Source organism: Moschus berezovskii, chromosome 25, assembly GCF_049115385.1.
Source record: "Moschus berezovskii isolate FMDL1 chromosome 25, NW_MosBer_1.0, whole genome shotgun sequence".
In the NCBI taxonomy this organism is placed as follows: domain Eukaryota; kingdom Metazoa; phylum Chordata; class Mammalia; order Artiodactyla; family Moschidae; genus Moschus; species Moschus berezovskii.
Window position 1 is genome coordinate 9275517 of NC_142484.1, and position 72089 is coordinate 9347605.

The window sequence follows — 72089 nt, forward strand, 5'->3', positions numbered from 1 at the left end:
CGATATGAAAGGGAATCAAAAGTTCCCACTGGGGATCTACAGTTTACCCAGGAAAGATCTAAGGGAAAGGAATCCACTTTAAAGATCTGCTACACCCAGAAAGAGCTAGAAACACCACAGATCACAGCAATCCCAAGAATGTAAATCCTTTCTTGACCATTATCTCTACTTTCTCCCCCCTACTCTTATTGTCTACAGTAAGGAAATCTTAAGCTGATTGTCTAGATTAAGAAACCTATGTCTATAGCCCAGTGGGTAGATAAAAGATTGAAAAAGCACAATGCAGTTAAATGCAGAAGTTGTCTGCTAGGTTATACCTAGGAAGAGATAAACTGTGTAATTCAGAAGTTAATTTTTTAAACTTGGCCCTGGCTCTATATTGTCCTGTATGGGATTTTTTTTTAAAAATAACACTTCAAAAATTCAGAATTAAATATAAAATTTTCCCCAGATCTCAAAATAAGTACTTATATCCCAAGAGATAATGTACATGATTTTCTACAGAAGCCCTAGTGCTAACACCCCAAATTGGAAGCCAAAGTCCACCAACATTGAAGTACGTAAAGAAATTGTAGTGTATTCATGTAATGGACACTAAAGCCCTAGGGAGAAGAACCACCTAATGTTACATGCAATAGAATGGGTGAATATTCACGAATAAGCACGAGTAGAGAGAGCCTGCCACAGAACCCTGTATCAATTTACACTACTTGATGGTCAAGATCAACAAATACTCATCTATAGTGAAGGAGACCAGAATAGTTATTAATTTTTATTTTTCACAGGAGAGGGAAATGAGGAGAGAAGAGTCAAGCAGTGGTGGTGGTTGTTGCTGTATGGGGTAACCCCTGTGGAAAAAGGATCTTTCTATCTGGATCTGCAGGTTGGTTACAGTTTTACATGTAGAAATATTCATTGATTTGTATGTACTCACGATCTCATCTTCCTTCATGGATCACAGCCTTGTCGTGGTGAAGGAACTTTTGTAACTCAACGAAGCTATGAGTCAAGGCAAGCAGGGCCACCCACGATGGATAGGTCAGAGTGAAGAGTTTTGACAATACATGGTCCACTGGAGGAGGAAATAGCAAACCACTCCAGTATTCTTGCTATGAGAATACCATGAACAGAATGAGAAGGCAAAAAGGTTTGACACCAGAAGATGAGCCCCGCTGGTTGGAAGGTGTCCAATATGCTACTGGGGAAGAGTGAATGAACAGCAATTACTCACTGCTCCAGAAAGAATGAAGCAGCTGGGCCAAAGTGGAAGCAACACTCAATTGTTGATGTGTCTGGTGGTGAAAGTGAAGTCTGATGCCGAAAAGAACAATATTGCATAGGAGCCTGGAATGTTAGGTCAAAGAATCAAGGTAAACTGGACGTGGTCAAGCAGGAGATGGTAAGAGTAAAGATCGACGTCTTAGTAATCAGTGAACTAAAATGGATGGGAATGGGTGAATTTAATTCAGATGACCATTATATCTACTACTGTGTGCAAGAGTCCCTTAGAAGAAATGGAGTAGCCTTCAGAGTCAACAAGAGTCTGAAAAGCATACTCTGGTGCAATCTCAAAAATGATAGAACAATCTTGGTTCACTTCCAAGGCAAATCATTCAACGTCATACTAATGCAAGTCTATGCCCTAATCTCTGATGCCAAAGAAGCTGAAGTTGACTGGTTCTATGAAGATCTACAACATCTTCTAGAGCTAACACCTAAAAGATGTCCTTTTCATCATAAGGGATTTGAATGCAAAAGTAGGAAGTAAAGAGACACCAGGAATAACAGGCAAATTTGGCCTTGGAGTACAAAATGAAGCAGGGCAAAGGCTAACAGAGGTTTGTCAGTGGAACATGCTATTCCTTCTGAATACCATTTTCCAACAACCCAAGATACGATTCTACACACAGGCATACCAGATGGTGAATACCAAAATCATATTGATTATGTTTTCTGGAACTGAAGATGGAGAAGCTCTATAAAGTCAGCAAAAATAAGACCTAGAGCTGACTGTGGCTCAGATCATCAGCTGCTTATTGCAAAAGTCAGACTTAAATCAAAGAAAGTAGGGAAAATCAGTAGGCATTTCAGGTATGACCTGAATCAAATCTCTTATGATTATGCAATGGAGGTAACAAATAGGTTCAATGGATTAGGTCTGGTAGACAGAGTGCCTGAAGAACTATGAACAGAAGTTCGTAACACTCTACAGGATGAAGTGAATAAAAACCATTCCAAAGGGAAAAAACATGAAAGAAGACAAAGTGGTTGTCTGAGGAAGCCTTACAAATAGCTGAGAAAAGAAAAGTAAAAGGCAAGGAAGAACGAAAAAGATATACCCAAATTAATGCAGAGTTACAGAGAATATCAAGGAGAGATAAAGACTTCTTAAATGAACAGTGCAAAGAAATAGAGGGAAACAATAGAGATCTCTTTAAGAAAACTGGAGATATCAAGGGAGCATCTCATGCAAGGATGGGCATGATAAAGGACAGAAACAGTGAGGACCTGAAAGAAGCAGAAGAGATTAAGAAGAAATCGCAAGAATACACAGAGGAACCATGCAAAAAAGGTCTTAATGACCCAGATAACCGCAATGATGTGGTCTCTTATCTAGAGCCAAACATTCTGGAGTGTGAGGTCAAGTGGGCCTTAGGAAGCACCACTATGAACAAAGCTAGTGGAGGTGATGGAATTCTAGTTGAACTATTTCAAATACTAAAAGATGATGCTGTGAAAGTGCTACACTCAATATGCCAGCAAATTTGGAAAACTCAGCAGTGGCCACAGGACTGGAAAAGTCAGTTTTCATTCCAATCCCAAAGAAAGGCAATGCAAAGAATGCTCAAACTACTGCACAATTGCACTCATCTCACACGCTAGCAAAGTAACGCTCAAAATCCTCCAAGCCAGCCTTCAGCAGTACATGAACCATGAACTTCCAGATGTTCATGCTGGATTTAGAAAAGGCAGAGGAACCAACGATCAACTTGTCAACATCCGCTGGATCATCAAAAGAGCAAGAGAGTTCCAGAAAAACATCTACTTCTGCTTTATTGACTATGCCAATGCCTTTGACTGTGTGGATCACAATAAACTGTGGAAAATTCTGAAAGAGATGGGAATCCCAGACCACCTGACCTGCCCCCTGAGAAATCTGTATGCAGGTCAGGAAGCAACAGTTAGAACTGGACATGAAACAACAGATTGGTTCCAAATCGGGAAAGGAGTACATTAAAGCTGTATAATGTTATCCTGATTATTTAATTTATATGCAGAGGACATCATGTGAAATGCCTGGCTGGATGAAGCACAAACTGTGATCAAGATTGCCGGGAGAAATATCAATGAGTCAGATACTCAGATGACACCACTCTTATGGCAGAAAGTGAAGAAGAACTAAAGAGCCTCGTGATGAACGTGAAAGAGGAGAGAGAAAAATTTGGCTTAAAACTCAACATTCAGAAAACAAAGATCATGGCATCTGGTCCCATCATTTCATGGGAAATAGATTGAGAAACAGTGGAAACAGTGTCAGACTTTATTTTTTTGGGCTCCAAAATCACTGCGGATGCTGATTGAAGCCATGAAATTAAAAGACGCTTACTTCTTGGAAGGAAAGTTATGACCAACCTAGATAGCATATTAAAAAGCAGAGACATTACTTTGCCAACCATGGTCCGTCTAGTCAAGGCAATGGTCATGTATGGATGTGAGAGTTAGACTGTGAAGAAAGCTGATCACTGAAGAATTGATGCTTTTGAACTGTGGTGCTGGAGAAGACTCTTGAGAGTCCCTTGGACTGCAAGGAGATCCAACCAGTCCATTCTAAAGGAGATCAATCCTGGGTGTTCATTGGAAGGACTGATGCTAAAGCTGAAACTCCAATACTTTGGCCACCTCATGCGACAAGTTGACTCACTGGAAAAGAGTCTGATGCTGGGAGGGATTGAGGGCAAGAGGAGAAGGGGATGACAGAGGGTGAGATGGCTGGATGGCATCACCAACTCGATGGACATGAGTCTGAGTGAACTCCGGGAGTTGGTGATGGACAGGGAGGCCTGGCGTGCTGTGATTCATGGGGTCGCAAAGAGTCGGACATGACTGAGCGACTGAACTGAACTGAACTGAAGGTAATATATGGTTGCAAGAATACTTAATACAAGGCTTTTAAAAGCAAGATAAACATCCAGGTTACAACCACAACTGTTTTACAATTCCAATTTACCTCACTATGCACCAGGTTTTATAGAAATGCCTACCAATTATGGCAGGGCAACAAGACATGATGACCAATGTGGGAACCCATAAGCATTTAGCTCATTGAGTCCAGTAGGGACTTAACATGAAAATCATAGCAAAGGCCAGCAGTGCTGTTCTTCATATCTGTGTTTTTAAAGAAGCTGGACCTTCTGTCTTGAAGCACCTTCCTTTCTGTTACCATAAATAACTCTTCCTCATATTTCTGGATGAAGTATTTGATACTTACCCTCTAAATACTGTTCTGGAATATCCCCCAGATCTTGTGGAGATGATATTTCTGTGTCCAGTACACTGAGCTCTGTGGCAACAAAATGCCATTCATCACAATGAGTTGAATTCTGCATTTCCATCCATAGCTCCCTGGGAACCAAGGCAACTCACTCCAGAGGAAGGGCAGCGGTGATGTGGAGACACTCACCTGTCTGAGAGATAGCCATAATATATGAGGCCCCCCTACCAGCATTCCAGCCATGACTAGGGATTGAACCACTGATTTCTGTGACCGATGATCACACACAAAGCCCCACTGGAAGAGAAGAAAACCAGGACAGAGGAGCTTCACAGAATCTCATAAAATCCCTCAATGTGCCCTTCATGAACACATTCTGTTTTGTTTTTTTTTTAACTACGCTTATTTACCTATATCATTCAAGTCTCAGTTTAAGCATGGCTTTTCTAGAATTTCTCAACCAAGTCTTCTAGGTTACAACAGGATCAGTCTTTATATTCACTTAGCACTGCATACCCCAGCGGTCCTCAATCTTTGTCACATGTTGGAAACATTGAGTTTTTAAAAAATATTGAAGTCTAGATTTCACATCTAGAGTGAAATATACTCCAGTATGTTTCTCTGACAAGTAACCAAGGTATTGAAATAAGTTCTAATTAAAAATAATACTTCCAATTTGCAACTAGATTGAGAAAAAGTGACCAAGAGTAATTTTTCACAAGTTGTATCAAGTAATTACTTGCCTAATCACCAGTCTTTATACTAAAGGTAAAGCTTTGTGATATTAGAATTCATATCCAGTTTGGTGATTTCACTGTCCTCAATTATAAGTGCTTGGCTTTTAAAAAGGTAAGCAATCATTATTGCTGAAAGGATGAAAGACAGGTGGTTACACTAATACTAAGCACTTGAACAGTATCTACCCAGACCGTGTACTCACAATAGTAAATGAGGCTTTACCTCAGTCATGATGGTGGAGGAGAACAAGCAGAGATCATACACACAGCCATCCACACAGGGCTCTGAGTCCACGTCACTCATGTTGGGAAAGATCCCATTTAGGTGAAGGAGCTGCCACTGTGGGTGGAGGAAGCGATGACATTTCTCTGGCTTCAAGTTAGAATCCATGGGGATGGAAATTCTCAGGAGGACATCAAGGCTGAGGGTCCCAGTGTCATTATCAGAGACAGTGTCATTATTGAGGATGCGGACCCAGCAGCAATGCCCTGGAACAGCTGCAGTGAAGTTCTCCAGCAGTATATGGCATGCTATCATCATGAGAGAAGACAAGCATCTGAAGGATCTGGAATTTCCCTAGGCCACCAATTTCATCCTGGAGCTTCTCAAAGGCCACTGTGAAAAGGTGATATTCAAGAGAAGATACAGTGACTTTACAGAGACAAGTTCAGAGGCACAAGAAGTTTCCTTACATTAATTCAAGCTATCTATGTGACCTCGCACCAGTTTCTCATTAATGAGTCCTGTCACCTTACTTGCAACAGAGCAGTTTCCCCAGTTCTTTTGTAATCAGGATATAATACTCTTCTTTTTTTAAAGTTATAGAGATAATTATTTACCAAAATACTTTCCATTGTTGACAATGAAATCTGTTTAAAGGTTTACTCTCTGAATGTGCTTGTCCTCAGTGGTTATGTAAAATCAGCATTGGACTTTGACATGAACATGGTCTCTAAATAATCTAAGATAAGCCTGCTACACAGTCTTCAGTATTTCTAGAAAATGGAATTTGAGAGACATGGAAGTAAATTGCTTTATGGTTTTTCTGTGGAAAGAATAGGAAACAAATGCTTTCTTATTTAATACTGAATTTCATTAAAATAATTAACAAAACACAACCCAACTAGTTTACAGTAGCTGATATCGTGCTTCAGTTTAAATTACAGAAAAAACTCACAATAATTGTAAGTTCCTTGAAATGGCAGTGGTAAACTCTGTGAGTTTATTTTCTTGGATTTATTTATTGGTTTACGTAATATATTATTGCGGAGAAGGCAATGGCAAGCCACTCCAGTACTCTTGCCTAGAAAATCCCATGGATGGAGGAGTCTGGGAGGCTGCAGTCTGTGGGGTCGCTAAGAGTCAGACATGACTGAGCAACTTCACTTTCACTTTTCACTTTCACACATTGGAGAAGGAAATGGCAACCCACTCCAGTGTTCTTGCCTGGAGAATCCCAGGGACGGGGGAGCCTGGTGGGCTTCCATCTATGGGGTCACACAGAGTCGGACACGACTGAAGTGACTTAGCAGCAGCAGCAGCAATATATTATTGATTTACATAATATATGAACTTCCTGATGGCTCAGACAGAAAGAATCTGCCTGCAATGCAGGAGACCTGGTTCAATCCCTGGGTTGGGAATATCCCCTGGAGAAGGGAATGGCAACCAACTCCAACATTCTTGCCTGGAGAATTCCATGGACCGAGGAGCCTGGCAGCCTACAGTCCATGGGGTCACAGAGTCAGACACAACTGAGCAACTAACACTTTACATAATGTATTAAGTATAATTTGTGTGCAATTGTTCAGAATACTGATAAACCAATCCTTTTATCACTATGAAACTGGCCTAGTTATCTCTGGTAATACTGTTTGATTTCAAGTATATATTTTCTCATTTTCATATAGTCATCCAAGTTTCTTATATTTAGAGTTTGCAAGCTATAACTTTCCAATTCTTTATATATTTTATTAAAATGTTTATTGAGATAACGGTAGAGTCACATACAGTAGCAAGAAATAACGTAATGAGAAATTGTCTGCACAGTAACCGTTTTCCCCCAATAGAAATATTCGCAAAGTTATAGTATATTAGTACTAATTTATTGATAGTGATACAATGCACTAACCTTATTCAGACTTCCCCAGTCAGTTTTACCTGTACATTTGTATATGTTTGTGTGGGGGAGGTACTTGGTACCATATAGTTTATCACCTGTTTGGCTTTGTGCATCCACCACCATAGTCAAGATACTAGAGATCCATCTCCACTGATATGCCTCTTGCATATATATTATATATCCCTCTTGAGTATATAAATATACTCACCTCGCACCTGCTCCTGTCTTTCCCTTTGCTATCTTTGGCAACTACTAATCTGTTTTCCACTTTAAAAATCTGTCATTAAAATATTGTTATATACAAAGAAAAATATGGGGAAGTGAAGCCATCAGGATTGTGACATAGGTCATTCCTATCTGAGTCTTTCTCTATAGAAGATTAGCTAGCAACTATCCTCAGACAAGTCATCGCTGTGAGAATTCCAGAACTTGAGGACAAGGATGAAGCAATCTCTGAAGGACAAAGATAGAGAAAAATACTTAAGAAGGACAAGAGGAGTGACTATACTCTGACCACATTATTCCTTCCCCAGTGCAACACAGCACCACACCAAGAGGGCCCCCTTGAGCTTACAGTTTCTCCAGTGAGTAAAAGAGGATCCAAGTGGACATTCATCTGCCATAGAATTATGAGATGCTTCCCAGGAGGCCCACTCAGGTCTGGCCTTGTGGGAATCACTAGGGGAATTCCCAGGTTCAATCACTGGGAATCAAATTGAGATGAAGAAGTGGGCTGAGCTCACAGTAACCAGCACTCAAGTTTTGGTGGGCTGCATTTCTGCTTGCCACAGAATCCAAGTAGAGAGCCCAGCCAGTGGTTCTGTTCATCTGCAGAACCGAGCTGGTGGCCAAAGAGCTCAGTTGGAAATTCTACCTTATTTGAATTTCCAGCCTACAAGCCGTACTAGGCATGGTGCTGGCTTATGGCCCTGCCTGAGCAGGGAAGCAAATTCACAAGTCTGCCTAACTTCTGAGTATAGCTTCCATTACCACCCAATCAGAAACCCTGCCCAGATAACCCAGGCAGCCACAGTACCCATCTGTGGACAGGAAGTCAAGCCAGAAGTTCTGCTCTACTTTTAAGAATAATCTCTAAACCCATATAACCAAGCACCTTGAACAGTGACCCTCAGAGCCCAATTACGTTACTACCTAGCTGAACAGCCTAGAAAACAGCCTCACCTCATATCACAACCCAGCCTATGACCCTGCCTGATCACTGAACATAGTCTGCAGCCTTATTCATGCCTCTTCCAAAAACCTCACCCAAGTGTAGAACATAGCCTGAAGCCCCACACAATAAGGAAGGTTGTACAGTGACTTTCGCTGCTGAAGCAGACCTTTAAAGTCTAGAAGAGGAGACTGTTTGCTCATAGCATTGATGCCAATACAAGGAATCAAGGATCACAGAAAATCAAATGGACATTAAACCACCAAAGGAATTAAAGCTCCGGAACTGACCTAAAAGAAATGGAGATCTATTAACTGTTTGACAAAGAATTCAGAATAATCCTTTTTAAAAATTTCAATGAACTACAATAACATACACACAGACAGTTAAACTGAATTACAAAAACAGTGAATGAACAAAATGAAAAATTCAATATAGGAGTGAGAATAATCCAAAAGTAAAAATAAACAGTTGTCCTAGAGCTAAAGAATACGACTGAACTGAAGAATTTAATAGAGAACTATATAAGACTAAACATTGCAGAAGAAAGAATCAATGAACCAGAAGATGGGTTATTTGAAATTATCCAATCAGAGAAGAAAAAAGAAAACAAGAATGAAAAAAAGGGAAGAGAAGCAGTGGGACTTATGGGACAGCACAAAGAAAACAATACATGCTTATGAAAATCCAAGAAGGGAAAGAGAAAGGGACAGAAAATTAATTTCAAGAAAAAATCCCAAGCATGGGAAAATAAATGATAATCCAGATTCATGGGACCCAGACCCCAAATAAATTAAACCTGAAAAGCATTTACACTGAGACACATATTATTAAATTGTAAGAAGTCAAACACAAAGGAAAAAGTTTTAAAGCAGCAGCAGAAAAGTGGCTTTTACTTAAAAGAGAGTTCCCGTAACATTATGATCAAATTTAAAACATGTTTCTTTCTGCTTTTTTTGGATCACTTTATTCTTTAAGGCAGGATTGATTGGATTTTCAAATATGAGTCCCCACCTCAGAGAACCAAGCCTGTCAATTTAGCCAGCAATTATTTTTGTCTCCTCCCCCATTAAAAAATGTCATTTCCTGAGGTTGACAAACACTGCGTGGTGACTTGTCTTCAATGGATCACTTTTTAGACAATGAAATATCAATTCCTTGGCTTTCTGTTGATTCCTCTTTAGTGCAAACAAAGCCATCACTGAAAGGCTGCCTGGAGCCAGGTAGCTGACAGGATTCGCAGAGGCTGATGGACGCTCAACTGATTCTTTTCTGTTTGCAGGCTGTGTGCTCTGTCATGATAGAATGCAGATTTTTTAACAATTTATTGAAGTTTCATTGATTTACAGTGTGGTGTTAAGTTTTGTTATACAGCAGAATGATTCGGCTGTATATATTCTTTCTCATTATGCTTTATTATATGATAATTTATTTTTACATCCAGGTGGGCCATATGCCTTGTGTACTTCCCAGATCCAAGGAGCTCAGGTTTCCAGGTGCTCCGTGAGGGCACAGTCCCAGGTGGGCCACGCGTCTCCTCAGGGGAGCTAGTCTCAAGCTGTGACACTCCTGGCAATACAATATAGAGCCCAGAAATAAATCATCTACACATAGAATCAACTAACATTTGACAAGTGTTAGTTGCTCAGTCATGTCTGACTCTTTGTGACCCCACGGACTATAGCCAACCAGGCTCCTCTGTCCATGGAATTCCCCAGGCAAGAATAATGGAGTGGGTTGCCATTTCCTCCTCCAGGGGATCTTCCCAACCCAGGGATTGAACCCTGCATTGCAAGCAGGAGATGTAAGAGATGAGGATTCGATCCCTGGGCCAGTAAGATCCCTTGGAGGAGGGCATGGCAACCCATTCCACTATTCTTGCCTGGGGAATTCCATGGACAGAGAAGTCTGGTGGGCTACAGTCTGTAGAGTCGCAAAGAGTCAGACACAACTGAAGTTAACTTAGCATGCACGCAATATTCAAAAAAGGAGGTGAGAATACTTATTGGAGAAAACACAGTCTCTTCAGTAAACGGTGCTGGAAAACTGGATATTCATGTGTGAAAGAAAGAAATTGGACCCCTCTCTTACAGCCCGCTTACAAAAAATAATACTAAAATGGGTTAAGAACTTAAACATTCAACCTGAAAATGTATAACTCCTAGAAGAAGACATAGGAGGAAAGCATTTTGACACTGGTTTTGGCAGTGAGTTTACTGACAATACCAAACTACAAGCTATATAAGCAAAACTAAACAAGTGGGACTATATAAAATTAGAAAGCTGCTACACATTAAAGAAATGATCCATGAATTAAATAGAAAGTATGGTATAACAGAAAGTTTTTTCAGTTTACACATCTGATAAGAAATTAACATCCAAAATACTTAAGAAACATACATAATTTAATAGCAAAAAAAAATCCTACCAATATAAACAAAGCACGTAAATAGACATTTCTCCAAGGGAGATATTCAAAAAGCAAACAGATAAATTTCAATATCACTAATAAACAGGGAAATGTGAACCAAAACTACAATGAGATACTACCTCAAATCTGTTAAAACAATTATCATATAATCATTTAAAGAATAAGAGATAACAAGTGACGGTAAGCATGAGGACACAACGAAAGGCATGTAGACTGCTGGTGGCAAAGTAAATGGGAGCAACCACTATAGAAAACAGTATGGAACGTCCTCTAAATACTAATAATGTAACTATCATAAGATCTAGCATTCCTACTTCTGGATACAAAATCGAAAGAAATGAAGTCACCATCTTAAAGAGATATCTGCATCTCGTCTCCAATGTACATTACAGCACTATTTGCTCAAGACATGGAAACAACCTAGCGGTCTATCAGTGGAGGGATAAAGAATATGTGCTTTACATATAAAGTTCTCATCACAAAAAATTGTAACTATGTGAGGTGTTGTAGGTGGTAACTAAGGTTATTTTATTAATTATTTCACAATACATACATATATTTAATTATTATGCTGTACATCTTAAACTTACACAATGTTAATGTAAGGCATATCTCTTACATTATCTCATGAAGCTGAAAATTGTGATTTTAACCAAATAATAATATTGTATATAATATTTTGAAGTTGGCTTTCATACCAATCAAAATTATACAGATATTCATTAAAGTTGCTATCAATAGCTTATTTCTTTCTGCTGCTGAATACATGAAATGTAGATACAAATGTTAGTTTAACCCATCACCTGATGAAAGCCATCTAGATAGTTTTTAGTTGTTGTATTTGTTTGTTCATAATTGAGATATAATAGACAAATAAAATTTATAAGATTAAGATATGCTGTGTGTTAATTTGATTCATTGTATATTGCAATATGATCACCAACATAGTGTTACCTAACACTGTATTTATGTCACAAAATTATCATTTCCTTTCTGTGGTGAGAACAATTAAGATCTAGTCTGTTACTAAGTTTGAAATTTATAATGTAGTATTATGGACTGGTGGCTCAGTGGTAAAGAACCCACCTGCCAATGCAGGAGACCCAAGAGATGCTGATTTGATCCCTGGATCGGGAAGATCCCCTGGAGAAGGAAATAGCAACCCTCTCCAGTATTCTTGCCTGGGAAATCCCACGTACAGAGGAACTCGGCAGGGTACAGTCCATGGGGTCACAAAGAGTCGGACACCACTGAGCGTGAGCACAAACACGAATTGTGGACTATGAAAATCACTAACTGTGCATTACACCTGAAGAACTTATTTATCTACTAGTTGCAAGTTTATACCATTAAAATTTTCACTAATTCCCCAATCTTCCAGCCCCAATAACCACCATTCTACTCTGTTTCCACGAGTTTGACGGGTTTAGATCTGACATCTGTTGTATGCAGAATGTGTCATTCTCTGACATCTCATTTAGCACAGTGTTTTCAAGGTCCATCCATGCTGTCACAAAGAGTAAGATTTCCTTTCCTCGTGGGTAAACAATATTTTATCATATATATTATCATATATATGATGTATGCATACATCATATATATTAGATGTATGCAACGTACATGTGTGTGTGTATATATATACACATGGTTATCCATCACCAAGCAGTTGACATTTAGATTGTTTCCATATCCTGGAGATTGCAAATAGTGCTTCAATAAACATGGGAATACAGTTATCTTTTTAATTCCCTCTTTTCATTTCCTTTGGATATATGCCAAGAGCAAGATTACGGGATCATACGGCAATTCTACTTTTAATTTTCAGAGGAAACTCCATGCTGTTTTCCATAGTGACTGTTCTAATTTACATTGCTACTGATAGTGTCCAAAAGTCTGCCCTTGTCCACATCCTCACCAGCACTTACTATCTCGTGTCTTCTTGATGATAGCTATTAACTAAAAATCAACAGTGATTGGGCCAACGGAGAAATAAAGAATTTTATTTGAGCCAAATAGAGGATTATAATCTCGGAGACAGTCTTTAGAAAGCTGAGAACTGTTTTACTTGTTAGAAGTCAAAGGCACAGTCCTATACACTTTTGAGGCAAAGGATCATACATGAAAATGACACAGACATTTTATGAAGTTCACAAAAGGTACCTAGCTCAGATCTGCACATTTGAAGGAAGCAGCAGGTCTCTGTGATCCCTTACAGAATTAGGAAAACAAAAGCTAATCTTCTAAAGGGTTGCTGACATCGGAAGAAAAAGAAAAAAGGACACTGATGTTTATGATCAAACAGGCTTTATCACCTTTCTGGAGGTCTGGTTAATGTATAATGCAGAAGCACATTGCACTATGGTTTGCAAATATTTTCCCATCTGTACTATGTAACATTACTTAGCAGTAAACAGGAATACAATAGCGATACAAAGAAAAGCAGGCATGATTTTCATATACATTATACTGAGCAAAAGCCAGGTGCAAAAAAAATAATTAGTCTACAGTTATATTTATGTGATGTTCTAGAATAAGCAAAAGTAATACCTAGTGAAATATATAGTGGAGGAGAGATGAAGGCTAGGGGGCAATTCTGACTAAAGAATAAACACAAAAGGTCTTTCTAGGCTGATGGAATTAATCTGCCTGTTTGTAGAATTGTGGCTGATACTGATATATGAATTTATCCAAATACACTGAATATTTTATCTACTCCATACAATCCTGAACATGCCCAATCTCATCAAAGACATTGAATTTTGAACTTAGAACTCATACATGTGACCATGTGTGAATTTTATCTAATAAAGGAACCATCAACAAGAACAAAGTGATGTGTATGAAAGTAATTACTACAAACATCTAGAGGGTGGTTTCTAATAAAATATTATTCTGGAGGGACAAATATGTGTCTGCTTAGTTACTAGTGTGTTACAGTTTGTAACTTTGATAGTAGTTAATAGCTGTTTTTTAATAATAAGTTAAATATATATATACATACACATTTTATATACTTTTTCTTTGAAGATAGCGAAGGACAGGGAAGCCTGACATGCTGCAGGCCATGGGGTTGCAAAGAGGCTATAAAAAGTTAGATAAGGTTAGAGAGGTAAAGAGACAGAGGAGGCTAAATCTAATATTGAAGGTAAGAGTGTTGACTTTCATTCTGCATGAGATGGAAGCCACAAGAGATATTTGAGCTGAGATCTGGCATCATGTGAAAAATTTTAAAAGACTGCATTGAAAAATTATGTGTGAATTGGAGAAGGGAGAATAGTCCAGATGAGAAATGAGAGTGAATTAGACTTGGTAAGTAATAGTGCAGGTCGTTAAGGGCAGTCAGATTTTGAATGTCACTTGAAGAAGGTGGCTCAGACAGTATAGAATCTGCCTGGAAGGTGGGAGACCCAGGCTCGATTCCTAGGTTGGGAAGATACCCGGGAGAAGGGAATGGCAACCCACTCAACTATTTTTGCCTGAAGAATCCCATGGACAGAGTAGCTTGGCAGGCTACAGTCCATGGGGTCGCAAAAGAATCAGTCATGACTGAGCAATGAACACACAAATAAACATTTGGATGTGAAAATACAGAAAACATTAGGATTTTAGAAATTTGGTTGGGCTGAATGTCTTATGTGTATGTGGGTGTGCTCAGTAACTCAGTTGTGTCCTACTTTTTGCAAACCCATGGACTGTAGCTTGCCAGGCTCCTATGTCCTTGGAATTCTCCAGGCAAGAATACTGGAATGGTTTGCCATTTCCTTCCTCAGGGGATCTTCCGGGGGAGGGAGTTAAAAGGGGTGGCCTTACAGATGTCTCCTGCCACCTTGCTGACACCCAAGCATTATGAGACTTTACACTGGGCTTCCAGGGAAGGGAGGACTGGAACTTGGCTCAACCAGAAACCAGACCAGACCAGAAGAGAATCAGAATTTGAGTTCTCTGTCAACTGAAGATGAAGGCTCTGACCTTCATCTCAGGCTGAGGCCTTTTGACCGGACTCCTGGGTCCAGGACCGGGGCATTAGAAAAATGGTAGGATAGGAAGGATTAAGAAGATGAAAGAGAGAGGAAAGGAAGAAAGACCAATAAAACCTCTTGTTCCTTACCCAATCGGGGCACTCTGGGGAGTCGTCTGCATTAGGAGGAGACCAAGGACAAAAGGATCCCAGTTGCATCCACTGGGCCTGGTCTACTGGCAGGCAAGCCCATTGCTGAATACCCCAAGTGGTTAGGATGTCAGTTGCAGCAAAGAAGAGTCCCCACCAGAGTCACCATTTGTTGTAGGAAGGGGAACCCCTTCTCCAGGGCCCGAAAGTAGGCTCTTATCTAACACTTGTAAATGAATTGTCTAAAGAGACACACAAACTGACAAAGCAGGAGACTTTATTGGGACGGGGATCCCGGGGGGAGAGTGGTATGATAAGGGAACCCAGGATAACTGCTATGGAATGCACTTTGTGTGTATGTTAGTCGCTTAGTCATGTCCGACTCTTCGGGACCCCATGGACTGTAGCCCATCAGGCTTTTCTGTCCATGGGATTCCCAGAAAGAACACTGGAGTGGGTTGCCATTTCCTTCTCCAGGGGACTTCCTGACCCAGAGATTGAACCCATATCTCCTGCATTACAGGCAGATTCTTTACCATCTGAGCCATAGGGAAGTCCTCCAGGGACTGAATAATTAAATGTATTATAGGAATGGTTAAAAATATAAATAGAGAAGAAAATGAGAAAGAATTTTTTTCTGTGAAAGAAATCAGAGAATAAGGCAGTAGTTGAGGAAGAAAGTGGGTTCATCAGAAGTTTATCCTGTTTTCTGTTTAAATTGGAATAGCTCACTCCCTGTTTGTACATCAGAAGTCTGATAATTCTTAGATAAAGCTTATCTCATGCTACAGAATTCTTCTATGTCCTGTATTTCTTTGTCTCACCAAAGGTTGGGGCAAATCTGATTCCACTGATTTAGTTAGGATGAAGACAGCATCTTTCTTGGGAAGCCTTTTGGGGAGGTTTCAATTTTCAGAGCAGCCTTGCCTAATAGAAGTTTCTCATATGGTCTAGGTACAGTCTGTCTCCACTAAGCAAACATAGATATGAACTCTAGTTTTGCCCCTTTATGCTGTTGAAGGCTTTCAATGAGATCAAATCAATGAAGTGAACTGTGGCATACCAATGAAAAAGTCTTTTTGCATATGTGGTAATGTACTTTGATACTATACTCTTTATCTTTTTGTATCAACTGTCAGGTTTTCCTTTCTGGTTACCGTAATTCTTGCATAAAACTTTTTCTAGTTTAAAGACTGTTCTATACATCTCTGTCTCTTTTGCTGTAGTTTGGACAGTTTATTTTAACCTGATAACAACTAACTTCAATTGCATGCAAAAGCTCTATGAATTTACTTGCCACAAACACACAGGGCGTGTGCTATTGGTGTCAGAATTTACATTTTCTTATTCTATATTTATAAAAAAATTTATGGTCATGAATTTTTAATACTTTTGTATTTAACTTTTATGTCGAGGCTAAAAGGTAATTTACATTCCACCATCCCAGGGTTACATTATTATTTGTCTTTACATTTAGCTTTACCAGTGAGACTTGTACTTTTTTATGTTTTTGTGTTGCTGCTTAGCATTTCTTTGCAACTTAAAGAGCTACCTGAACTTCTCTGAATTGATTATTTCAAATTCTTTGTCAGGCAGTTCATAGATATCCATTACTTTAGGGTCAGTTCCTGGAGTTGCATTTTGTTTCTTTGGTTGTATCATATTTCTCCAAGTCTTCATGATCCTTGTAACCTTGCATTTTTGAAGAAGCAGTCACCCTTTCCAGTCATTACAGACTAGCTTTGGCAGGGAAAGTTCTACACCAGTCACTTTGGCCAGAAACTCTGGACAGGCCAGTTGTCGGGGACCCTGGGTGGGCTGCCTGGTGAGGTCCACGGGCAGAGTCTGATGTCAGAATCCACCGATAGGCTTTCTCTTTCTTTCTGCCATGAAAGAACTTTTAGGCCAAAGGGATTTATCTCAGCGCTGCTCGTGGTTTGTTGAGAGGAGAGTGACAGGAGGGAAGTGAAGCTTTTCTATTTACCCTTTGAAATGAGTCTTTTCTCATTGCTGCACCAGGCTGATGAAACCTCTTGCCTGGATTCCGTGTACCTCAAAAAGAAACTTTCGTCTATGGGCAGTTGTTAAATTGGTGTTTCCATGGAACAGGAAGGCTGGGACATCCTCTTCTGCTATCTTTCTGATGCTGATCTCTTTTATCATTTGGTCTTTCATGCCTTGTTTAAGAAACCACTGACTAACCAAAATAATGAATATTTAATCTAAAAATTCACAGTTTTAGTTCCTATTTTCAAGTCCAGGATTTATTTTGAAACTTGTTTGTTTATGGTCATGTCTGACTCTTTGTGACTCCATGTACTATAGCCCATCAGGCTTCTCTGTCCATGGGATTTTCCAGGCAAGAATACTGGAGTGGGTTGCCATTCCCTTCTCCAGGGGATCTTCCAGACCCAGGAATCGAATCCCAGTCTCCTGTATTGCAGGCAGACTCTTTACCGTTTGAGCCATCCAGAAAGTCCCATGGTATACTATAGAAGTCCTAAAACTTTATATGTATGTATATCTTTTTCTCCAAGCATTATCTATGAAGACTGCCTTTCTCCCACTGATTTTTCTGGTCCCCTTTGTTAAAAATCAGTTGGCCATAACTTTAGGGTTTATTTCTGTTCTCTCAATTTTATTCCTTTATGTCAAATTCTGTTCTAATGCCTGAATAACACTGTACTATAGCTTTGCAGTAATCTTTGAAATTGAAAAGTGAAAGTCCTCTAAGTTTTTCTTTCCCAATATTGTTTTGGCTAATCTGTGTCCTTGAATCCATATGAATATTAATAGCAAAGATATTATAAATTGACAATTAATAATATAATTGACAATTAAAGTCAGTTTCTGCCCCAAACAGTCAGCTGAGATTTGGATAGAAATTATGTTGAAGCTATAGATCAACTTGAGAAGCATTGCTTTATTGACAACACTAAGCCTTCTGATACAAGATTGAGAGTTATCTTTCCATTTATGTATTAGAGATCTTTATTTTCTCAGAACATTTTTTTTTTGTTTATAGTTGACAATTCTTATACTCCTATTAATTTGCTAACAGAAAATACATGTTATAAAACAATGTTTGTTTCATGAGGAAAGTAGAAAACTAACACTATGAGTTACTTAAAAAGTTCTGGAGCTCAGTCTGAGAAATGGGATGAGCAGCTTTTATATCACTCTGGGAGCATACCCTCCTGAGGCACGCCATGCTCCTGCAGGACATGTGGGACACAGCACACACAGGGAGCCTGTGGCTCAGGTCCTGCTGGAAACCCAGGGAGCCTGCACGGTCCACCCAAAGTGCTCTGGTCATGATAATCAAAGAGGAAAACCTGAGGTCAGAAGGGAATTTGTTCCTAGAGGGGCCAGGAGGGCTATAGCCTTGCTGTCCCCCACCTCCCACCATTCTGGAGTGTAGAAGAGTCTCCCGGGCTGATGGTCCTGGTTGAGAAGATGGTGCCCAGTGGCCTTATGCTGGGTTTGTTACCCAGGTGTCTGTGCCATGGAAAAGCTGCAACCTTTTCCAACATGGCCTGCCGCTTCTCACTGGTGAGGCCGAAGTACCAGATGTGTGTGTGGTCTCAGCCTGTGAGGGCTGCTGGCTGAAATTTTTGTGCTTTACGTCCTGTCCGTACTGGAGGAAGTGGCCAGGGTTAGCACCTCAAGCAGCAGCTCTGAGCTACAAAAGAAGAGCAAGATGCCGTTCATGATGGCTTCCAGGTGGATCACAGAGGTCTGCAGCAGCAGGTAATAGGAGGCCACCATGGTGGACAGGAAGGTCAAGACCACATTAATACCATGAGGCGTCTTGCATTGGCAGAGACTTCTCTTTGTACCAAAAAGTAGTCGAATTACTTCAGTTCCAAGATACAGGAAGAGCATTATCGCATCCAGTACTAGATTGGCTGTTGGATATGGGAGCAGCAGATCTTTATACAGAAATGCAAAGAGTTCTAGCAGGAAATAGGTAGCATAATACTATCCATTCAGAAACAACAGGATTTCCAGGAGGGTAGAGGACAACCATTTACCTCCAAAATCTCACCTCGTGCTATCATCTTTAGATTTCATCTATTAATTTTTTCTGTGTATTTTATTCTCTGTGATACTCTTGTAAATAGATTTTTATAAGATTTATTTTTGGATTGTCTATTGCTAGTGTGGCTCAGATGGTAAAGAATCTGTCTGCAATGTGGGAGGCCTGGGTTCCATCCCTGGATTGGGAAGATCCCTTGGAAGAGGGCATGGCAACTCACTCCACCATTCTTGCCTGGAGAATCCCCATGGACAGAGGAGCCTGGTGGGCTACAGTCTACAGAGTCGCAAAGAGTTGGACACGACTGAGCAACTAAGCACAACACACATGTTGCTAGTGTAGAGAAATACAATTGAGTTTTACAATTTATTTAGTATTCTGCAAAATTGGCAAACTCATCTGTTACTTCTGATGGATATTTAGTGGATCCTTGGGAATTTCTACATAAAAATTATGTCATCTACTTGAGAGTCCCTTGGACTGCAAGGAGATCCAACCAGTCCATTCTAAAGGAGATCAATCCTGGGTGTTCATTGGAAGGACTGATGTTGAAGCTGAAACTCCAATACTTTGGCCACCTCATGTGATGAGTTGACTCACTGGAAAAGACTCTGATGCTGGGAGAGATTGGGGGTGGGAGGAGAAGGGGACGACAGAGAATGAGATGGCTGGATGGCATCACCGACTCGATGGAGGTGAGTATGAGTGAACTCTGGGAGTTGGTGATGGACAGGGAGGCCTGGCATGCTGTGATTCATGGGGTCTCAAAGAGTCGGACATGACTGAGCGACTGAACTGAACTGAACAGATAAAGACAGTTGTGCCTTTTATTTTCCAATATATGTATCTTTTATTTATTTTCCTTCTCTTAGTTGCCCTCACTAAAACTTTGAATACATTGTTGAATATACATGGTGATATTTGACATCATTATATTTTTCCTAAGTTTATGGTGAAGAAATCAGTTTTTCACCATGTAGGATGAGAATTTCTTAGGCTCTTTATGTTTACTCTGTATTAGGGGATGTAGTTGATACACTCCATAATTGCACATCTTGTGGAGATTGTATATATGCCTTCACTTACAATACCATCGATACACTAAGGAACCAACCATACTGACTATATCCAGAGATTTCCTTCTGTTCTTTTGTAATCTTTTTAAATGAACACAGCATAAGACCCATCCCTGTAACATATTATAAAGTGCACACTACAATGTTGCTAACTAACTAACTAACTATATATATAGCCTTATTCGTCTTGAATAAAAAACTTTATACTCATTGGAAACTGATTTTCAACTTGTCCTATCCCTTCAGCTCCCGATAACTACCTTTCATTGCACTCTCTTCTTTTATGACTTTAACTATTCTAAAACCTTGTATAAGTGGAATTATGCTGTATTTGTCCTTCAGTAATCAGATTATTTCAGATATCATAATGTCTATATGCTTATACACGTTGTCCTTATGGCAGGATTTACTTCTTTGTTATGCACAAATAATATTGCATCTTAAGCAAGACTTCAACACAGACTTGGGACTCTAAAAATCTTCAGAAGAAAAAGATAGGGAAAATCTTCTTTGACATTATTGTTAGCAATGATTTCTAGGATTTGACGTGAACATCACAGGCAATAAGACCAAAAATAGAAAAGTAGAACTTCATCAAACTCGAAAACTTCTAAAAAGCAAATGAAATAATCAACAAAATGAAAATGTATACATGCTTTTTGTTAGGGTGAAGTCCCCTTCTATTGCTCATTTCTCATCTATTTTCTGAAAGAGTTTGTGAAGGATTCACATTAATTCCTTTGAAATGTTTGGTAGAGTTCACCCGTGAAGCTAAATGAGCTTGAGCTTGAATTTTTAAATTACTAACTCAAGATCTTTAACCTTTATAGTCTTATTTAGATTTTCTATTCCTTCTTCATTGGAGAAGGAAATGGCAACCCACTCCAGTGTTCTTGCCTGGAGAATCCCAGGGACGGGGGAGCCTGGTGGGCTTCCGTCTGTGGGGTCACACAGAGTTGGACACGACTGAAGTGACTTAGCATTCCTTCTTCATGTCAGTTTTGGTAAATTTTATCTTTCTAGGAATTTGTCCATTCCATGAAAGTTATCTTTTTCTTCCTTCCAATGAATATTCCTTCCAATCAGTCCTGAATATTCATTGGAAGGACTGATGCTGAAGCTGAAACTCCAATACTTTGGTCACCTGATGCAAAGAACTGACTCATTGGAAAAGACCCTCATGCTGGGAAAGATTGAAGGCAGGAGGAGAAGGGGACGACAGAGGATGAAATTGTTAGATGGCATCACCAACTCAATGGACATGAGTTTGGGTAAACTCCGGGAGTTGGTGATGGACAGGGAGGCCTGGTGTGCTGCAGTCCATGGGATCGCAAAGAGCAGGACATGACTGGAAAACTGAACTGAACTGATTCCACTATTGTTTAGTTATTAGTTTGCACTGATTGTGATTTCTGTCATTTCATTCATCTAGAAATGATTGTTTCACATACTCCTCACACATTTTTTTTTTTTCTTTTGAGGGACATATATGAACCCTTGGTTAATTTAACACTGGGCAGTTAGAGTTTTTGATATTTACCTTAGTGCAGGCTGGCAAATGCTAGTGTTTGGGTAGTGACCTCCAAGTTTTGCCTCATGTAAGTGTTACATTCTTAAAAATGAATGCACTTTGCAGCAGATCAGGCATGTTTGTGACATGCGCTGAACCCCTATGGGGCTACCTAGAAGGGTCACTGTAATGAAATTTGAGCTCTCTCAAGAAATTACTATCAGTTCATTCATCCTGTAATTAATTTATTCAGTAAGTGTTTCTTTTGTAAACTTTGCACCCAGTATTGTAGTAAATAACAAAAATTAAATAGCGATAATGGCTTTCAAAAATTGTGCAAGGCACAAATAAATACTTTTCCTTATAAAAAAAGAATTTTTAAAGGCAAAAATAAAAAATAGGATGAGGGAAGTGAACAGGAAGCAGAGAAACATGTCTTATTTGGTAATAAGACAGAGAAAGAAGATGAAGAGGGAGAAATTGTGAAACCATGCTCCATAGGATTAATGGAAGCTGGCACTTAACAGAACTCACTGAACATGCCTTACAGTGTAGCAGATACGGGAATAGTTTCTTAGAAAACCCTTTACTTGTAACCTGCCTTTACTAGTTAAGCCTACTTTAGTTATTTTTTCCTCTTGTCTCTAACTATAAACACTCCCAGCTTCATGAACCATATGTAATTTATCATCAGACTTCTAACCATCCTCATTGATAATACTTAAATACTTATGATGAATGAATCACCATAGCAATGGGGGCTTAAGTTGTTTTCCAAAACTTTGGAGTCAGCTCCTATCCAATACCCACCTGGCTTCCCAGGTGACGCTAGCAGTAAAGAATCCACCTACCAATGCAGGAGACTGAAGAGACTCAAGGGTTCGATCCCTGGGTTGGGAAGATCCCCTGAAGGAGGGCATGGCAACCCACTCCAGTATTCTTGCCTGGAGAATCCCATGGATAGAGGAGCCTGGAAGGCTGCAGTCCATAGAGTCACACACAGTTGGAAATGACTGAAGTGACTTGGGCACGCCCTGCCCAATACACCTGCCCAAAACTAGTTGAGCCCACTGACCCGAAACATGGGCCTGCAGAGAAATGAATTACCTCACATTTTCCCAGCCTCCAATCACCTTTCCAAATGCCTGAGACCACTCCTCTTCTTTGTATCATAAATATCTCAGGTTTCTGGGCTTTGGGGATGCAGATTTGAGATTTGTTCCGCTGTGTGCTCACTTAGCTACCCCACAAATAACACTTTCTCTGTGGCAAACCTCAGTGACTCAGTGTTTGACTTGTTCTACAGTGGGCAAACCTAGATTGATTACAAATTTGACGAGCAAGCCAGGAGATATGTCTAGACAGCATTTTTGCCCATGGTTCTTTGGCCCCTTGCCAGTGTTGATAGCCCATGGATGAGTCCAAGCAGCTGCCTGGTACATACCGCCCAAGATTTCCCCCAGACACAAAAAGATCAATGCTTTCAAGTAATTTAGGCATATCGCAAACAGCTCAGTGCTTTTAGGAATAAAACAATTATCTAAAGTCCCAGAAGTTGAGTCACAATGCTTGGCATCCATCAAACATTACCAGGTAAGTAAAGTTATAGGAAAATAGGATACATGATAAGGATAGAAACTATAAATGAAGACAAAAGATAAACGGAATAGTCTTACATCTGTTGCATAAAATAAACTTACAGGTAAACATCCTACTGCAAAGAAAATTACAGGTATCTTCCCTGGAAATTTTACCAATTATTTAAGAAAGACATATAACCCATTTTACCCGAACTCCTCCAGGAGTAGAAGAGAAAAAAAAAATGTTTTCTAACATTCATTCTATGTGGGCACCATTGTTCTGATCATGGAATTATATTCCAAGAAATTGTGTTTGTATGTGTGTGTGTATATGCTTAGTTGCTCAGTCGTGTCCGACTCTGTGACTCCATGGACCATAGCCCACCAGGCTCCTCTGTCCATGGGATTTCTCAAGCAAGAATACTAGAGTGGGTAGCCATTCTTTTCTCCAGGGGATCTTCCCAACCCAGGGATTGAATCCATGTCTCCTGTTTAATTGCAAATTAATGCCATAATTGTAAATGGGATTCATTTTACAGTATATTTTCTTGTTAGTACGTAAAGATAAAGGAAAACTCCCATTTTTTTTCTTCATGTTTTTATTTTCCTCACCAGTCATCTCATGAAATCCACTTAAAATTTTGTCACTTTTATGTAGAAATCTTTTTCATTTGCTTCTCTTGAGATTGTTTTGCTGGAAAAACAAAACAGAAGTAAATCAACCAACCAATTAGCAAATAGAAACAAACATTAAAAAACAGAATAAAATAAGTTTGGATGCCCTCCCCGCACAAGTACAAACTGATCCTCTAACCATCAGCAATCCATGACAGATTGACACTGATGCTGCAAAAGCTGTTGACAAGAAAGCAAATTTGAAGGATGCTACTCTCACTTGTCTCTTTAGATCTCTGGCCAATGACATCTTTGGAAAGTCAAGAGGCAAATGGGAAATGTTAACCCCATTTGTTATGCATTGAAATGTGTCCCTTCAAAAGTTCATATGTTATTTAAAGAGTTGTGTTAATAAAAGAAAAAGTTTCTTAAAAATGCATATGTTGAATCATCACATTGTACACATTTTAAAAATCCCATTGTACATCCTAAATAAACATTTTTAATTTGTCAATTATACCTCAGTAAAGCTGGAAATAAATTCATATATCCAAGTCTTAACCCTCAGTATCTAAGAATGTGACATTATCATATTTGGAAGCATGGTTCTTGCAGTTATAATTAATGAAGATGAGGTCATCCTGGAGTAGGTTATGTCTCTAAACCAATCTGACTGGTGTCATTATACAAAGAGGATATTTGGACATGGAGGCATACCAGGAGGATGTCACGTGAAGATTGGAGTTACACTGCCACAAGCCAAGGAACTACCAGAAGCCAGCAGAGACCTGAATCAGACCCTTTCCTAGAGCCTTCAGAGCGGGCATGGCCCTGTCAACAACTTGAGCTTGGACGTCCAAGCTCCCAAACTGTGAGAAAATACATTTCTGTTGTGTGATTCACTCAGTTTGTGGAACTTGATTATAGAAGTCCAGTGTCACAAAGATACCACATTTCTCACATTAAAATACTTTTACTAGTTTCTTTTTCCTCCTATCCTTGATACTAGTGACAAAATTTGCCTGAATCTTACAGGCTCATAAACAAGATTAATTTTTTTTCTATAATATGGTTTATTTATTTTAAACTATAATAAATACCAACAATTTCATACCAAGAAAAAAGTGTAAATAATCATTGTAATAGCATAATTTCTACAGCTTGTTCCATTTTTAATGATAATTAATTTTCCCTCAAAGTTGTTGAATCTCTCTTGCTCAGAGAAAGAGATCTCATCTAGTTAGTTGAAATGCCTTAATTCAAATTAGGAAAATTGTTTTATAAAACAAAAAATCCAAATTTCTTCATGAGGTTAGAACCCATTAATTGCAAACAATAAAATATATGATATTGGAAACACATACATTAAACATGAGTTATTTTCATTTCCCAGATCTATTTGACTCTGGGCACTGAATGATACAGCATGGAATGACTAACACAGCGTACTCAAATGAGAATGGAAAACAGTAAAGAAATGACCAAAACCTCAGAGAGTTCAGTTCATTACTTCTAACCAGTGAAACTCTGTGAAATATTGCTTGTTATTATTTTTTTAAGTTGTTGCTTTGGTCCTCTCTCCCCCTGCAACTATCAGTCATTTCAGATGGTTTTCCTAATCTCAAATGCATACAGTGAGATTTCTCTAAAGTGCTGTTTCCACTTCCTCATCTCTCATTATTTATTCAATCTTCTCAGAATTCTGTCCATGTTTATCCACTGAGATAAGACTTGTCTAGCTAAATATTTTGATCAAGTCATTGTTGATATAGCATGACACTCCCAGTCATTCTGTATGAGTGATCATGCCTCCTGATTAAAATTTTCTATTTATATCTCAGGCTCGTGTGGATCCCTGAGTTGGGAAGATCCCTTAGAGAAGGGAATGTATTCTCCAGTATTCTTGCCTGGAGAATTCCATGCACAGAGGAACCTGGAGGGCTACAGTCCATGGAGTCACAAAGAGTCAGATACAACTGAGCAACTAGTATTTTCTTTCTTGTGGATCTGAGTATCATTAAATACCATCATGAGGGCAGGTAGGATATGCCATCACAATGGAGCTAATTATCGTCTCTTTAGGACTAAAACTACCAACAAGAACAAGGTAGAGGGGATCTCTGCAGTCTAGACGGGAACTTGTAATGGATAGACATGACCTTGCCACTCATGAAGGCAACGGCCAGAGATGGAAGTATTCCAGGCAAGGCTTATCTTCCCCAGTGATCTGAGGGACCCACGCGGTGTGTTGCCTTTCTCACCTACAGATCCAAAGCACACAGTCGCTCCCAGGAGATGGTAGGTTTACTCACCTATTTTCCACATCCTGGATAGTGTCAGACAGAGGCATATTTCTGGTTTCAGGTTGGAAAGGGACAACAAGACCAGCAATGATGGGAAAGACTCCATAGATGATCCAGGGCAAGGTGGGTAGATACACCACTAGGGTAATCAGGAGAGGAGCCAGTGCTGACCCAAACCTACTAGTTATTGCATCTAATCCAAGAGCTTTTGCCCTAAGGGATAAACAAGAATATATAATAATCCAGTGAAAATCTACATATGTAACTTATGATCTATTTTTTGATGTGATTACGTAACATGATAAAACATAATTATTATATATGCATGGGCTTTATGAAAAACACTTGATTTTGTGATTTTCTCTGTGATTTTCCATCTGTCTTTGAAAGATGGAGATGTGTTAGACCCATTTTCATCATTTTAAACAGATGCATTTCCCCTTTCATACTTGTTAGCATTTGTCTTATATATTGCGGTGCTATGTTGGGTGCATATATATTTATAATTGTTATATCTTCTTCTTGGATTGATCCTTTGATCATTATGTAGTTTCCTTCTTTGTCTCTTTTCACAGCCTTTGTCTTAAAGTCTATTTTATCTGATATGAGTATTGCTACTCCTGTTTACTTTTGGTCTCTATTTGCATGGAATATCTTTTTCCAGCCCTTCACTTTCAATCTGTATGTGTCCCTCATTATACAGAGTGAAGTAAGCCAGAAAGAAAAACACCAATACAGTATACTAACGCATATATATGGAATTTAGAAAGATGATAATGATAACCCTGTATACGAGACAGCAAAAGAGACACAGATGTTTAGAACAGTCTTTTGGACTCTGTGGGAGAGGGTGAGGGTGGGATGATTTGGGAGAATGGCACTGAAACATGTATATTATCATATGTGAAACGAATCGCCAGTCCAGGTTCAATGCATGATACAGGATGCTCGGGGCTGGTGCACTGGGATGAACCAGAGGGATGGGATGGGGAGGGAGGTGGGAGGTGGGGTTCAAGATGGGGAACACATTACACCCGGGGAAGATTCATGTCTGTGTATGGCAAAACCAATACAATAATGTAAAGTAATTAACCTCCAATTAAAATAAATAAATTAAAAGAAAAAAAACAAAACAGATACATTGAAATACTGCTTAGTATAGTACATGACACCAAGTCATCTTTTTCAATAAACTTGGTAATAATTATCTTTGGTATATTAAAACATCACTTTTTTAGAAAATCCATATCCAAAGTCAGCAGTAATTAAAATTAAATCCACTTTTTGTCTTTATTTCCTAATATTTTTGGTACTTCACATTTCTTTTTTAAGCATTTATTTTGTCTTTATTTTTATGAATATTTAAAATATTTACATTTTGTATAAAAATTCTGTAACCTATTTTCATTCATTATTATTATTTTTGTTTGTGTTTGTTTTTGTTTTTTTTTAATTTATTTATTTTAATTGGAGGCTAATTAGGGTTGAAGGAAAATTTCTTTAAAATGTTGTATTGGTTTTGGTCATACAACAACACAAGTCAGCCATAATTATACATATATCCTCTCCTTCCTGAGCCTCCTTCCTTTCCCCCATCCCACCCCTCTAGAAAATCACAGAATACCAGGTCGGGCTCCCTGTGTTATACAGAAGCTTCTCACCAGATACCTATTTTACACGCAGCAGTGTATGTATGTTTATGCCACTTTCTCCATTGATCCCACTCCCTCCTTCCTCCACTGTGTCCACGAGTCCATTCTCTATGTCTGCATCTCCATTCCTTCCCTGCAAGGTTTATCAATGCCATTTTTCTAGATTCCATATATATGCTTTAAAATGCGATATTTGTCTTTCTCTTTCTTAGTTCACTCTGTATAACAGGTTCTAGGTTCATCCACCTTACTAGAACTGACTGATTCAGTATTTTGTATTTCTGTTTTACACTCATAACTGGAACTTTCAAATGGTAAATGACTACCTCCTTGTATGTGGAATTAGAACATTTTCTTGGTCCCTTCCCTAAACCACAAATTTTATTAAACTGTTGGACACTATATATCAAAATTTAACCAGGCTTCCAGAGATATAAAAAGTCTTATACTTGAGAAGAGTAGGCATGAGTTCATCACAGTGGACACAGTAACTGGTGACAGCAGCAGCAGCACAGCTGATTCCCACACTTGCCAAAGTCACACGCAGAGTCTGCATTTCTGGTGAGAGGAAGATCAGTGAGGTTAAGACAACTGTGTTGAAACAATCAGCATCCAGCAAGTTTAGTCAAGACCAACAGCTCTATAGACTATTTGAATGTTCGAAACAGGTTGTAGAAAATATTACAATAGCAGAGATCATGGAGTCTTTTATAATCTGAGAGATATAAAGTTATCAACATAGGTTGTAAAATGTACATAAAATGATCTGGGTTAATTATAGCAAATCTCTCTGCATATCTGAGATTTGCCAGAGAACAGGAAGAAAAGGTGAGTCTGGAAGAAATGTGCATCTACTTATTCTGTCCAATACTTATTATATTTTTAATGTAGAAGGTAGGACTATCATGTGGACAATTACTGAGTCTAAGACTCAGCTCTAAAGTTAAGGACTTCCCAATTAAAGTGTAGAATTTTAAGTAACTAGTCATCCTGGGTTCCTTGGGATTTAGGAGGTTTTAGCAATGTGGTATTTTCATTGAAAAAATCAGGAAATTCTTAGGCAAACCTCAGTGGGTCAGTTGACCTAGTGTAGAAAAAGCATTGCCATGGGTATAGCACGAGAGAGAAACAGGAAGACAGGACTGCTCTGTTAGTGGAAAAGCTAAAGAGAACCCAGGTCTACATCAATGTTAGACATGAGGAACCAAGAAAGGAAACTTCTGTTTGGGCAAAGGGACCACTAAAAAAAATTTGCATAAACATTCTCTGCACAGTATAAAAGGAAATCTAGTTATGACTTTATAATATTGTAAAGAACACTCTTATAAGGGAGTAAGCTCATGTCGTTAGTGACATTCTGAGGAGCAGAGCCTGCCCAGCTCTAATGCTGTGCAGCACTTTCTTGCAGTGGGAGATGGTGAAGTATTGTGCTCATTATAGTTCTCCTAATCAATACATATTTTCATTCTATTAACTTATAAAGTAATCTAACATGGAATGGACAGGGACTGTAATCTGCTTAAATCCTGTTCCTGCTGTTTACTCCTTCAGTTCAGTTCAGTTCAGTTGCTCAGTCGTGTCTGACTCTCCGCGACCCCATGAATCACAGCACGCCAGGCCTCCCTGTCTATCACCAACTCCCGGAGTTCACTCAAACTCATGTCCATTGAGTTGGTGATGCCATCCAGCCATCTTATTCTCTGTTGTCCCCTTCTCCTCCTGCCCCCAACCTTTCCCAGCATCAGAGTCTTTTCCAGTGAGTCAACTCGTCGCATGAGGTGGCCAAAGTATTGCAGTTTCAGCTTTAGCATCAGTCTTTCCAATGAACACCCAGGATTGATCTCCTTTAGAATGGACTGGTTGGATCTCCTTGCAGTCCAAGGGACTCTCAAGAGTCTTCTCCAGCACCACAGTTCAAAAGCATCAATTCTTCGATGATCAGCTTTCTTCACAGTCCAACTCTAACATCCATACATGACCACTGGAAAAACCATAGCCTTGACTAGACAGACCTTTGTTGGCAAAGTAATGTCTCTGCTTTTTAATATACTATCTAGGTTGGTCATAACTTTCCTTCCAAGGAGTAAGCGTCTTTTAATTTCATGGCTCCAATCAGCATCCACAGTGATTTTGGAGCCCCGAAAAATAAAGTCTGACACTGTTTCCACTGTTTCCCCATCTATTTCTCATGAAGTGATGGGACCAGATGCCAAGATCTTTGTTTTCTGAATGTTGAGCTTCAAGCCAACCTTTTCACTCTCCTCTTTCACTTTCATCAAGAGGCTTTTGAGTTCCTCTTCACTTTCTGCCATAAGGGTGGTGTCATCTGCATATCTGAGGTTGTTGATATTTCTCCCATTCCTTGGAAAAAGGAGATTTTTTTTTTTTTTCGTTTCCTGGGAGACTACCATAAACAAGAGCTATAGTTGTGGTGACTTAACAGCCCACTCATATGTGCATACTAGAGATGGGAAAGTGGACCAGTCATCAAAGGTGCTAACGAAGAGTGCTAACAAAGGGGTGATCATACTGTGTCGTCACCTGGGATATAAGTGCAAAGCCTCAGCCCTCCCCCCACACTTATTATTCAAAGTGAGAATGGACAAAGGGCAAGAGAACAAGTGCTCCCTAGGGAGATAGTCTGGAATAAATGCTACCAGTTTATAGACACTTCCATGATCTGATGAAGATAATATATGCCTTATTTGCCCTTCACTGACCTTTGATTTTTTTCCCCAAAAAACATTAACAGAAAATCTCATAAATCATCAGATTTGTTTGGGGGAATACTTAGCTCAAAATATGAACCTCTCTTTAAACCTAATTTCAGACAAGTGTGACCAATTACAGTCCCTGAAGGATGGGGAAAAGACCCTTCCTTTCCCCAAAGTCCAGTTTCCTCTCACCTTGGGGCACAAACGTGTTGACCAAAATGGAAATTCCCACTAGGAACAAGAAAAGCATCTGTGTCGGTCGACGGCCCTTGTAATTCAGTACTACAAGTGCAAGACATCGGGCTAAGGTGGTGAGAGCTCCAAAGATGACCTGGAACAGGAATATATTGCTTCCAAAATGCTGTAGATTCATTAAGATGCCATAAAGGGGTACTGTGACTGAAAACCTGCCGTGAACAGAAGAAAGACACAAGCCATAAGATTTAGAGCCCAGGTGCTTCAGTCAACGATTATATCCACCCAGGCGGCTAAAGAATAAAGTCTCAACCTAGTTTCTTCAATTTTAGATGGTAAAGTTACCATAAACAATTACATGTCTATATAAATGAAAACAATATTCCTTTTGTCCTTTTTGGAGTCTCTAAGCAAAGAGTTGGCAGTAAAAATATAATGTGACTCAATAGCCAAACTGGATGGTACGGAGAATTTAAATACATAAGCATTAAAACTAAAAATTTAGGGAAATAACTTCTTTTTGAGGGTTGTCTGTATGCAGAGGGTCCTCCCTTTCTTCCCCTAAAGCCAATACTGTTAAGCACTTCCCTTTTCTCAACTAGTGACTGAAACTGCAAAGAAGTTACCTGTGTCCCCTTGACTTGGCAGCATAGTCTGCTGGTGTCCAAACACAATTCTGGGAAATTTAAAGTTCATATCAGATTTCATGGGGCTAAAAGAAAATGTAAGAATGCAGGAAAGCAAACATGCACCGACTATACCATCAGATATGGAATCAAAGATTCCCGGTGAGGATCTACCTTTTAACCAAGGAGCATCTAAGGGAATGGAATCCACATTAAGGATCTACTTCACCAGAGAGATCTAGACTTAGACATTGCAAGAGAAGAAACCACTAGATCAATTGCAAACAGGTCTTCTCTTGACCGTTATCTGTACTTTTCCCTTCCATTCTGATCGTCTGTGATTCTCTTCTCTTGACCGTTATCTGTACTTTTCCCTTCCATTCTGATCGTCTGTGATTCAGAAATGTAAGTTCATGTCCTAGTGGATGTGAAAAGGTCAAAAAAGCACAATGTAGTTAAGTGAATCAGCAGTCTACTGAGATATGTCTGGGAAGAGATAAAATATACTTTTCAATAGTCACTTTCTTAAGTTTGGCCATGGGTATATACTGTTCTGTGTGCTTTTGTGGTCCATGTGTATACATCTTCAAAAATTCAGAATCTAAAATTTCTCCTCCTGACTCTACCAAAGCATTCCCTCAAGAGATAACAAACGACTTTCACAGAAGGCCGTGGGCCAACACACACAAAAAATGTATCCAAATTATAAACAAAAGTCCATCAATATTGAAGTACATATAAACATTGTAGTGTATTCATGGAATGGAAAACAAAAACACTAGGGAGGAGAATAATCTACTGTTACGTGCAACTGAATGGGTGAATCTACATGAGCGAGGATGAGACACAGGGGCTGTTCCAGAACCCTTTATAATCTACATTATGTGAAGGTCGAGATCAGGCACACTCGTCTATAGTGAAGGAGAGCAGAACAGCTGTTAAGTTTTGTTTGGCAAAGGAGAGGGTGGTTGAGGAGAGAATAGGGGTGGTGCTGGTGGTGATGGTAGTGGGGGACTCCATGGGATTTACGATTTTCTATCTTGATCTGTATGTTGGTTACATTTTTACATACTGACATACTCATTGATTTACATATCTATTCCTGATCTCTTCATGTTTCTGTTTGCAACACTCGTATCAATGAAAACTGAAAGAAAAAATAAAGACAATTAAGTAGGCAAATCTGTACTGCGATAGAAGTTCTCCTCGCTGGAGACTGATAGTATGGTATGACATAATGAACTGTTCATAATATAATCAGCTCCATGTGAGTCTTATTTGCTGTGCTTTCCTCATCTTTCTTTTTAAATTTTTTTATTGAAGGTTAATTGCTTTACAGAATTTTGTTGTTTTCTGTCAAACCTCAACATGAATCAGACATAGGTATACATATCCCCTCCCTTTTGAACCTCTCTCCCATTTCCCACCCCACACCACCCCTCCAGGTTGATACAGAGCCCCTGTTTGAGTCTCCTGAGCCATACAGCAAACTCCCACTGGCTATTTTACATATGGTAACGAAAGTTTCCATGTTACTCTTTCCATACATTTCATCCTCTCCTTCCCTCTCCCACCGTCCATAAGTCTATTCTCTATGCCTATTTCTCTACTGCTGCCCTGCAAATGAATGGTTCAGTACCATTTTTCTAGATTCCGTATATATGTGTTAGAATACGGTATTTATCTCTCTCTTTCTGACTCACTTCACTCTGTATAGTAGGTTCTAGGTTCATCCACCTCATCAGAACTGACTCAAATGATTTCCATTTTATGGCTGAGTAACATTCAATTGTGTATATGTACCACAACTTCTTTATCCATTCATGATGGACAGCTAGGTTGCTTCCATGTTCTAGCTATTGTAAATAGTGCTGCAATGAACAATGGGATACACGTGTAGTTTTCAATTTTGGTTTCCTCAGGGTATCTACCTAGGAATGGGATTGCTGGGTCATATGGAGGTTTTATTTCTAGTTTTTAAAGGAATCTTCACACCATCTTCCATAGTGGCTGCATCAATTTGCATTCCCACCAACAGTGAAAGAGTGTTCCCTTCTCTCCACACCCTCTGCAGCATTTATTGTTTGTAGACTTTTTGATGATGGCCATTCTGACTGGTGTGAGGTGATATGATATTTCATTGTAGTTTTAATTTACATTTCTCTACCAATGAGCAATGTTGAGGATTTTTCATGTGCTTGTTAGCCATCTGTATGTCTTCGGAGAAATGTCTGTTTAGGTCTTTTCCCCACTTTTTGATTGGGTTGTTTGTTTTTCTGGCATTGAGTTGTATGAGCTGCTTATATATTCTGAAAAATAATCCTTTGTCAGTTGTTTTATTCGCTATTATTTTCTCCCATTCTAGGTTTGCCTTTTCACCTTGCTTATAGTTTCCTTTGCTGTGAAGAAGCTTTTAAGTTTAATCAGGTCCCACTTGTTTACTTTTGTTTTTACTTCCATTACTCTTGGATGTGGGTCATAGAGGATCTTGCTTTGATTTATGTCATCAAGTGTTCTGCCTATGTTTTCCTCTAAGAGTTTTAGAGTTTCTAGTTCTATATTTTGGTCTTTAATCCATTTTGAGTTTATCTTTGTGTATGGTGTTAGGAAGTGTTCTAATTTCATTCTTTTACATGTAGTTGTCCAGTTTTCCCAGCACCATTTATTGAAGAGGCTGTCTTCGCACCCATTGCATATTCTTACCTTTTTTATCAAAATCCCATGGATGGAGGAGCCTGGTAAGCTGCAGTCCATGGGGTCACTAATGGTCGGACATGACTGAGCGACTTCACTTTCACTTTTCACTTTCACACATTGGAGGAGGAAATGGCAACCCATTCCAGTGTTCTTGCCTGGAGAATCCCAGGGACGGGGGAGCCTGGTGGGCTTCCGTCTATGGGGTCACACAGAGTCGGACACGACTGAAGTGACTTAGCAACAACCACAACAATATGTGCGTGGGTTTATTTCTGGGCTTTATATCTTGTTCCGTTGGTCTAGATTTCTGTTTCTGTGCCAGTACCATAGTGTCTTGATGACTGTAGCTTTGTAGTATAATCTGAATTCAGGAAGGTTGATTTCTCCAGTTCCATTCTTCTTTCTCAAGACTGTTTTGGCTATTCGGGTTCTTTTTGTGCTTCCATATGAATTGTGAAACTTTTTGTTCTAGTTCTGTGAAAAAATGTCATTGGTAATTTGATAGGGATGGCATTGAATCTGTAGATTACATTTGGTGGTATAGTCATTTTCACAATATTGATTCTTCCTACCCAAGAACATGGACTATCTCTCCATCTGTTTATGTCATTTTTGATTTCTTTCATTAGTGTCTTATAATTTTCTGTGTACAGTTATTTTGTCTTCTTAGTAAGTTTATCCTTACATATTTAATTCTTTTTGTTGCAATAGTGAATGGGATTGATTCCTTAATTTTTCTTTCTGATTTTTCAGTGTTAGTATATAGAAATGCAAGTGATTTCTGTATCATGCAAATTTACTAAATTCACTGATTAACTATAGTAGTTTTCTGATAGTGTCTTGTAGGGTTTTCTATGTACAGTATCATATCATCTGCAAACAGTGAGAGCTTTACTTCTTCTTTTCCAATCTGGATTCCTTTTATTTCTTTTTCTTCTCTGATTGCTGTAGCTAGGGTTTCCAGAACTTTGTTGAATGATAGTGGTGAAAGTGGACATCTTTGTCTTGTTTCTGATCTTAGGGAGAATGTTTTCAGTTTTTCACCATTGAGAATGATGTTTGTTGTAGGCCTATCATATATGGCCTTTTCTATATTGAGGCAAGTTCCTTCTATGCCCATTTTTTAAAGGCTCTTAATCATAAATAGGTGCTGAATTTTGTCAAAGGCTTTTGCTGCATCTACTGAGATTGTCATATGGTTTTCTCTCTCAATTTGCTAATATAGTGTATCACATTGATTGATTTGCATATATTGAAGAATCCTCGCATTCCTGGAATAAACCCAACGTGATCAAGGTGTATAAGCTTTTTGATGTGTTGCTGAATTCTGTTTGCTAAAATTTTGTTGAGGATTTTTGCACTATGTTCATCAGTGATATTGGCCTGTGGTTTTCTTTTTTTGTGTTGTCTTTGTCTGGTTTTGGTATCAGGGTGATGGTGGCCTTGTAGAATGAGTTTGGAAGTGTTCCTTCCTCTGCAATTTTTTGACAAGAGTTTTCGAAGGATAGGCGCTAGCTCTTCTCTAAATGTTTGAAAGACTTCTTCTGTGAAGCCATCTGGTCCTGGACTTTTGTTTTTTGGGAGATTTTTGATCACAGCTTCAATTTCAGTGCTTGTAATTAGGTTGTTCATAATTTCTGCTTCTTCCTGGTTCAGTCTTGGAAGATTGAACTTTTCTAAGAATTGGCCTGTTTCTTCCAGGTTATCCATTTTATTGCCATATAGTTGTTCATAATAATCTCTTATAATCATTTGTATTTCTGCATTGTCTGTTGTAACCTCTCATTTTTCATTTCTAATTTAGTTGATTTGATTCTCCTCTCTTTTTTTCCTGATGAGTCTAGCTAAAGGCTTGTCACTTTTGTTTATCTTCTCAAAGAGCAAGCTTTTAGTTTTATTATTCTTTACTATTGTTTCCTTCATTCTTTTTCATTTATTTCTGCTCAGATCTTTATGATTTATTTCCTTCTACTAATTTTGGTTTTTTTGTTGTTGTTGTTGTTGTTGTTCTTTTTCCAGTTGTTTTAGGTGTAAAATTAGGTTGTCTATTTGATGTTTTTCTTGTTTCTTGAGTTAGGATTGTATTGCTATAAACTTTTCTCTTAGAAGTGCTTTTGCTTCATCCCATAGGTTTTGAGTTGTCATGTTTTCATTGTCATTTGTTTCTAGAAATTTTTTTATTTCCCTTTTGATTTCTTTAGTCATCTGTTGGTTATTTAGAAACATATTGCTTAATCTCCATGTGTTGTGTTTCTTACCATTTTTTTTTCTGGTAATTGATATCTAGTCTTACAGCATTGTCATCAGAGAAGATGCTTGATACAATTTCAATTTTCTTAAATTTACTGAGATTTGATTTGTGACCCAAGATGTGGTCCATCTTGGAGAATGCTCCAAGTACACTTGAGAAGAAGGTGTAATTTCTGCATTTGGATGGAATGTCCTGAAGGTACCAACGAGATCCATCTCATCTAGTGCATCATTTAAGACGTGTCTTTCCTTATTAATTTTCTGTTTTGATGATCTGTTCATTGGTGTGAGTGGGGTGTTAAAGTCTCCTACTATTATTGTGTTACTGTCAATTTCCCCTTTTATGTCTGTTAGTGTTTGTCTTATGTACTGAGGTGCTTCTATGTTGGGTGCGTAGATATTCACAATTGCTATGTCTTCCTCTTGGATTGATCCCTTGATCATTATGTAGTGTCCTTCTGTATCTCTTGTAGTATTCTGTAAGGTTTATTTTGTCTGATACGAGGATTGCTACTCCAGCTTTCTTTTGCTTCCCATTTGCAGGAATATATTTTTCAATCCCCTCACTTTCAGTCTATATGTGTCGAGGTCTGAAGTGGGTTTCTTGTAGACAGAATATATGTAGGTCTTGTTTTGTATTCATTCAGCCAGTCTATCTTTTGGTTGGAGCATTTAATCCATTTACATTTAAAGTAATTATTGATAGGTATGTTCCTATTGCCATTTCCTTAATTGTATGGGGTTGATTTTGTAGATCTTTTTTCTTCTCTTGTATTTCTTGACTATATAGGTCCCTTTAACATTTGTTGTAAAGCTGGTTTGGTGGTAATGAATTCTCTTAACTTTTGCTTGTCTGAAAAGCTTTTTATTTCTCCATCAATTTTGAATGAGATCCTTGCCAGGTACTGTAATCTTCATTGTAGATTTTTCCCTTTCAGTACTGTAAATATATCCTGCCATTCCCTTCTGGCTTGCAGAGTTTCTGCTGAAAGATCAGCTGTTAGGTGTATGGGGTTTGCCTTGTATGTTACTTGTTGCTTCTCCCTTGCTGCTTTTAATATTCTTTCTTTGTACTTAGTCTTTGTTAGTTTGTTTGGTATGTGTCTTGGTGTGTTTCTCCTTGGGTTTATTCTATATGGGAGTCTGTGCCTCTTGGACTTGATCAACTATTTCCTTTTCCATGTTGGGGAAATTTTCAGCTCTAATCTCTTCAAAAATTTTCTCATATACTTTCTTTTTTCTCTTCTTCTACTGGGACCTCTATAATTTGAATGTTGGTACATTTGATATTGTTCTGAGGTCTCTGAGACTATCCTCAGTTCTTTTCATTCCTTTACTTTATTCTGCTCTTCAGAAGTGATTTCCGTCATTTTATCTTCCAGCTCACTGATTCATTCTTCTGCTTCAGATATTTTGCTATTGATTCCTTGAAGGCAATGGCAAGCCACTCCAGTACTCTTGCTTGGAAAATCCCATGGACGGAGGAGCCTGGTAGGCTGCAGTCCATGGGGTCGCTAAGGGTCGGACATGACTGAGCGACTTCACTTTCACTTTTCACTTTCACACATTGGAGAAGGAAATGGCAACCCACTCCAGTGTTCTTGCCTGGAGAATCCCAGGGATGGGGGAGCCTGGTGGGCTGCCATCTATGGGGTCACACAGAGTCGGACACGACTGAAGTGACTTAGCAGCAGCAGCAGAGTATTTTCAATTTCAGTAAGTGTGTTGTTTGTCTCTGTATGTTTATTCTTTAATTTTTCTAGGTCTTTGTTAATTGATTCTTGTATTTTCTTCATTTTGTTTTCAAGGTTTTTGATCATTTTTACTATCATTATTCTGGATTGTTTTTCAGGTAGTTTGCCTATTTCCTCTTCATTTATTTGGACTTCTGTGTTTCTAGTTTGTTCCTTCATTTGTGTAGTAATTCTCTGCCTTTACATTATTTTTTTTTAACTTATTGTGTTTGAGGTCTCCTTTTCCCAAACTTCAAGGTTGAATTCTTTCTCCTTTTGGTTTCTGCCCTCCTAAGGATGGTTTTTCCCATGGTCATGTATGAATGTGAGAGTTGGACTGTGAAGAAAGCTGATCACCGAAGAATTGATGCTTTTGAACTGTGGTGCTGGAGAAGACTCTTGAGAGTCCCTTGGACTACAAGGAGATCCAACCAGTCCATTCTAGAGGAGATCAATCCTGGGTGTTCATTGGAAGGACTGATGCTAAAGCTGAAACTCCAATACTTTGGCCACCTCATGCGACGAGTTGACTCACTGGAAAAGACTCTGATGCTGGGAGCGATTGGGGGTAGGAGGAGACGGGGAAGACAGAGAATGAGGTGGCTGGATGGCATCACTGACTCGATGGACATGACTTTGAGTGAACTCCGGGAGCTGATGATGGACAGGGAGGCCTGGCGTGCTGTGGTTCATGGGGTCGCTAAGAGTCGGACACGACTGAGCAACTGAACTGAACTGAACTGAAGGTTGGTCCAGTGGTTTGTGTAAGCTTCATATAGGGTGAGATTTGTGCTGAGTTTTTGTTTGCTTGTTTGTTTGTTTTTCCTCTGATGGGGAAGGCTGAGTGAGGTGGTAACCCTGTCTGCTGATGATTGGGTTTGTATTTTTGTTTTGTTTGTTGTTTAGATGAGGCATCCTGCACAGGGTGCTACTGGTGGTTGGGTGATGCCAGGTCTTGTATTCAAGTAGTTTCCTTTGTGTGAGTTCTCACTCTTTGATACTCCCTACCCCACTCCAATACTCCTGCCTGGAGAATCCCATGGATGGAGGAGCCTGGTAGGCTGCAGTCCATAGTGCCTCTTAGAGTCGGACACGACTGAGAGACTTCACTTTCATTTTTCACTTTCATGCATTGGAGAAGGAAATGGCAACCCACTCCAGCATTTTTGCCTGGAGAATCCCAGGGACGGGGGAGCCTGGTGGGCTGCCGTCTCTGGGGTTGCACAGAGTCGGACACGACTGAAGTGACTTAGCAGGAGCAGGAGGAGGGTTAGTTCTCTGGTAGTATAGTTCCTTGGAGTCAGTGCTCCCACTCCAAAGGCTCAGGGCTTGACCTCTGGTCAGGTACAAAGATTCCACAAGTGGTTTGTTGTGGAATTAAGTGAGATTAAAACAAAAATGCAAAAATGAGAAACCAAAGATGAACCCCAGACAAATGGCAGCTACAAAGTCAGGCAAATAATAATCAAAATAATGGAATATACAAATATACATATATACCCATAAACAAAGTGAAAACAGTCCAACAAAAATAAACTACAATAGATTGACCTGGCAAACAAAAGAAATCAAAAATTATATTTATCAGTTAAGAACAAAACTAACTAAAAGACAAACTGGAAAACAAAACTAAAGCAAGGTGCCAAGTGGGGAATAAAGCAGTGGAAACAAAACTAACAATTATATTGAGAGCAAAGAAAAGAGAGAAAGGAAAAAAAGAATAGATATGCAAAGTTAAATAGAGGTAGATGAAGAAGATTTAAATACATTAAAGATTAACTGCAAGGGGAAAAGAACAGTAGGAAAAGCAAACAAAGATATAAATGTAGAAAAATAGTTACAGTTTTAAGATTAAAATTTAAAAAAGGGGGTGGAAGGATAACTTCACAGAACTGCAAAAGCCCAATGTAGAGGCAGAGGTTTATATCAACAACAAAAAATGTCACTAAGAAAAAAAAGAGAAACACTCAAAAGCTTTATTGTCCATCTAGTCAAGGCTATGGTTTTTCCCATGGTCACGTATGGATGTGAGAGTTGGACTGTGAAGAAGGCTGATCACCGAAGAATTGATGCTTTTGAACTGTGGTGCTGGAGAAGACTCTTGAGAGTCCCTTGGACTGCAAGGAGATCCAAGCACTCCATTCTAAAGGAGATCAGTCCTGGATGTTCATTGGAAGGACTGATGCTAAAGCTGAAGCTCCAATACTCTGGCCACCTCATGTGAAGAGTTGACTCATTGGAAAAGACTCTGATGCTGGGAGGGATTGGGGGCAGGAGAAGGGGACGACAGAGAATGAGATGGCTGGATGGCATCAGCGACTCGATGGACATGAGTTTGAGTGAACTCCGGGAGTTGGTGATGGACAGGGAGGCCTGGCGTGCTGTGATTCATGGGGTCGCAAAGAGTCAGACACGACTGAGCGACTGAACTGAATTGAACTGAACCGAGGTTTCATAGTGCCAATAAAATCAACAATTACAGCAGAGGGGTTAAGCGGAGGGGTGGGGGTGGGGATGAGGGGTGGCAATCCAAAAGAATCTACAGAACAAGTCAAAACGTAAGAACAATAAATGTTTTTCTTGAGTCACTGCTGTCCTCCCTCTCACAACACTGTCATAACCTTTTGTAATAAACAGATTCATGTTCCCAATTCAAGTTGTCATACATTGTTGGTAACCCACCTCACAAACAGGAGGAGACACATCCTTTTACGCAGGTTGGGTGTGCGGAATAAGTCAAACACATTAGTTTTGGCCTGTGCTCCCTCCAGCTCCTCCTGCATGGTCACTCTCAAACTCTTGAACAAAAGTAAACAAATATCATTTGCTAGCATAGTGCCAGGGATTGTGATGAGTGCCAATAGGATAAGAGATGTTTGTCTTTTCTTTCTAGTGTAGCATATTCAGGTATGACCTAAATCAAATCCCTTACAATTATACAGTGGAGATGACAGATAGATTCAAGGGATTAGACCTGATAGACACTTGCCTGAAGAACTATGGATGGGGGTTCATAATATTGTAAGGAGGTGGTGACCAAAACCATCCCAAAGAAAAAGAAATGCAAGAAGGCAAAATGGTTGTCTGAGGAGGCTTCACAAATAGCTGAGAAAAGAAAAGAAGTGAAAGGCAAAGGAGAAAGGGAAAGATATACCCGTCTGAATGCAGAGCTCCAGAGAATAGCAATGAGTGATAAGGAAGTCTTCTTAAGTGAACAATGCAAAGAAACAGAGGAAAACAGAATGGGAAGGACTAGAGATCTCTTCAAGAAAACTGGAGATACCAAGGGAATATTTCTTGCAAAGATGGGTATGGTAAAGGACAGAAATGGCAAGGACCTAACAGAAGCAGAAGAGATTAAAAAGAGGTGGCATGACTACCCAGGAGAACTACACAAAAAAGGTCTGAAGGACCCAAATAACCACAATTGCGTGTTTACTCACCTAGAGTGAGACATCCTGAAGTGTGAAGTCAAGTGGACCTTAGCAAGCATTATTATGAACAAAGCTAGTGGAGGTGATGGAATTCCAACTGAGCTGTTTAAAATCCTAAAAGATGCTGCTGCTAAAATGCTGCACTCAATATGTCAGTAAACTTATAAAACTCAGCAGTGACCACAGGACTGGAAAAGGTCAGTTTTCATTCCAATCCCAAAGAAAGGCAATGCCAAAGAATGCTCATGCTACTGCACAATTACACTCATTTCACATGCTACAAGGTGATTCTCAAAATCCTTCAAGCTAGGCTTCAAAGCACACAAACTGAGAACTTCCAGATGTACAAACTGGATTTAGAAAAGGCAAAGGAACCAGAGATCAAATTTCCAACATCTGCTGGATCATAGAAAAGGCCAGGAAATTCCAGAAAAATGCCTACTTCTGCTTCATTTGTTATGCTAAAGCCTTTGACTGTGTGGATCACAACAAATTGTGGAAAATTCTTCAAGAAATGGGTATACCATACCACCTTACTGGCCTCCTGAGAAACCTATAGGCAGGTCAAGAAGCAACAGAATGGACATGGAACAATAAACTGGTTCAAAACTGGGAAAGGAGTACATCAAGGCTATACATTGTGACCCTGCTTATTTAAATTACATGCAGAGTACATCATGCAAAAATGCCAGGCTGTAAGACTCACAAGCTGGAATCAAGATAGCCGGGAGAAATATCAACAACCTCAGATATGCAGAAGATACCACTCTAATGGCAGAAAGTGAAGAGGAACAAAAAAGCCTCTTGATGAGTGTGAAAGAGGAGAGTGAAAAAGCTGGCTTAAAACTCAGCACTCAAAAACCTAAGATCATGGCATCCAGTCCCATCACTTCATGACAAAGAGTTGGGGAAAAGGGGTAAAAGTGGAAACAGTGGCAAATTTTATTTTCTTGGCTCTAAAATCACTATAGATGGTGACTGCAGCCATGAAATTAAAAGTCACTTGCTCCTTGGAAGAAAAGCTATGACAAACCTCTACAGTCCATTAAAAAAACAGAGATATCACTTTGCTGACAAAGGTCCATGTAGTCAAAGCTATGGTTTTGTAGTCATGTACAGATGTGAAAGTTGGACCATAAAGAAGGCTGAGCTCCGAAAAACTGATGTTTTTGAATTGCATGCTAGAGACTCTTGAGAGTCCCCTGGGCAGCAAGGAGATCAAACCAGTCAGTCCTAAAGGAAATCAACCCTGAATATTCACTGGAAGGACTGATGCTGAAACTCCAATACTTGGCCACCTGCTGCAAAGAGCTGACTCATTGGAAAAGACCCTGATGCTGGGAAAGACTGAGGGCAAGAGGAGAAGGGGCAATGGAAAATGAGATGATTGGATGGCATCACTCAATGGAGATGGGTTTGAGCAAACTCTGGGAGATAGTGAGGGATAGGGAAGACTGGCGAGGTGCAGTCCATGGGGTCACAAAGAGTTGGACATGACTTAGCAACTGAACAATATTACACATGCAATCACAGGTGTGATGCTGATATGGAGTAGGTAAGAAGTTAAGGGATACTCCAGGAAATTAAATGGCAACCATTAAATTTTGAAAATGAAAGCACAGAGGGTTCAGGGCATCCTGGAGAGTACAGTCAGATCAGGAAGTGAGATAAAGGAAGCTTTGTACAGTGCTCAAAGCTCTTTTCTATGAGCTTTATGGCCTTTACGGCCATAAAGAACCAGGGGATTTGTATTCTCAACTAGCTGCCCTCGTTAGAAAAGCAGCTTGCCTACCTCATTAGGAGAAGTCAGGTGTCAGTTTATGACTCCCATTCAGCCCAGTGACCACTTTCCCTTTCTGCTCACCTCCATATTCAGGGTTGCCTCGGCATTCTTCATTTCATTTCTGTGTGCAACTTTCTTAAGTTCCCTTAGTCCTTCATCTGTTTTATTGGTGACAATCAGCCATCGTGCAGATTCCACCAGCCACCTGATGAAAGGTGAGTACCCAAGTGCAGTCAGTTCTCTCTTGCTTATTTGTCATATGGTTAATTATAGCATATTTTTTTGCCTTCAATCCAATATTCACCTCTTCAAGTATTGGGTTAGGAAAAGGAGCTCATGTTTTGTTACATACTGCTAGGAAAATACAAGAATGACCGCTTTATGTAGTACATCTAAAAGATGTTCTACATGCAAAGGATCATAGAATTTGCAGTCAAATTGCCTCTCTGCTTACTCAGCAGAAGGTTTTCTAAGAAGCCTATGAAGCTTGAGTTTGAGAGTCCCTCACTTGCATAATTCCCTTCAACGCTAAGCATGAGATCCAGCACATTTGTGCACATAGTGCATATTCATAATATATATTATCTTGAAAAAAGAAGCCCCCAAATGCATTTCAGTTCAGTTCAGTCACTCAGTCAAGTCCAACACTTTGCAACCCCATGGACTGCAGCATGCTAGGCTTCCCTGTCCATCACCAACACTCAGAACCTGCTCAAACTCACGTTCATTGAGTTGGTGATGCCATCCAACCATGTATGCTTTTCAGTTCAGTTCAGTTCAGTCTCTCAGTCGTGTCCGACTCTTTGCTTTTAGGCCAACAAATATTGTCAATACTCCTGCCACTTCCAGCAATGTCGGTGGAATGCAAATGTAGGGAAGCCTGGTGTGCTACAGTCCATGGGGTCATAGAGAGTCGGACACCACTGAGTGACTGAACAGCAACTACATAAATGGGGGTCACCTATTTACATCTGCCCCAGTTTCCTTATCAATAAACAGAGACAATAAACACACCTTCCTGGTTAAGAGGATAGAATGACTTAGCAGATGAGTCTGATGTAGATTATCCTTTTTATTGCTCTCTCTTTGTACTCATGTCACTGTAATAAATCCATAGCAATCTTTCTGGGATCTACTGAATATGACTTTCCTTAGAATGGTTTTAAGTGTAGGGACGAGATTATCCATAAATAAATGTTCGCTAATCTTAAGGGAAGACAGAGTGATGAACACATAATGTAAATCATCCAATCTGCGTGTTATTTTCTCTTTTGGGGAAATTAAGCTGCTATTTTGTTAAATTACGCTATGAATACATTTTCTGCCTCTTCCTTTATCCAATTTAATCTCCAACATAGAAAATCATCAAGAACTTGATTGTATCATATTCATTCCAAAGCCAAAAAATTGAAGCTTTATCTTTCAAAAATACTTAAGTATATATTTTATATTAAGAAAAATAGTCATGTAACTATAACTCATATTGAGTCATATAACTCAATGAAACAACACCGGATAAGACTTAGGAAGCAAAATGGCAGAAAATACCTGGAACTCCCAGGCAGAAAACTCATTGTTATTCTGTGTTCTGCTTCTCAGATCTCAAACTGAACAGAGTAAACAGATGAAAGACCCTGGTTTAGGCAGAAACAATAAGAAAGGGTTCAGGGAATAAGAAAATCAAAATATCCCAATTCAGCAAGCATTTTCATCCCAGGTCCCCTTAAAACACAGTGAGAGAGATTCTCATACCTTGAGGAGAAAGAGAAGACAAAGAAAGGTATAGACACCACCAGCTGCAGGGTGCGCCACTCTCGAAAGACAAAAGCCAGTCCTCCCAGCATCATCTGTCCAATGCTAACAGCACAAGCTATCAGCATTATTACCATGGCTTTAGACTGGGACCTTGTCCACTCTGCAACTAAAGGAAAACCCAATTGGGATATTAATGTCATCGAAGGGTGAAATTTCAAGATCAGATTCAAGGCTTGGAAAATGAAGAAAAACAAAACTGTTGACTTACTGAGCATCCAGTTATTTACTATGATGGTCAAAGCAGAACAGCCTGACCAGAAGCGTAGCAAGCAGTAAATGAGGAAGGTGGGAGCAAAGGCTGCACAGGTCCCAGAGATGGCGAGCTGGAGCAAACAGCATCTGAGAATCAACTTTCGCCCAAACCTAAGAAACAGAGAGGCAGCTTAGATTATGGAGGTAGTGATTATTTGTGGTGAAAAATTTAAAAGACATACTTTGAAGTTTAGAGAATGTTTTAATAAGTGATTCTTTGTATCTGGAAGCTTGAGTACACAAAAGCCAGGTCAACAATGGAAATTGCTTCAAGGTAACACTCCTTGTTACCTAAATAAGTAGGTATAATGAGATGACTGCATGGCATCACTGCCTCGATGGACATGAGTTTGGGTGAACTCCGGGAATTGGTGATGGACAGGGAGGCCTGGCGTGCTGTGATTCATGGGGTCACAAAGAGTCGGACACGACTGAGCGACTGAACAGAATGGACGGAACGGAATGTTACCTAAACAAGTGTTATAATACAAAACATTACTGAAACTTCATTGCCCAGTCACCAGGAGACCCGATCCAGGGATCAAACCCAGATTTCCTGCAATGCAGGTAGACTTTACCATCTGAGCCAGCAGGGAAGCCCTTAAAAAAACCACAGTGTTGGAAATTATAATATACTATAAGCACTCATTGTACTAACTTATGTATTTAGCAGAGTAGAGAATCTCTATAGTGTGTAGTGCTGCGGCCAGCACAGCAAGTAGGGATCAAAAGCAGTCAACGCACAGTTTGAACAGAATTAAAGTTGTAAAGATGGGAGTGGGGGACTCAAGATCTCGTGGGTCAAGAGCCTTGCTCCTCAGAGTCACATCACTTTTATTTAGTGTCTTGGCAAGCAGAAAGTATCTATTGTGTTACAGTGAAGTCAGCTTCCTGTGTCCTGGGTCACGTCTCCCATTTTATTGATTACTTTAAACTATTTTTGTTATTTTCTTGTACGGGGCTACCACCTAACTGGAGGTCATAGACCCACATATGCCTTGAGAAAACATCTTAGTGTGTGCACAAGCAGCATTCTGAACTTGCGCTGACCCGGCATTCCAAGGTCCACACTATGTTTTTCCTTAGTTTAGAAGGGCATGACAACCCCAGCTGATCAGCCCGATGTGCTTTTATTTGGGTTATACTCTGCTGCTATGTTTTGCTTTTATTCTTTTCCCATGGTGATTTTCTCATTGCTTAGCCAGTGCAACAGGTGGCTGACCAGTGTAGGACACAGAGGGCTAAAAGTGGTCTCTAGCACCAGACAAGTTAAGACGTAACTGATGCAAAAGATCAGTGAAACAGTGCATCAAAGTTGTTAAGGTTTATGTAAGAGTCACACTAAATTTCCATGTATTTGTAAAAATTCCAGTTTTCCTTCTGCTTCTGTTTTGTAATTTCATTCTGTTGTAATCACAGAAAATATTTTTTATTTTTTAAATTTTTTTAAATTTTATTTTATCGGAGGCAAATTACCTTACATTAATATATTGGTTGATTTTGCCATACATGACACGAATCCGCCCCGGGTGTACATGTGTTCCCCTTCTTGAACCCCCCTCCCACCTCCCTCTTCCCCATATCCTCCCTCTAGGTATCCCTGTGCACCAGCCCCAAACATCCTGTATCATGCGTCGAACCTGGACTGGTGATTCATTTCACATATGATGATATATATGCTACAATGCCATTCTCCCAAATCATCCCACCTTCACTCTCTCCCACAGAGTCCCAAAGACTGTTCTATATACCTATGTCTCTTTTGCAGTCTCGTATACAGGGTTAAGGTTACCATCCTTCTAAATTCCATATATATGCCTTAGAATACGAATTGACTCACTGGAAAAGACTCTGATGCTGGGAAAGGTTGGGGGCGGGAGAAGAAGGGGATGACGGAGAATGAGATGGCTGGATGGCATCACCGACTCTGTGGACATGAGTTTGAGTGTACTCCGGGAGTTGGTGATGGACAGGGAGGCCTGGCGTGCTGTGATTCATGGGGTCGCGGAGAGTCGGACACGACTGAGCGACTGAACTGAACTGAACTGAATACTGTATTGATGTTTTTCTTTCTGGCTTACTTCACTCTGTATAATAGGCTCCAATTTCATCCACCTCATTAGAACTGATTCAAATGCATTCTTTTTGATGGCTGAAAAATACTCCATTGTGTGTATGTACCAAAGCTTTCTTATCCATTCATCTGCAGATAGACATCTAGGTTGCTTCCATGTCCTGGCTATTATAAACAGTGCTGCAATGAACATTGGAGTACATGTGTCTCTTTTAATTCTGGTTTCCTCGGTGTGTACGCCCAGGAGTGCGATTGCTGGATCATATGGTAGTTCTATTTCCAGTTTTTTGAGGAATCTCCACACTGTTCTCCATAGTGGCTGTACTAGTTTGCATTCCCACCAACAGTGTAAGAGGGTTCCCTTTTCTCCACACCCTCTCCAGCATTTATTGCATGTAGACTTTTGGATAGCAGCCATTCTGACTGGTGTGAAATGGCATCTCATTGTGGTTTTGATTTGCATTTCTCTGATTATGAGAGATGTTGAGCATTTTTTCATGTGTTTGTTAGCCATCTTTATGTCTTCTTTGGAGAAATGTCTGTTTAGTTCTTTGGCCCATTTTTTGATTGGGTCATTTATTTTTCTGGAATTGAGCTGCAGGAGCTGCTTGTATAATTTGGAGATTAATCCTTTATCAGTTGCTTCATTTGCTATTATTTTCTCCCATTCTGAAGGCTGTCTTTTCACCTTGCTTAGAGTTTCCTTTGCTGTGCAGAAGCTTTTGATTTTAATTAGGTCCCATTTGTTTATTTTTGCTTTTATTTACAATATTCTGGGAGGTGGCTCTTGGAGGATCCTGCTGTGATTTATGTCGGAGAGTGTTTTGCCTACATTCTCCTCCAGGAGTTTTATAGAATCTGGTCTTACATTTAGCTCTCTAATCCATTTTGAGTTTATTTTGGTGTATGGTGTTAGGAAGTGTTCTAGTTTCACTCTTTTACAAGTGGCTGACCAGTTTTCCCAACACCACTTGTTAAAGAGACTGTCTTTTCTCCATTTTATATTCTTGCCTCCTTTGCCAGGTTGCCTTGCCCTTCATTACCTCCTACAGTTTGCTCAAACTACTCAAAGCAATCTACAGATTCAATGAATCCCTATCAAATTATCAATGGCATTTTTCACAGAACAAGAACCTCCTGTCTTGAAGCACCTTCCTCTTCTTCCCATTGGTAACTCCTTCTCAACTTTATAAAGGAAGTTTATGGTAGTTCACCTCCAAGTATTATTCTGAAATTCCCCTCAGATGTTATGGAGGTGACATTTCTGTGCCCAGTACAGAGAGCCCAGTGGCAACAAATGGCATCCATCAGAATGAGTCTAATTCTACATTTCCATCTATAACTTCCTGGGAACCAAGGCAACCCACCGTGTAAACTGTGTATTGGAACTCAGTAATTACTTCTCTATGAAACAATCATAAACTGTGAAAACACACAGTGGCAGGGCAGCAGTGATGTGGAGACACTCACCTGTCTGAAAGATAGCCGTATATGAAGCTTCCCACCTGCATTCCAGCCATGAATACAAACTGAACCACTGATTTCTGTGACTGGTGATCACATACGAGGTCCCACTGAAGGAGAAGGCAATCAGTACAGAGGAGCACCACAGCATTTCAAAGCCTTCGGTGAGTACATTCTGCTTTCCTTTCCTACATTTACTCACCTGTACTATTTAAGTCCCAGTTTAAGCATGGCTTTTCTAGAAACTCTCAACTCAATCTTTCAGATTTTATCAGGACCAATCTTTATATTCACTTAGCACTGCATACCTCAGTGATTCTCAACCTTTTCCATACACTGAAAATAGTTGAGGTGTGTTTTTTTTTTTTTTATCACTGATGTCTGGATCACATCTAGAGTGAAATACACTGATTTGTTTCTCTGACAATTAGTCAAGAAATGGAATTTTTTAAAGTTAATAGAAGTACTTCCAATTACCACTAGGCTGAGAACATGCAGCTAAAAATAATTTTTCACACGTTGTATCAAACATGTACTTATCTAAACATCAATCTCCTCATTAAATTTTAAGGTTAGTGACAGTAAAATTCATATCCAGTTTGCTGATTTCCTCATTTTCAATTGTAATTAAAGATGAAGTGAAAGTGTTAGTCGCTCAGTTGTATCTGACTATTTGTGACCCCATGCACCAGGTTCCACTGTTTGTGGAATTTTCCAGGCAAGCATACTGGAGTGGGTAGCCATTCCCTTCTCCAGGGGTCCTTCCTGACCCAGGGATCAAAGCCAGGTCTCCTGCATTACAGGCGGATTCTTTACCGTCTGAGCCACAAGGGAGACTGTGATTGTAATGTGAGTTCTTAGCAATTTAAAAAGATAAACAACCACTGAAAGAATAAAAGGGAACTCATTACATTATCTTCTCAGTAACAAGATTTGAACAGTGTCTATTTTGTGTTATTCTAAACTGACTGCAGCCATGAAATTAAAAGACGCTTTCTCCTTGGAAGGAAAATTATGACCAACCTAGACAGCATATTAAAAAGCAGAGACATTACTTTGCCAACAAAGTTCTGTCTAGTCAAGGCTATGGTTTTTCCTGTGGTCATGTATGGATGTGAGAGTTGGACTGTGAAGAAAGCTGATTGCCTAAGAATTGATGCTTTTGAACTGTGGTGCTACAGAAGACTCTCTAGAGTCCCTTGGACTGCAAGGAGATCCAACCAGTCCATTCTAAAGGAGATCAGTCCTGGGTGTTCATTGGAAGGACTGATGCTAAAGCTCCAATACTTTGGCCACCTCATGCGAAGAGTTGACTCATTGGAAAAGACTCTGATGCTGGGAGGGATTGAGGGCAGGAAGAGAAGGGGACGACAGAGAATGAGGTGCCTGGATGGCATCACCGACTCAATGGACATGAGTTTGAGTGAACTCAGGGAGTTGGTGATGGGCAGGGAGGCCTAGCGTGCTGTGATTCATGGGGTCGCAAAGAGTCGGACATGACTGAGCGACTGAACTGAACTGAAATACCCACGCCAAGTACTCAGAAGAGGAAAATGGGGCCTTACCTCAGTCACGATGGTGGAGGAGAACAAGCTGTGGTCATACACCCAGCCATCCACACAGGGCTCTGTATCCAGGTCAGTCATGTTGGGGAAGGTCCTATTCAGGTGAAGGAGCTGCCACTGCGGGTAGAGGAAGCGATGACAGTTCTCTGGCTTTAAGTTTGAATCCAGTGGGATGGAGATTCTCAGGAGGACATCAGGGCTGAGGATCCCAGTGGCATTATCCAGGATGTAGACCCAGCAGCGATGACCAGGAATGGCAGCAGTGAAGTTCTCCAACAGTATATGACAGGCTGCTAACCCAACAAGAGGAAGAGCTAAAACCATCTGAAGGATCTGGAATTTTCCCAGGCCACCAACTTCATTAAGGAGCTCCTCAAAAGCCATTGTGAAGAGGCAAAGGGAGGGAAGTTTTTCCTTTCATTAATCACATGAAATCTAAATGACCTCACACCAGTTTATCATCAACGGTTCTTGTCACTTCACTGCTGTAAGAGAGCAGTGGAAGCAGTTTCCTCAGTCCTTCTGGAATCACGAGGTAGTGGCTTTTTAGTAAAGTCATAGAGAAAATTATTTACCAAAGATTCCTCTATCTGATGAACATTAAATCTGTTTAAAGGTTTACTCACTTAATGCGCTTTTCCTCAATGATTCCGTAAAATCAACACTGGACTTTGACATGAACATGGTTTTTAAATAATCTAAAATAAACATGCTACACAGTCTTCGGTCATTTCTGGAAAACAGAATTTGAGAGACAAAAAAGTGAAGTGCTCTGTGAATTTTCTGTGGAAAGAACAGAAAGCGAGTGCTTTTCTTATTTATACTAACCTTAGGCTATAAAAACTAACAAAATATAATCCCTTGTTTCTAATTAAAGCAAAGTGAATTGTGATACAATTACTACTACCTTTTAGCAACTGCTATTGGGCTTCAGTTTCAATCAGACTAGGAATGCACAAGAATACCAGAGTGGGTTACCGTTTCCTTCTCCAATGATTTTTAAATCCTTCAAATAAAGATACTGAAGAAAGACAGTGGTAAGATCACCGAAGGGTTAATCTTCTGAGGTTTTTCACTTACAGAATATATTAAGGGTCTTTTATGTGCTACCGGTCAGAACCCTGATGAACGGATCACTTTATCAAAATGTGCCTGGCCTCGTTATCTATAGTCATGCTCCGCTATACCTACATGAGTATGTATTTACTCACTTTAATATAACAATTCCAAGTTTCTTATACTTACAGTTTACAAGCGATAACTTTCCAATCCTCTATGTTTTAAAAAGTTTTTTTTCATTTATTTATTTGTGGCTGTGCTGGGTCTTCACTGCTGCCCTTGGGCTTTCTCTAAGCTGTGGTAAGCAGGTGCTACCCTTCAGAGGGATGTGTGGGCTTTTCACTGTGGTGGCTTCCCTAGGAGCACAGTCTCTAGGGCTTCAGCAGCTGCAGCACGAGTTCAGTCGTTGTGGTGCTTGGGCTTGCTCCGCAGAGTGGAATCTTCTTGGACCAGGGATTGAATCGGTGCCCCCTGTATTGGCAGGTGGCTTCCTATCCACTGTACCACTAGGGAAGTTCCCTGTTTATACTTTTAACTGAAATGTTTATTGACATTATTGAAGATTCATTGCAGGAACAAGAAAAATATAACGTACATGCACTTCACTCAGTTTCCCCCAGTAGTGATATTTATAAAATGATAATATGATAATCACAGCTAACATATTGACAGTTACGCTGTCTCCTGATCTTATTCAGGCTTTCCTGGTTTTTCCTGTACTTGTATTTGTGTGTTCTTGTACTTAGTACCATAATTTTATCATCTGTGTATGTTTCTGTGCCCATCGCCACAGTCAAGGTACTAAAGAATTCCCTCTCCACAGGAATCCTTAATTTTGTACTATTAGAAATATGCCACCTCCCCTTGCTCCTGTCATTCCCTTTCCTACCTTTGGCATCTAGTAATCTGTTTTGTTATTTTACCTCTGTGATTTAAAAGTTGTTATGTACATTACAGGAGAAGGCAATGGCAACCCACTCCAGTACTCTTGCCTGGAAACTCCCATGGACAGAGGAGCCTAGTAGGCTGAGGTCCGTGGGGTCCCTAAGAGTCGGACACGACTGAACGACTTCACTTTCACTTTTCACTTTCATGCATTGGAGAAAGAAATGGCAACCCACTCCATTGTTCTTGCCTGGAGAATCCCAGGAATGGGGGAGCCTGGTGGGCTGCCGTCTGTGAGGTCACACAGAGTTGGACACGACTGAAGCAACTTAGCAGCAGCAGCAGCAGCATGTACATTACCATCCTCTCCTTCTTTCCCCTAATGGTAATGTATATAACAACTTTTAAAGAAGAAGAGGGTGCTAGAGGATGAGATAGTTGAATGGCATCACCAACTCAATGGACATGAACTTGGGCAAACTCTGTTAAATGGCGAGGGACAGGGAGGCTTGGCGTGCTGCAGTCCATGGGGTAACAAAGAGTCAGCCACAACTTGGTGACTAAACAGCAACATATACATTACCATATGCAAAATAGATAGCCAGTGGGAACTTGCTGTAGGATGCAGGGAGCTCAAACTGGTGCTCCCTGACAACCTAGTGAGATGGGATGGGGTGGGAGGTGGGAGAGAGGCTCCAAAGGGAGGGGACATATGTATACCTATGACTGATTCATGTTGATGTATGGCAGGAACCAACACAATTTTGTAAAGCAATTATCCTCCAGTTAAAAATAAATAAATTTAAAAATGATAATAAAAACTCAGAAGTAAAAGGGATTAAGTGTTCATCTAAAGAGACTTCATTGGATCAAGCATAATATTTCTTTCTAATAAAATGAAGTTATTGAAAAAAACTTTTTTTAAGAAAGAGCTACACTTTCTAGGAAACATTTGTTTGTTTTTGTTTAGAGCAGCTGTATTCCTTTTTTAAAAATTTATTTATTTTAATTGGAAGCTAATTACTTTACATTATTGTATTGGTTTTGCCATACATTGACATGAATCTGCCCCGGGTGTACATGTGCTCCCCATCTTGAACCCCCTCTCCTACCTCCCTCCCCATCCCATCCCTCTAGTTCATCCCAGTACACCAGCCCCGAGCATCCTGTATCATGCATCGAACCTGGACTGGCGATTCGTTTCACGTATGATAATATACATGTTTCAATGCCATACTCCCAAATCATCCCACCCTCGCCCTCTCCCACAGAGTCCAAAAAACTGTTCTATACATTTGTGTCTCTTTTGCTGTCTCATATACAGCATTATCATTATCATCCTTCTAAATTCCATATATATGCATTAGTACACTGTATTGGTGTTTTTCTTTCTGGCTTACTTCACTCTGTATAATAAGCTCCAGTTTCATCCACCTCATTAGAACTGGTTCAAATTTATTCTTTTTAATTGCTGAGTAATACCCCATTGTGTAAATGTACCACAGCTTTCTTATCCATTCATCTGCAGATAGACATCTAGGTTGCTTCCATGTCCTGGTTATTATAAACAGTGCTGCGATGAACATTGGAGTGCATGTGTCTCTTTCAATTCTGGTTTCCTCGGTGTGTATGCCCAGGAGTGCGATTGCTGGATCATATGGCAGTTCTATTTCCAGTTTTTTAAGGAATCTCCACACTGTTCTCCACAGTGGCTATACTAGTTTGCATTCCCACCAACAGTGTAAGAGGGTTCCCTTTTCTCCACACCCTCTCCAGCATTTATTTAGTGCATGTAGACTTTTGGATAGCAGCCATTCTGACTGGTGTGAAATGGTACCTCATTGTGGTTTTGATTTGCATTTCTCTGATTATGAGGGATGTTGAGCATCTTTTCAAGTGTTTGTTAGCCATCTTAAAACTCCTAGTGGAGAACATAAGCAAAACACTCTCTGACATAAATCACAGCAGGATCCTCCATGTCCCACCTCCCAGAATATTGGAAATAAAAGCAAAAATAAACAAATGGGACCTAATTAAAATTAAAAGCGTCCATATATATGCGTTAGTATATTGTATTGGTGTTTTTCTTTCTGGCTTACTTCACTCTGTATAATAGGCTCCAGTTTTATACACCTCATTAGAACTGATTCAAGTGTACTCTTTTTAATTGCTGAGTGATACCCCATCATATCAGTATATGGCAAAACCAATACAATAATGTAAAGTAAAAAAAATATTAAAAGCTTCTGCACAGCAAAGGAATCTATAAGCAAGGTGAAAAGACAGCCTTCAGAATGGGATAAAATAATAGCAAACGAAGCAACTGACAAAGAATTAATCTCAAAACTATACAAGTAACTCCTGCAGCTCAATTCCAGAAAAAGAAATGACCAAATTAAAAAATGAGCCAAAGAACTAAACAGACATTTCTCCAAAGAAGACATACAGATGGCTAACAAATTTATTTATTTTAATTGGAGGCTAATTACTTTACAATATTGTATTGGTTTTGCCATACATTGACATGAATCCGCCACGTGTGTATATGTGTTCCCCATCCTGTTGTGATAGTTTCTGCTGTATAGCAATGTGAATCAGTTATACATATACATATATCCACCTTTTTTTTAGATTCTTTTCCCATATAGCCTGTTACAGAGTATTGAGTAGAGTTCCCTGTGCTATACAGCAGCTTCTTATTAGTCATCTATTTCATATAGAGTAGTGTGTGGTTTTTATCAAGCATTATTTCTTAAAGACTTCTTGTTCCTTTTATTGAAAATCAATGGACCATAACTTTAGAGTTTATTTCTGTGTTCTCAATTTTATTCCTTTATCTATAAGTCTATTATTATACCTCAACCACACAGTGCTATAGCTTTACGATAACTTTTGAAACTGAAAAAATGAAAGTTCTGTAACCTTATTCTTCTTTTTCAATATTGTTTTGACAATCTGGGTTCTTGGATTTTCATATGAATGTTAATGACAGCTTGTAAATTTCTGCCAAAAGGAAAAAAGCCAGCTGAGATGTGGATAGACAAGGTGTCCAATCTATAGATTGATTTGAGTAATATTGCATTATTGCCAATATTAAGAAATAGATTTAAGGGTCTAGATCTGATAGATAGAGTGCCTGATGAACTCTGGACGGAGGTTCGTGACATTGTACAGGAGACAGGGACCAAGACCATCCCCATGGAAAAGAAATGCCAAAAAGCAAAATGGCTGTCTGAGGAGGCCTTACAAATAGCTGTGAAAAGAAGAGAAGTGAAAAGCAAAGGAGAAAAGGAAAGATATAAGCATCTGAATGCAGAGTTCCAAAGAATAGCAAGAAGAGATAAGAAAGCCTTCCTCAGTGATCAATGCAAAGAAATAGAGGAAAACAACAGAATAGGAAAAACAAGAGATCTTTTCAAGAAAATTAGAGATATCAAGGGAACTTTTCATGCAAAGATGGGCTCGATAAAGGACAGAAATGGTATGGACCTAACATAAGCAGAAGATATTAAGAAGAGGTGGCAAGAATACACAGAAGAACTGTATAAAAAAGATCTTCACGATGAAGATAGTCACGATGGCGTGATCACTCACCTGGAGCCAGACATCTTGGAATGTGAAGTCAAGTGGGCCTTAGAGAGCATCACTACGAACAAAGCTAGTGGAGGTGATGGAATTCCAATTGAGCTATTTCAAATCCTGAAAGATGATGCTGTGAAAGTGCTGCACTCAATATGTCAGCAAATTTGGAAAACTCAGCAGTGGCCACAGGACTGGAAAAGGTCAGTCTTCATTCCAATCCCAAAGAAAGGGAATGCCAAAGAATGCTCAAACTACCGCACAATTGCACTCATCTCACATGCTAGTAAAGTCATGCTCAAAATCTCCAAGCCAGGCTTCAGCAATATGTGAACCGTGAAATTCCAGATGTTCAAGCAGGTTTTAGAAAAGGCAGAGGCACCAGAGATCAAACTGCCAATATCCGCTGGATCATGGAGAAAGCAAGAGAGTTCCAGAAAAACATCTATTTCTGCTTCATTGACTATGCCAAAGCCTTTGACCATGTGGATCACAATAAACTGTGGAACATTCTGAAAGAGATGGGAATACCAGACCACCTGACCTGCCTCTTGAGAAACCTGTATGCAGGTCAGGAAGCAACAGTCAGAACTGGACATGGAACAACAGACTGGTTCCAAATAGGAAAAGGTACGTCAAGGCTGTATATTGTCACCCTGCTTATTTAACTTATATGCAGGGTACATCATGAGGAATGCTGGGCTGGAAGAAGCACAAGCTGGAATCAAGATTGCCGGGAGAAATATCAATAACCTCAGATATGCAGATGACACCACCCTTATGGCAGAAAGTGAAGAGGAACTCAAAGGCCTCTTGATGAAAGTGAAAGAGGAGAGTGAAAAGGTTGGCTTGAAGCTCAACATTCAGAAAACAAAGATCATGGCATCTGGTCCCATCACTTCATGGGAAATAGATGGGGAAACAGTGGAAACAGTGTCAGACTTTATTTTTTTGGGCTCCAAAATCACTGCAGATGCTGATTGCAGCCAGGAAATTAAAAGACGCTTACTCCTTGGAAGGAAAGTTATGACCAACCTAGACAGCATATTAAAAAGCAGAGACACTACTTTGCCAACCAAGGTCTGTCTAGTCAAGGCTATGGTTTTTCCCATGGTCATGTATGGATGTGAGAGTTGGACTGTGAAGAAAGCTGATCGCCGAAGAATTGATGCTTTTGAACTGTGGTGCTGGAGAAGACTCTTGAGAATCCCTTGGACTGCAAGGAGATCCAAGCAGTCCATTCTAAAGGAGATCAATCCTGGGTGTTCATTGGAAGGACTGATGCTCAAGCTGAAACTGCAATACTTTGGCCACCTCATGCGACGAGTTGACTCACTGGAAAAGAGCCTGATGCAGGAAGGATTGGGGTGGGATGAGACGGGGACGACAGAGAATGAGATGGCTGGATGGCATCACCAACTCAATGGACATGAGTTTGAGTGAACTCCGGGAGTTGGTGATGGACAGGGAGGCCTGGCGTGCTGTGATTCATGGGGTCGCAAAGAGTCGGACACGATTGAGCGACTGAACTGAACTGAACTGTCTTGATAAAAAATATGAGATATCTTTTCCTGTATTGCTACTGCTGCTAAGTCACGTCAGTTGTGTCTGACTCTGTGCAACCCCATAGACGGCAGCCCACCAGGCTCTCCCGTCCCTGGGATTCTCCAGGCAAGAACACTGGAATGGGTTGCTGTTTCCTTCTCCAATGCATGAAAGTGAAAAGTGAAAGTGAAGTTGGCAAATTGAGAGTAGCACTGAAGCATATATATGACCATATAAAATAGATAGATAATGGGAAGTTGCTGTACAATACAAGGAGCTCAACCCGGTGTTCTGTGACAACCCAGAGAGATGGGATGGTGAGGGAGTAGGAGGGAAGTTCAAGAGGGGACATGGGTATACGTACGGCTGAATCACATTGTACACAGAACATTGTGAAGCAATTAGACTCCAATTAAAAATAAAATTTAAAAAAGAGCCAGTGTAATTCACCACTTACAGAGACTAAACAAGAAAATAACTGTATGTTCTTTTCAATATATTTGACGAAGTCTATTGCAAAAGGCAATGAGCTATAGAATGTGAAGTTCAGTTCAGTTCAGTTCAGTCGCTCAGTCGTGACCGACTCTCCGCGATCCCGTGAATCACAGCACGCCAGGCCTCCCTGTCCATCACCAACTCCCGGAGTTCACTCAAACTCATGTCCACAGAGTCGGTGATGCCATCCAGCCATCTCATTCTCGTCTTCCCCTTCTCCTCCCGCCCCCAACCTTTCCCAGCATCAGAGTCTTTTCCAGTGAGTCAACTCGTCACATGAGGTGGCCAAAGTATTTCAGTTTCAGCTTTAGCATCAGTCCTTCCAAAGTAGACATGGACAAATTATGCACTGCTGGAGACCTAGAAATCATTTTAAAATAGCTAAGTGAAAACTCCTTCTTTGATATCTAACTCATAATCTTTGTTTTGTATGAAGATGCTAGTATCTTGATCCCTCAAACTGGGAGATTTTGAAGTACATGGACCCCAAATAATTCTGGAATCCTGCCAAGTGACAGAGACTTGAGACTCCAAGGTAAAAATCAAATGGACTAGTAGAGAATCACAATGTGACAATGAAACTGCATGTGTGGACTAGCCATTTTATCTGTTTCATACTTTTTTCTCATAAAATCTCTGTCTGTGGTAATAAGTCAAGTCGTTTGTAAGGTATAAGTGCCCAACAGGTATTTTCAGAACCAACAATTGAACAAAATTCTTTATTAAAAATTTATTTATTTATTTTCATTGGAGGCTAATTACAATTTGGAGTGGTTTTTGCCACACGTTGACAAGAATCAGCCATGGGTGTACATGTGTCTCCCATCCTGAACCCGCCTCCCACCTCCCTCCCCATCCCATCCCTCAGGATTGTCCCAATGCACTGGCCCTGAGCACCCTGTCTCATGCATTGAACCTGGACTGGTGATCTATTTCACATATGGTAATATACATGTTTCAATGCTATTCTCTCAAATCATCCCACCCACACCTTCTCCCACAGAGTCCAAAAGTCTATTCTTGACACCTGTGTCTGTTTTGCTGTCTCACATTTAAGGTCATTACCATCTTTCTAAATTCCATGTATATGCATTAATATACTATATTGGTGTTTTTCTTTCTGACTTACTTCACTCTGTATAATAGGTTCCAGTTTCATCCACCTTTTTAGAATCGATTCAAATGCATTCTTTCTAATAGTTGAATAATATTTCATTGTGTATATGTACCACAGCTTTCTTTTTTTTTGGTAATTAATTTATTTTTTATTGGAGGCAAATTATTTTACAATATTATATTGGTTGGTTTTGCCATACATTGATATGAATTCGCCCCGGGTTTACATAAGTTTCCCCTCCTGAACCCCCCTCCCACCTCCCTCCTCCCTTTATCCTCCCTCTGGGTCATCCCCGCATGCCAGCCCTGAGCATCCTATAACATGCATTGACCCTGAACTAGTGATTCGTTTCACATATGACAACATACGTGTTTCAATGCCATTCTCCCAAATCATCCCACCCTCACCCTCTCCCATAGAGTCCCAAAGACTGTTCTATACATCTGTGTCTCTTTTGCTGTCTCGTATACAGGGTTATCATTTGCATCTTTCTAAATTCCATATATATGCGTTAGTATACTGTATTGGTGTTTTTCTTTCTGGCTTACTTCACTCTGTATAATAGGCTCCAGTTTCATCCACCTCATTAGAACTGATTCAAATGCATTCTTTTTAATGGCTGAATAATACTCCATTGTGTATATGTACCAAAGCTTTCTTATCCATTTGTCTGCAGATGGACATCTAGGTTGCTTCCATGTCCTGGCTATTATAAACAGTGCTGCAATGAACATTGGAGTACACGTGTCTCTTTCAATTCTGGTTTCCTCGGTGTGTATGCCCAGGAGTGCGATTGCTGGATCATATGGTAGTTCTATTTCCAATTTTTTGAGGAATCTCCACACTGTTCTCCATAGTGGCTGTACTAGTTTGCATTCCCACCAACAGTGTAAGAGGGTTCCTTTCTCCCCACATCCTCTCCAGCATTTATTGCATGTAGACTTTTGGATAGCAGCCATTCTGACTGGTGTGAAATGGTATCTCATTGTGGTTTTGATTTGCATTTCTCTGATGATGAGGGATGTTGAGCATTTTATCATGTGTTTGTTAGCCATCTTTATGTCTTCTTTGGAGAAATGTCTGTTTAGTTCTTTGGCCCATTTTTTGATTGGGTCATTTATTTTTCTGGAATTGAGCTGCAGGAGCTGCTTGTATAATTTGGAGATTAATCCTTTATCCGTTGCTTCATTTGCTATTATTTTCTCCCATTCTGAAGGCTGTCTTTTCACCTTACTTATAGTTTCCTTTGCTGTGCAGAAGCTTTTGATTTTAATTAGGTCCCATTTGTTTATTTTTGCTTTTATTTCCAATATTGTGGGAGGTGGGTCATGGAGGATCTTGCTGTGATTTATGTCGGAGAGTGTTTTGCCTACGTTCTCCTCCAGGAGTTTTATAGTTTCTGGTCTTACATTTGGCTCTCTAATCCATTTTGAGTTTATTTTGGTGTATGGTGTTAGGAATTGTTCTAGTTTCATTCTTTTACAAGTGGCTGACCAGTTTTCCCAGCACCACTTGTTAAAGAGACTGTCTTTTCTCCATTTTATATTCTTGCCTCCTTTGTCAAAGATGAGGTGTCCATAGGTGCGTGGATTTATCTCTGGGCTTTCTATTTTGTTCCATTGATCTTTATTTCTGTCTTTATGCCAGTACCATACTGTCTTGATGACTGTGGCTTTGTAGTAGAGCCTGAAGTCCGGCAGGTTAATTCCCCCAGTTCCATTTTTCTTCCTCAAGTTTGCTTTGGCTATTCGAGGTTTTTTGTATTTCCATACAAATTGTGAGATTATTTGTTCTGGTTCTGTGAAAAATATCGTTGGTAGCTTGATAGGGATTGCATTGAATGTATAAATTACTTTGGGTAGTATACTCATTTTTACAATATTTATTCTTCCAATCCATGAACATGGTATATTTCTCCATCTATTAGTGTCCTCTTTGATTGCTTTCAGTAGTGACATGATCCTCTACACAGAAAACCCTAGAGACTCTACCAGAAAACTACTAGAGCTAATCAATGATTACAGTAACGTTGCAGGATATAAAATCAACACACAGAAATCCCTTGCATTCCTATACACTAATAATGAGAAAATAGAAAGAGAAATTAAGGAAACTATTACATTCACTGTTGCAACGAAAAGAATTAAATACTTAGGAATATATCTACCTAAGGAAACAAAAGACTTGTACATAGAAAACTATAAAATACCACAGCTTTCTTATCCACTCATCTGCTGATGGATATCTAGGCTGCTTCCATATCCTGACTATTGTAAACAGTGCTGCGATGAACACTGGGGTACGTGTGTCTTCTTCAGTTCTGGTTTCCTCTGTGTATGCCCAGCAGTGGGATTGCTTGGTGATATGGCAGTTCTGTTTCCAGTTTTTTAAGGAATCTCCACACTGTTCTCCATAGTGGCTGTACTAGTTTGCATTCCCACCAACACTGTAAGAGGGTTCCCTTTTCTCTGTACCCTCTCCAGCATTTATTGCTTATAGACTTTTGGATAACAGCCATTCTGACTGGTGTGAAATGGTACCTCATTGTGGTTTGGATTTGCATGTCTCTGATAATGAGTGATGTTGAGCATCTTTTCATGTGTTTGTTAGCCATCTGTATGTCTTCTTTGGAGAAATGTCTGTTTAGTTCTTTGGCCCATTTTTTGATTGGGTCGTTTATTTTTCTGGAATTGAGCTGCAGGAGTTACTTGTATATTTTTGAGATTAATTCTTTGTCAGTTGCTTCATTTGCTATTATTTTTGTTTCTTTAGGTAGATTTACTCCTAAGTATTTTATTCTTTTCACTGCAATGGTGAATGGAATTGCTTCCTTGATTTCTCTTTCTGCTTTCTCATTGTTAGTGTATGGGAATGAAAGGAATTTCTGTGTGTTAATTTTATATCCTGCAAATTTACTATATTCATTGATTAGCTCTAATAATTTTCTGGTGGAGTCTTTAGGGTTTTCTATGTAGAGGATCATGTCATCTGCAAACAGGGAGAGCTTTACTTCTTCTTTTCCAATCTGGATTTATTTCTTTTTCTTCTCTGATTGCTGTGGCTAAAACTTCCAAAACTATGTTGAATAGTAGTGGTGAGAGTGGGCACCCTTGTCTTGTTCCTGACTTTAGAGGAAATGCTTTCAATTTTTCACCATTGAGGATAATGTTTGTTGTGGGTTTATGGCTTTTATTATGTTCATGTATGTTCCTTCTTTGCCTGCTTTCTGGAGGGTTTTTATCATAAATGGATATTGAATTTGTCAAAGGCTTTCTCTGCATCTATTGAAATAATCATATGGTTTTTATCTTTCAGTTTGTTAATGTGGTGTATCACATTGATTGATTTGCGAATATTGAAGAATCATTGCTTTCCTGGGATAAAGCCCACTTGGTCATGATGTATGATCTTTTTAATGTGTTGTTGGATTCTGATTGCTAGAATTTCCTTAAGGATTTTTGCATTTTTGTTCTCAGTAATATTTGCCTGTAGTTTTCTTTTTGTGTGACATCTTTGTCTGGTTTTGGTATTAGGATGATGGTGGCCTCATAGAATGAGTTTAGCAGTTTACCTTCCTCTGCAATTTTCTGGAAGAGTTTGAGTAGGATAGGTGTTAGCTTGTCTCTAAATTTTTGGTAGAATTCACCTGTGAAGCCATCTGGTCCTGGGCTTTTGTTTGTTGGAAAATTTTTATTACAGTTTTGATTTCTGTGCTTGTAATGGGTCTGTTAAGATTGTCTATTTCTTCCTGTTTCAGTTTTGGAATAAAACTCTTAATAAAGTGCCAATTGTTTTCAACAGCCTATAACATGTTTGATTTTTAAAATTATAGCATGTTTTCACATTTATGAATGCCCATCACAGTGTGCCCTCACCCAAAATGAGACAATAATTTGTTAAATCTGCTGTTTTTAAAATGAAAACTTATATTTCAAAGTGGATTTGTCTTTTATTAATTACTATTTTTCTTTTACTAATTACTGTTAATTAGAAAATTTTTTCTTATTAATTAGTCATGACACTGAGACTATAACTTTTAATTTGCAGTGATTATATTTAATACATACACATTTTTAAAACTGCTTATTCTATATTTGCCATTCAATTTTGCTAACTTAAAAGAATTTTAAATTACATACGCTAACTATTGAAAATATGAAGAGAGAAAATTGCAAAGAGAAAGTAATAATCATTTAAAATTTCACCATTAGAGGTCAACATTCTTATTTCAGTGAATGTATTTCCACATATCACATAATCCTTCTATTTGCAGAGACTTATGATGTCAAATGTATCATGTCTTAAATATATATATGTATATGTACATATACACACATATATATATATTAGTGTCTGTTTCTGGATTTCTTTTGATGTTTGGTTTCATATCCTATATTGTTCTGTACATTTATGGACAGTTCACCATATGCTGTCCCACACATCAAGCAGTCATATACTAATTCCATGACATTCTTTTGCTTCTGAATTCCACACATCAAGCAATCACATACTAATTCCATGACATTCCTCTGCTTCTGAATTATCTTGTCTATTAATAATTTATTGATGGGGAACACATGTACACCTGGGGCAGATTCTTGTTAGTGTATGGCAAAACCAATACAATATTGTAAAGTAAAAAAAAAAGAAAGAAATAAAAGGATCAATAAAGATTTTTAAAAATTTATTGATAGATCTTAAACTTTTTCAACTACTTTGCCTAAATATTGAACTGTTCATGGAACGTGTACTAAGAAATTATATGTTTAAGTGAATACTAAGAGAAGACTCTTGAGAGTCCCTTGTACTAAAGGAGATCCAACCAGTCCATTCTAAAGGAGATCAATCCTGGGTGTTCATTGGAAGGATGATGCTAAAGCTGAAACTCCAATACTTTGGCCACCTCATGCGACGAGTTGACTCACTGGAAAAGACTCTGATGCTGGGAAAGGTTGGGGGCGGGAGGAGAAGTGGACGACAGAGAATGAGATGGCTGGATGGCATCACCGACTCGATGGACATGAGTTTGAGTGAACTCTGGGAGTTGGTGATGGACAGGGAGGCCTGGCGTGCTGTGATTCATGGGGTCGCGGAGAGTTGGTTATGACTGAGCAACTGAACTGAACTGAAGGCAATAATTATAAATTAGATTCAATTTTCCAGTATATTTACTTGCTACTTTGTAGAAATAAAGGAAAACTCCAAGTTTTGTTCTTCATATTTTTCCTTTTCTCCCTGGTCAGTCATAAAATCTCCTTAAAATTTTGTCACTTTTATGCAGAAATCTTCCTCATTTACTTTTCTTGAGAATTGTTTCCTGGAGAAACAAAATAGAAACAACAAATCAAACAGACAATTAGCAAATAAAAATAAACATTAAAAAAGAGAAAAACATGAAAATAAGTTCAGATGCCCTCCCTACACAAGTACAAACTGAACTTCTAACCATCAACTTCTTATAATCCAATAAAATCCATAGGGTTGACATTCATGCTGGAAAAGCCTCTGTAGACTGTAAAGACCCAAGAAAGCATTTTGAACATTGTTACTCTCACTTGGGACTTTTTAGACCTCTGACCAACAACACCTTTGGAAAGTCAAGATGTGAACTGAAAATCTAAGGGCACTCCCCATCTGTTGTGGGTTGAATTATGTCTTTCCCAAAATTCATACACTGAGGTCATAACTCTCAGTATCTCAGAATGTGAAACTGCCATATTAGGAACAAAGAATGTTGCATATAAAGTTAATTAAGATGAAGTTATATGGGACTAGAATGGGCCCCTAGTCCAATATGATCAGTGTCTTTGTTCAAAGGGAACATTTGGGCACAAAAGTGTGCCAGGGAGGTGTCATGTATAGATTGGAGTTATGCTGCCACAAGCAAAGGAGCTACCAGAAACCAGGAGAGACCTGGAACAGGCCCTTCCCTAGAGTCTGCCCAACGTTGGGGCATGAACCTGCCAACAACTTGAACTCAGACTTACAAGCTAGATAACTGTGAGGCAATCATTTTTGTTAAGTCACTGACTTTGTCAACCATGATTATGGGCTCCAGGTCACTAATGTACTATTTTTCTTATTTTAAAATACACTTTGTCAGTTTCTATTTTCCCTGTACCAATCTTTCCATTACTTGTGGCAGCAAATTGTCTGACTCTTATGGGCACATACGTAATATTAATTATCTTTTCAAAGAGAATCATTAACTCTATGTTATCTTCCTAACATTATTCCTTCACATTTGATTCCCTTTCATATACGAGGCTTTTATGGATCTGAGGACCATGAAGCACCATCAGGAATGTGTGTTTCTCATGAGGGCAAGTAGGATGTGCCCTCACAACAGAGATAACTACCATCACTTCAGAACTAAAACTACCAATAAGAACAGAGCAGAGGGAATCTCTGCAGTCTAGGCTGGAACACACAGTGGGTAGAAATGACCCTGCCTCTCAGGAAGGCAATGACCCGATATGGAAGTATCCCTGGCAAGGCTCAGTGATCTGAAGGACCCACACAGTGTGTTGCCTTTCTCACCTACAGATTCAAAGCACACAGTCCCTCCCAGGGATTGGTAGCAGGTTACTCACTTATTTTCCACATCCTGGATGGTGTCAGGCAGAGGCAGATGCCTGGTTTCAGGTTGGAGAAGGACAAGAAGACCAGCAATGATGGGACATACTCCATAGATGATCCAGGGCAGAGTGGGTAGATACACCGCTAGGGTCATCAGTAGGGGAGCCAGTGCTGCCCCACACCTACTAGCCATCATATCTATGCCTGCAGCTTTTGCTCTAAATGATGATAAGTAATAATTTTTGTAAGAATTTCAGTAAAACTCTGCACTTGTAATTTATGATCTATTATTTTGACATGATTGTGGAAGACATTAAAAGACAGTTATTAAATACTCAGGTTTGATGACAAACACTTATTTTTGCAATTTGCTCTGTGATTTTCCAGCTGGCTTTGTCAGGCTCAAAGTGTGAAAGACCCATTGTCATAACTAAACAGAACGTTATACACTAGACCTATTCTAACAAATGGCCCCAAAGGTTAATGAAATGAAGCACTGAAATATTGCTTAGGACAGTGCATGGCCCCAAATCAGCTTTTTCAATAAACTGTGGCTATAATTGCTGTTAGCACATCACTGCTGCTGCTAAGTCACTTCAGTCGTGTCCGACTCTGTGTGACCCCATAGACGGAAGCCCACCAGGCTCCCCCGTCCCTGGGATTCTCCAGGCAAGAACACTGGAGTGGGTTGCCGTTTCCTTCTCCAACGCATGAAAGTGAAGTCGCTCAGTCGTGTCCGACCCATAGCAACCCCACGGACTGCAGCCTACAGGGGCAGATTCATGTCAATGTATGGCTAAACCAATACAATAATGTAAAGTAAAACAAAAAACAACAAAAAACATTTCCTATTATGCTTATTCCCGCAACAACCATCAGTTAGCTGGGAAAGGTTTTTTTTTTTTTTGGGTGGTGGCAGAACATTCATAAACTCACATACCTGACAAGAGTGGGGAGGAGTTCAATCAAGTGGACAGAAATGCTGGTGTTGGAGGCAGCAATACAGCCCATTCCCACACTTGCCAAAGTCACACGCACGGTCTGCATTTCTGGACATGAGAAGATCAGAGAGATTAAAATAACTATGTGGAAGGAATCAGCATCCACCAAATTTAGTCATGGGGGAAAAAAAACCCTACTGCTTTTACCTGTATGTTTGAAATATATTGTAGAAAATTGTACAGTGGCAGTGATCATGGGGTGGCTGAACAAATGAAAAATGCAAAATTATAAATATAGGTGGTAAAAAGTACATAAAGGTATCTGGATTAATTGCAGCAAATCTCTTCACATAGGTGAGATGTACCAGAGAAACAGAAGAAAAAGTGAATCTGGCAGAAGTTTGCTTTTACTTATTCAGTCCAGTACTTGTTATATCCTTATGGTAGAAGGTAGGACCACATGCAGTCAATTCCTGAATCTAAGGCTCATCTCTAACCTTGAGAACTTTACGATTAAAGTGCAGAATTTAAAGTTATCGGTCATCCTGGTGTATCTGGGAATTAGCAGATTTTAATAAGGTGAGACTTTCATTGATAAAATCAGAAAAGTCCCAGGTAAACCCAAGTGAGTCAGTCAACCTGGAGCAGATACAGCATCACCATAGGGTAAGCATGACACCAGAGAGTACTAGAAGGACAGGATTAATCTCTGAAAGGACAAGCAGAAGATCCAGATCTAGATCAATTTTAGTTTTGAATGGAAGGAAACCTACTAGGAAAAAAAAAATGTCAAAATTTGTTGCTGTTGTTGTTTAGTTGCAAAGTCACGTCTGACTCTTTTGTAACCCCAAGGACTGTAGCCCCCCCAGACTCCTCCATCCATGGGATTTTCCAGGCAAGAATACTGGAGGGGGTTGCCATCTGCTTCTCCAGGAGATGTTCCTGACCCAGGGATAGAACCCACATCTTCTGCACTGGCAAGCAGGTTCTTTACCACTGAGCCATCAGAGAAGTCCCAATTCAAAATTTGGGAAACACTTGTTCCCTATGTTCAAATGTTCAAAGAATCAATTTTCTGAGCAATATAAAAAGAAATCTAATTATAGCTATATAATATTGGAAACAAACTTTACTGTAAAGCAGTAAGCCTCCATCATTAATGATATTCTAAGGAGCAGAGTTCACCAGTCTATGAGGATGTAAAGCACATTTCTGCATTGGGAGATGGCAAAATATTATGCCCACTAAGTTTCTCCTCTTCATTACATAACATCATTCTATTAACATATGAAGTAATCTAACAGGGAATTGACGAGTATTTTAACATGCTTAAACTCTTCTTCCTGCTCTACACTCTTTCACTACTTGAAGAAGACGATTTTTTTTTTTCATTTCCTGGAAGATTTCCATAAGCAAGAGATGTAGTTATGGAGACTTAACCCCACAGTCACATATGGATACATAGATATGGGGAAGTAGACCAGTCATCAAAGCTGGCAATGAGGAGCCCAGAGGGGGTGACCATATCGTGTCCTCATCTGGAATATAATTGAAAGACCTAGCCCCTCCATGTTTGTTATTAAAAGAGTGAATGAGTGTAGGTGTGCTCAGTCATGTCAGACTCCTGGTGACCCCATAGATCTGGAGACTGCCGGGCTCCTCTGTACGTGGGATTTCCCAGGCAAGAATATTGGAATGGTTTGCCATTTCTTCCTCCAGGGGATCTTCCTGACCCAGGGATTGAACCCGCATCTCCTGTGGCTCCTGATTTGTCAGACAGATTCTTTACCACTGAGCCACCAAGGAAGCCCAAAAGAGTGAACAGGTGAAGAGAAAGTGAACAATCGCTGTTCTGGAGAAACTGTCTGAAATAAATGGCACTAGTTTCCAACATCTCCATAATGAAATGGATATAAACATATGCCTGATTTGTCCCTCGCCATGTGACTCATTTCTCAATACCTTATTAGCAGAATTTCTCATTAACAGTCATATTGGTTTGGGGGAATACTTGCCCCTTAATTAGGATCTCTCTTTAATCCTGGCTTCCAACAAGTGTGATCAATTGCAGTCCCTGAAAGAGTAGAAAAAGACCCTTCCTTTCCCCAGAGCCCAGTCTTCTCTCACCTTGGGGCACAAATGTGTTGACCAAAATGGAAAGTCCCACCAGGAACATGAGAAACATCTGGGTTGGTCGACGACCCATGTGATTCAATACTGGAGCTATAAGACATCGGGTTAAGCCAGTGAGAGCTCCAAAGATGACCTGGAACAGGAATATATTGCTCCCAAAGTGCTGTAGGTTGATGAAGATGCCAAAATAGGGTATTGTGGTTCCAAATCTGTAATAAATGAAAGAGGAAAGACAGAAGCCATAAAATTTAGAGCCCAGATGCTGCAGTTGATGATTATATTCACCCAGGCAGCTAATGGTCAAGGTTAAAGAATAAAGTCCCAATCTGATTCCTCCAATTTTAGAGGTAAAATTATCATAAATAATTATGTGGAGTCACTTGGACTGAAAAGAGATCAAACCAGTGAATCCTAAAGGAAATCACCCTGAATATTCATCGGAAGGACTGATAATGAAGCTGAAGCTCCAATACTTTGGCCACGTGATGTGAAGAGCAATTCATTGGAAAAGATGCTAATGCTGGGAAAGATTGAGGGCAGGAGGATAAGGGGATGACCGAGGACGAGATTGTTGTATGGCATCATCGACTCAATGGACGTGAGCAAACTCCAGAAGTTGGTGAAGGGCAGGGAAACCTGACTTGCTGATGTCCATGGGGTCTCAGAGTAGGGCACGACAGAGTAACTGAATAACAACAAATATCTGAAAACGATACTCCTTCTTCTTTCTTTTGTCTGAGTCCCTGAGTAGAGTTGGCAGTGACAGGAAAGCATACCTGCTCTGATCAGCAAATTGGATGCTACAGAGAAATTGAATGGAGAAGACTAGGAATTTAGAAAAAGAATTACTTTTTGAGGTTTGTCTGTATGCTGTGAGTCTGACATCTCCTACCCCAAACCCAATATTGTAAACCATTTCTTTTTTCTCAACTAGTGTTAAAGCTGTGAAGATACCATGTGTGTCTTCTTGACCTGGGAGCGTAGTATCCTGGGTTTTAACATAATTCTGGGGATTCAAAGTTCATATCTGATTTCTTAGGGCTAAGAGAACATGTGAGAATTCAGAAGAGCAAACATACATCTACTGCACCACCAGAAATGGAATCAAGTATTCCAACTTGGGATCAACCTTTTACCCAGAAAGCATCTAAGGGAAAGGAGTCCACTTTAATTATCTACTACACCCAGAGAGAGCTACACTTAGACATTACAACAGAAGAAAGACCACAGATCACAGCAATTGCCAGCAAGTCCTCTCTTGACCATTATCTCTGCTTTTTCCTTCCCCTCTGATTGTCTAGGATACAGGAACAAAAGTCTGTGTCTGAGTGGATATGCAAAAGGTGAAAAAGCACAATGCAGTTAAATACAGAAGCAGTCTCCTAGGGTATTCCTCAGTTCAGTTCAGTTCAGTCGCTCAGTCGTGTCCGACTCTTTGCGACCCCATGAATCACAGCATGCCAAGCCTCCCTGTCCATCACCAACTCCCGGAGTTCACTCAAACTCATGTCCATCGAGTCGGTGATGCCATCCAGCCATCTCATTCTCTGTCATCCCCGTCTCATCCCAACCCCAATCCTTCCTAGCATCAGACTCTTCCAGTGAGTCAACTCGTTGCATGAGGTGGCCAAAGTATTGGAGTTTCAGCTTTAGCATCAGTCCTTCCAATGAACAACCAGGACTGATCTCCTTTAGAATGGACTCGTTGGATCTCCTTGCAGTCCAAGGGACTCTCAAGAGTCTTCTCCAGCACCACAGTTCAAAAGCATCAATTCTTCGGTGATCAGCTTTCTTCACAGTCCAACTCTCACATCCATACATGACCATAGCCTCGACTAGACGGTCCTTGGTTGGCAAATTAATGTCTCTGCTTTTTAATATGCTATCTAGGTTGGTCATAACTTTCCTTCCAAGGAGTAAGCGTCTTTTAATTTCCTGGTTGCAATCAGCATCTGCAGTGATTTTGGAGCCCCCAAAAATAAAGTCTGACACTGTTTCCACTGTTTCCCCATCTATTTCCCATGAAGTGATGGGACCAGATGCCATGATCTTTGTTTTCTGAATGTTGAGCTTCAAGCCAACCTTTTCACTCTCCTCTTTCACTTTCATCAAGAGGCTTTTGAGTTCCTCTTCACTTTCTGCCATAAGGGTAGTGTCATCTGCATATCTGAGGTTATTGATATTTCTCCCGGCAATCTTGATTCCAGCTTGTGCTTCTTCCAGCCCAGCGTTCCTCATGATGTACTCTGCATATAAATTAAATAAGCAAGGTGACAATATACAACCTTGATGTACTCCTTTTCCTATTTGGAACCAGTCTGTTGTTCCATGTCCAGTTCTAACTGTTGCTTCCTGATCTGCATACAGGTTTCTCAAGAGGCAGGTCAGGTGGTCTGGGATTCCCATCTCTTTCAGAATGTTCCACAGTTTATTGTGATCCACACAGTCAAAGGCTTTGGCATAGTCAATGAAGCAGAAATAGATGTTTTTCTGGAACTCTCTTGCTTTCTCCATGATCCAGCGGATGTTGGCAATTTGATCTCTGGTTCCTCTGCCTTTTCTAAAACATGCTTGAACATCTGGAAGTTCATGGTTCACATATTGCTGAAGCCTGGCTTGGAGAATTTTGAGTCCTTGGAAGATGTAAATTGTACAGTACAATAGCTACTTTCTTAAGCTTGGGGAAGGTCTATATTGTCATGAATGCTTTTCATTCTTGATTGTTAAATCTTCAAAAATTTAGAATTATATTTAAAATTTCTCCTCTTGACTCTACCAAAATACAAGTACTTATATACTCTCATGACATAATGAATGAGATTTTCACAGTAACCGTTGTGCTAACACTCAAATAAAGTGTTAGTCACTCAGTCGTGTCCGACTCTTTGCTATCCCATGGACTGTAGCCCACCAGGCTCCTCTGTCCATGGGATTCTCTTGGCAAGAATACTGGAGTGGGTTGACATGCCCTCTTCCAGGGGAATTTTCCTGACCCAGGGATCCAACTCAGGTCTCCTGCATTGCAGACAGATACTTTACCATCTGAGTCACCTGGGAAGCCCCAACACTCAAATAAGCTGAATCCAAATTGAAAACAAGCAACAGTTCACCAACACTGGAGTACATGTAGACATTGCAGCCAGTGGAAACTAGAGCCCTAGGGAGGAGAACAGCCTACTGTTATATGCAACAGAATGGATGAATCTACGGGAATGAGCATAAAGAAAGGGGGCTGTCTCTGAACCGATCTGTCATTTACATTATGTAAAAGAATCAGGCAACACTCATCTGTAGTGAAGAAGATAAGAACAGTTGTT

The 72089-nt window shown here is 39.7% G+C and overlaps 2 protein-coding genes and 2 pseudogenes across 4 annotated transcripts in view; all 4 read right to left on the minus strand.

Annotated features, from left to right (window-relative positions):
• Positions 1-286: 286 nt before the first annotated feature.
• Positions 287-7475, minus strand: LOC129548340 (steroid transmembrane transporter SLC22A24-like; annotated as a pseudogene).
• An 11208-nt stretch (positions 7476-18683) lies between these two features.
• On the minus strand, positions 18684-19082 carry LOC148773854 (transmembrane protein 216 pseudogene; annotated as a pseudogene).
• A 4818-nt stretch (positions 19083-23900) lies between these two features.
• On the minus strand, positions 23901-50823 carry LOC129548441 (solute carrier family 22 member 10-like). 2 transcript variants are annotated; one of them, XM_055414964.2, is made up of 10 exons: positions 50440-50823; positions 48881-48984; positions 45293-45447; positions 45022-45190; positions 43351-43474; positions 40735-40850; positions 30744-30958; positions 28287-28395; positions 26195-26398; positions 23901-23961 (listed from the first exon to the last, which is right to left on the minus strand). In XM_055414964.2, the coding sequence occupies exons 1-10, from the start codon at positions 50821-50823 to the stop codon at positions 23901-23903; spliced, it is 1641 nt and encodes a 546-aa protein (XP_055270939.2). The 2 variants fall into 2 exon arrangements, with proteins under 2 accessions (XP_055270939.2, XP_088688230.1); XM_088832104.1 differs by lacking the exons at positions 45022-45190; positions 45293-45447.
• A 13552-nt stretch (positions 50824-64375) lies between these two features.
• The window catches only part of LOC129548442 (solute carrier family 22 member 10-like), a 17870-nt gene continuing 10156 nt past the window's right edge, over positions 64376-72089 (minus strand). For both annotated transcript variants that reach the window (XM_088832119.1, XM_055414965.2), the window contains 4 exons: positions 68767-68981; positions 66639-66747; positions 65713-65916; positions 64376-64436 (listed from right to left, as the gene is read on the minus strand). In XM_088832119.1, coding sequence (XP_088688245.1) covers positions 64376-64436; positions 65713-65916; positions 66639-66747; positions 68767-68981 — 589 coding nt within the window. The remainder of the gene's footprint in view (positions 64437-65712; positions 65917-66638; positions 66748-68766; positions 68982-72089) is intronic.

What these genes read in the sequence shown, in the direction of transcription:
- LOC129548441 (XM_055414964.2), bottom strand. Translation starts at nt 50,823, where the DNA reads ATGGCTTTTGAGGAGCTCCTTAATGAAGTTGGTGGCCTGGGAAAATTC. An exon ending in CCTCCACCATCGTGACTGAG is followed by an intron (nt 48,985 to 50,439) that starts GTAAGGCCCCAT and finishes CTTCTCCTTCAG; the next exon opens with TGGGACCTCGTATGTGATCA. An exon ending in TACGGCTATCTTTCAGACAG is followed by an intron (nt 45,448 to 48,880) that starts GTGAGTGTCTCC and finishes TCTGTTTCTTAG; the next exon opens with GTTTGGGCGAAAGTTGATTC.